Source organism: Dreissena polymorpha, chromosome 13 (genome assembly GCF_020536995.1).
Source record: "Dreissena polymorpha isolate Duluth1 chromosome 13, UMN_Dpol_1.0, whole genome shotgun sequence".
In the NCBI taxonomy this organism is placed as follows: Eukaryota; Metazoa; Mollusca; class Bivalvia; order Myida; family Dreissenidae; genus Dreissena; species Dreissena polymorpha.
In genome coordinates, this window is record NC_068367.1 from 73,776,180 (window position 1) to 73,848,268 (window position 72,089).

The 72,089-nt window shown below is 35.2% G+C and overlaps 1 protein-coding gene and 3 long non-coding RNA genes across 6 annotated transcripts; 3 read left to right on the forward strand and 1 right to left on the reverse strand.

The window, feature by feature from the left end:
• The first annotated feature begins 13,648 nt into the window (after nucleotides 1-13,648).
• Nucleotides 13,649-17,283, forward strand: LOC127855517 (uncharacterized). 3 transcript variants are annotated; one of them, XM_052391175.1, is made up of 2 exons: nucleotides 13,649-13,737; nucleotides 14,207-17,283. In XM_052391175.1, exon 2 carries the CDS (start codon nucleotides 14,218-14,220, stop codon nucleotides 16,657-16,659), a length of 2,442 nt encoding a protein of 813 aa, XP_052247135.1. In that variant the 5' UTR covers nucleotides 13,649-13,737; nucleotides 14,207-14,217; the 3' UTR covers nucleotides 16,660-17,283. The 3 variants fall into 3 exon arrangements, with proteins under 3 accessions (XP_052247135.1, XP_052247138.1, XP_052247136.1); XM_052391178.1 differs by having other exon boundaries at nucleotides 13,677-13,737; nucleotides 14,238-17,283; XM_052391176.1 differs by having other exon boundaries at nucleotides 13,693-13,830.
• Nucleotides 17,284-20,164: 2,881 nt separating this feature from the next.
• On the forward strand, nucleotides 20,165-22,306 carry LOC127855519 (uncharacterized). Its single transcript, XR_008037577.1, has 2 exons — nucleotides 20,165-20,509; nucleotides 20,821-22,306. It is a non-coding gene; the product is annotated as an uncharacterized LOC127855519 (long non-coding RNA).
• A 430-nt stretch (nucleotides 22,307-22,736) lies between these two features.
• LOC127855518 (uncharacterized) lies at nucleotides 22,737-29,556 on the forward strand. Its single transcript, XR_008037576.1, has 4 exons — nucleotides 22,737-24,698; nucleotides 25,235-25,374; nucleotides 25,823-25,996; nucleotides 26,991-29,556. It is a non-coding gene; the product is annotated as an uncharacterized LOC127855518 (long non-coding RNA).
• A 6,454-nt stretch (nucleotides 29,557-36,010) lies between these two features.
• LOC127856207 (uncharacterized) lies at nucleotides 36,011-41,632 on the reverse strand. The gene is made up of 4 exons (XR_008037897.1): nucleotides 40,860-41,632; nucleotides 40,184-40,323; nucleotides 39,562-39,735; nucleotides 36,011-38,569 (listed from the first exon to the last, which is right to left on the reverse strand). It is a non-coding gene; the product is annotated as an uncharacterized LOC127856207 (long non-coding RNA).
• Nucleotides 41,633-72,089: the final 30,457 nt, after the last annotated feature.

The window sequence follows — 72,089 nt, forward strand, 5'->3', positions numbered from 1 at the left end:
TGGGTCTGACAGTATTTCTATGTCACGATGGCCTATGGAAGTTTAGCATTGTGAATAAAAGTGAAGTATAATAAACTATACTAACATTGAAATTAAAACGCTCAAAAACAGATTTAGAAATCTAGTGCAAAAATAGGACGATTTGAATGATCGGTAATTTCTGGAAATCGTTCAGCATATTCCGCCTCCATTTACTCTGATAACGTACGGTTTGCACTGGCTTCCTTCGCCGTGAAATAATACTCTTTGGAACAAAAAATAATCACGCCGAAGGGTATACATTGGAGGGAGATGCCGGCCACCATGATGAACGCGCCCGACAAGGCGAAGGTCTCGATGAACACCTCATACAGGTACGGCACGACGAACTGGCCCAGGCTCGAGCCAATGGTGAGGCAAACCAACGGGACCCCATGATCCTTGTGGAATACCCAGCTGACCGTTATGAAGGCCGCGAGGTAGCAAGTGCACATCCCCATACCTGTTAGTATTTCAGTCGCGTTATGCGAAAACTTGGCTTAATGCATGTGCGCAAAATGTCATCCCAGATTAGCATTTGCAGTATGCACAGGCTTATCTGGGACGAAACTGCTCGTTTTTAATGGATGTTTTCGTTTAAAGGCTTAGCTGGAACGACAATTTACGCATTTGCATTAAACCCTGTTTTCCCAGAATGTGCTCATTGGTTAGTCGCAAGGTCGCAGCAACACATCCCCATACTTGTTATTATTGGTTATATATTGGTACCATTGGAATGCTTAAACCGTATTAGCCGCCTACATGTTATCCGCGTCATGCAAAAATGGGTATTTTGCCATATGCGACTGAGCATCCGCACAGTCTGGTCAGGAGCTACCCACTTCGGTATTGCGCAGTCTGGTCTAAAGCTATTGTGGCCGCATATGGCATTAGACCCCTTTTCGTATGACGCTAATTATGTAAAAAAAAAAGATAAGTGAAGAACACTCAGCTCACGTATTGCCACCAGCTAGCAACAGCACATTGCCGTATCTGTTGTAGGGAATAATACCTTGAAGTTGCGTAAAGTGAGGCTTAGAAAACAAACCCGGGCCCGTATTCACAAACCGACCCTTAGACATAAGTCTAAAAAAGAATATTCTTAAAACTATCACGCATTAAAACTTCTTGAAATTCAAGTCTTGTGTGGTACTTCACCCATTTATGCCTAGTGGACTCTCCCATCCTAAATTGGATCAATTTATTTCCAAAATAAGGGATGTCTAGTATATTTATTTCTATATTTAGAATATTTCTTACAGAAATTCCTTTAAGCAAACAGCGTAGACCAAGATGAGACGCCGCATCATGCGGCGTCTTATCTGGGTCTACGCTGTTTGCCAAGGCCTTTTTTCTAGACGCTATGCACAAATGGGTTAATTATATAATTCTTTATTAAGAACAAGATCATAATTATATAAGCACCAGTGATAGTCCGTATGTATGCAAAATTAGGGATATTTTTTATTGAGTCTCACACTATACTTTATTCATAAGTCTAAAAAGAAGTACGGGCCCTGAACGTTAAATCCTTAAAGTCGTATGGTTTGAGTATTAATGTATCTGGTTTCGACTCTAACCTGATAAGCTATTTACATCATCAAGCTCGCAATTTTCCTTTATTTGAAAATACACTGTCAAACGGTGTGAAGTATTATTCGTTTTTTTAATTCAGTTTATCCGATCTTTCATTATGCAAATAAATTGATGACTACACATAAAGGAGAACAGATCGTACAAAACGCGCGGATTACTAACGAAGAAAGATATCTTATCTCTGACACTTGACAATCAAACGCCGGAACAAGGAACCGACCAAGTCAAAAAACAAAACATCTGGTTTAAGAGGTTGCGGTGGCGTATTGTATATGGTGTCGGCCTGACTGTCACGAGATCCTAGGTCTAAGAGGTTGCGGTGGCGTATTGTATATGGTGTCGGCCTGACTGTCCCGAGATCCTAGGTCTAAGAGGTTGCGGTGGCGTATTGTATATGGTGTCGGCCTGACTGTCCCGAGATCCTAGGTCTAAGAGGTTGCGGTGGCGTATTGTATATGGTGTCGGCCTGACTGTCCCGAGATCCTAGGTCTAAGAGGTTGCGGTGGCGTATTGTATATGGTGTCGGTCTGACTGTCACGAGATCCTAGGTCTAAGAGGTTGCGGTGGCGTATTGTATATGGTGTCGGCCTGACTGTCCCGAGATCCTAGGTCTAAGAGGTTGCGGTGGCGTATTGTATATGGTGTCGGCCTGACTGTCCCGAGATCCTAGGTCTAAGAGGTTGCGGTGGCGTATTGTATATGGTGTCGGCCTGACTGTCCCGAGATCCTAGGTCTAAGAGGTTGCGGTGGCGTATTGTATATGGTGTCGGCCTGACTGTCACGAGATCCTAGGTCTAAGAGGTTGCGGTGGCGTAGTGTATATGGTGTCGGCCTGACTGTCCCGAGATCCTAGGTCTAAGAGGTTGCGGTGGCGTATTGTATATGGTGTCGGCCTGACTGTCACGAGATCCTAGGTGTAAGAGGTTGCGGTGGCGTATTGTATATGGTGTCGGCCTGACTGTCCCGAGATCCTAGGTCTAAGAGGTTGCGGTGGCGTATTGTATATGGTGTCGGCCTGACTGTCACGAGATCCTAGGTCTAAGAGGTTGCGGTGGCGTATTGTATATGGTGTCGGCCTGACTGTCCCGAGATCCTAGGTCTAAGAGGTTGCGGTGGCGTATTGTATATGGTGTCGGCCTGACTGTCACGAGATCCTAGGTCTAAGAGGTTGCGGTGGCGTATTGTATATGGTGTCGGCCTGACTGTCCCGAGATCCTAGGTCTAAGAGGTTGCGGTGGCGTATTGTATATGGTGTCGGCCTGACTGTCCCGAGATCCTAGGTCTAAGAGGTTGCGGTGGCGTATTGTATATGGTGTCGGCCTGACTGTCACGAGATCCTAGGTCTAAGAGGTTGCGGTGGCGTATTGTATATGGTGTCGGCCTGACTGTCCCGAGATCCTAGGTCTAAGAGGTTGCTGTGGCGTAGTGTATATGGTGTCGGCCTGACTGTCACGAGATCCTAGGTCTAAGAGGTTGCGGTGGCGTATTGTATATGGTGTCGGCCTGACTGTCCCGAGATCCTAGGTCTAAGAGGTTGCGGTGGCGTATTGTATATGGTGTCGGCCTGACTGTCATGAGATCCTAGGTCTAAGAGGTTGCGGTGGCGTATTGTATATGGTGTCGGCCTGACTGTCCCGAGATCCTAGGTCTAAGAGGTTGCGGTGGCGTATTGTATATGGTGTCGGCCTGACTGTCCCGAGATCCTAGGTCTAAGAGGTTGCGGTGGCGTATTGTATATGGTGTCGGCCTGACTGTCACGAGATCCTAGGTCTAAGAGGTTGCGGTGGCGTATTGTATATGGTGTCGGCCTGACTGTCCCGAGATCCTAGGTCTAAGAGGTTGCGGTGGCGTATTGTATATGGTGTCGGCCTGACTGTCCCGAGATTCTAGGTCTAAGAGGTTGCGGTGGCGTAGTGTATATGGTGTCGGTCTGACTGTCACGAGATCCTAGGTCTAAGAGGTTGCGGTGGCGTAGTGTATACGGTGTCGGCCTGACTGTCACGAGATCCTAGGTCTAAGAGGTTGCGGTGGCGTAGTGTATATGGTGTCGGCCTGACTGTCACGAGATCCTAGGTCTAAGAGGTTGCGGTGGCGTAGTGTATATGGTGTCGGCCTGACTGTCCCGAGATCCTAGGTCTAAGAGGTTGCGGTGACGTATTGTATATGGTGTCGGCCTGACTGTCCCGAGATCCTAGGTCTAAGAGGTTGCAGTGGCGTAGTGTATATGGTGTCGGCCTGACTGTCACGAGATCCTAGGTCTAAGAGGTTGCGGTGGCGTAGTGTATATGGTGTCGGCCTGACTGTCCCGAGATCCTAGGTCTAAGAGGTTGCGGTGGCGTAGTGTATATGGTGTCGGCCTGACTGTCACGAGATCCTAGGTCTTAGAGGTTGCGGTGGCGTATTGTATATGGTGTCGGCCTGACTGTCACGAGATCCTAGGTCTAAGAGGTTGCGGTGGCGTAGTGTATATGGTGTCGGCCTGACTGTCACGAGATCCTAGGTCTAAGAGGTTGCGGTGGCGTAGTGTATATGGTGTCGGCCTGACTGTCCCGAGATCCTAGGTCTAAGAGGTTGCGGTGGCGTAGTGTATATGGTGTCGGCCTGACTGTCCCGAGATCCTAGGTCTAAGAGGTTGCGGTGGCGTAGTGTATATGGTGTCGGCCTGACTGTCACGAGATCCTAGGTCTAAGAGGTTGCGGTGGCGTAGTGTATATGGTGTCGGCCTGACTGTCACGAGATCCTAGGTCTAAGAGGTTGCGGTGGCTTATTGTATATGGTGTCGGCCTGACTGTCACGAGATCCTAGGTCTAAGAGGTTGCGGTGGCGTAGTGTATATGGTGTCGGCCTGACTGTCCCGAGATCCTAGGTCTAAGAGGTTGCGGTGGCGTAGTGTATATGGTGTCGGCCTGACTGCCACGAGATCCTAGGTCTAAGAGGTTGCGGTGGCGTAGTGTATATGGTGTCGGCCTGACTGTCACGAGATCCTAGGTCTAAGAGGTTGCGGTGGCGTAGTGTATATGGTGTCGGCCTGACTGTCACGAGATCCTAGGTCTAAGAGGTTGCGGTGGCGTAGTGTATATGGTGTCGGCCTGACTGTCACGAGATTCTAGGTCTAAGAGGTTGCGGTGGCGTATTGTTTATGGTGTCGGCCTGACTGTCCCGAGATCCTAGGTCTAAGAGGTTGCGGTGGCGTATTGTATATGGTGTCGGCCTGACTGTCCCGAGATCCTAGGTCTAAGAGGTTGCGGTGGCGTATTGTATATGGTGTCGGCCTGACTGTCACGAGATCCTAGGTGTAAGAGGTTGCGGTGGCGTATTGTATATGGTGTCGGCCTGACTGTCCCGAGATCCTAGGTCTAAGAGGTTGCGGTGGCGTATTGTATATGGTGTCGGCCTGACTGTCCTGAGATCCTTGGCTCGATCCCCACTTGTATATGGTGTCGGCCTGACTGTCCCGAGATCCTAGGTCTAAGAGGTTGCGGTGGCGTATTGTATATGGTGTCGGCCTGACTGTCCCGAGATCCTTGGCTCGATCCCCACTTGTATATGGTGTCGGCCTGACTGTCCCGAGATCCTAGGCTCGATCCCCACTTGTATATGGTGTCGGTCTGACTGTCCCGAGATCCTAGGCTCGATCCCCACTTGTATATGGTGTCGGCCTGACTGTCACGAGATCCTAGGCTCGATCCCCACTTGTATATGGTGTCGGCCTGACTGTCACGAGATCCTTGGCTCGATCCCCACTTGTATATGGTGTCGGCCTGACTGTCACGAGATCCTTGGCTCGATCCCCACTTGTATATGGTGTCGGCCTGACTGTCACGAGATCCTAGGCTCGATCCCCACTCTGGGTGAATTCTAAAGAATATCATGCGGCGTCTCATCTGGGGGAACGCTGTTTGCCAAAGCGTTTTTTTTTCTAGACGCTAGGCATAAATGGGTTAATAAATTTGGTTCATTAAGTAGAACGTATTGAAATGAAAAAATAAAATATAGAATGGTGATGAAATGCAATAATGCCGTGAACATTGGAAGAGCTAATATATATAAACGGTAAAGGTATAACATGTTAATCAGGTATGTGTGCTTCGCCACAATCAAGGTCTACACAACCGACGGACTTAGGCGCAAGGACCTCACAAATTACAAAATACACACACAAGTGGTACTTTTTACCAGTGTTAACCCATTTATGCCTAGTGGACTCTCCCATCCTTCTAAATTGGATCAATTGATTTCCAAAATTAGGGATGTCAAGTATATTTATTTCTATATTTAGAATATTTCTTACCAAAATTCCTTTAAGCAAACAGCGCAGACCCTGATGAGACGCCGAATCATGCGGCGTCTCATCTGCGTCTACGCTGTTTGTCAAGGCCTTTTTTCTAGACGCTAGGCATAAATGGGTTAAATACGCCGCTGTTCAATATAGAATGTCCCTATTGTAGGTCATTTTCATTATATGAGTCACGTTCTGTGAAAATAGGGCTTAATGCATTTGCGTAAATTCTCGCCCCAGATTACCCTTTGAAGTTTGCATAGGCTAATAAGGGACGACACGTACTGCCTATATGAAATATTGTGTATAAACGACGAATCTACCAAACAAAAATTTAGTCCATGTGGAAATTATCCATTATTAGCCTGGGCTGACAGCACAGGCTAATCTGGAACGAAACTTTACGCATATGAATGTAGCCTTGTTTTCCAAGAAAGAGGCTCATACTGTGAGTATGTGTAATGTACCGCTACCATTTAGTTGTACCCAGCCTATAATTTAGCCGCTCTTGTCAGGATGGCTTCAAAACAACTGCGGTTCAGGTTTTCAACATCTTTTATTTGCAGATACTAAAAGTTACTAATATTATCGCATTATAAAGTCGACATGTTTCAAAAGGCACTTCAATGTAGACTTTAAACACAGATCTTATAACAAGTATTTTCGTATAGCGCAGATACATTCTTGAGCTCTCTGGAGTTCATAAGACATAGGATGAATCATTTTTAATGTACTGAATACTGTAACCAAAGATGTAAAGTTAGTTTTAACTTGTAAAATAGCCTACCATTCTCAGAATGGAGAAGATCTGACAATAAGATCTAAATAATTAATAAAGATCGGATTTTTATGCCGTAATGAACGGAAGTTTTTGTGATCATGAAAGATACCAAATGTTGTTTATCCGCGCTATTTATATCTGCCGCTCAGCAACTTAGGATTTAGGATTCTGCGTGATTCTGCGCACTAATGTCTTAGGAATTTGGCTAAGCCAATCAAAACGACTTAGGATTGCGACACCCAATCAAATGCATTTAGGAATCCGAAATCCTAAACTAAGTTCTCAAGCGGCAAAACATTCAACAATAATATATTTTAACTAACAAAAGAACATTTTAGGAGCAAATTTTAGATGAGCAAAAGATTCTACATCTAACAATAAACAAATATACTTCTCTCTGACCTAAACAAAAATGCAGTTATGACAGAAAAGAAATATTACGTTACAATATATCCGAAATACTTCAACAGCTGAAAAGTACTTTTTAGGAATGGCGAATTTTACACATATAACAACATATATGAACATTTAATGACTATAAAATAGTGCCTTAAAGTAACTTATAGTCGTATTATTATAATCATACAATGTTAAGTCACTTAGAAATGAATATAACCAATAGAATCATTGCAAGATGACGGTTGGACTTGCCTCCTTGAAGATCAGACATTGACAGTAAGTTTTGGAATTCAAGTTCTGTTTATAATCATTAGACAAAACATATTTAAATGATTACTCTATCATTTAATATAACAATTAAACACTTCAACCATAATCTTGTGTATGGGATAGTGTAATGGTTGAGTAAATGATAATATAAACAATAGCAGTTTGTTTACATTATGAAATAACAGATAATAAACAAGTTAATTAATACTCCAGGGCCTTACATATGCATGTTGTCATTTTAAACTTGATATTTTCTGTATTATTTGGAACATACATATTTCTTTACGCTTTTATAATTGTATATAAAAGGCATAGACGTTAAAGTGTAATGTTCCTTCTAAATAAAGTTCACATAAGACATCCACATCCTTAAATTTGTTCCTTGATGTACGTTGTGGTGTGTATTTATAAGGAATGGTAACGATTATCCGGATATCCGAATACTGGTCAAGTATCCAAATTGTAAAAGAGGGTCCGAATACTTGATAAAACGATATGACCCCTGTTGTTATGCCCACTATGTTCCTTGGACATCACTATTCTGCGGCCACTGCGGCCATATCTGCGGCGCTAAGAGTAAGACATATAGCAAGCAATGAAACTCGGAATTATTCAAACGATGATAAGACACATGCAAAAGACTCCACGCGATTTCTTTAGTACCACAGGATACAACGCCCATGGGCATCTTCTTTTTGCCGGTTATTATTCGTTTTTTTTCGATTCCTATTCTCTCAAGAGTGTTATTTGCGACGTCAATGACAACGTAATTTACAAATGACACTCTTGACATCGTCCAATTACAATGATTATAATAATAATAATAATAATAATAATAATATATTTATTTAAAGAAGATAAACTTGTTAAAAAATACATCAGATGAAATTACATAATATGCAATTTATATAATACATTTCTTATTTTCAACAAGGTCTTCTAACAATATACAATTTACAACAAATACATCATATTTCATCTTGAGCAATAAGAACAAAACATAAATAATCATATATGCATGCACACTTATAATGATATATATTATAATTAAAAACAAATGACAGACATTAAACTACAATAATCATTTATGCAAGAACAGTATTCAAACATTAAACTAATGTTATTTACTAAAACAACATGAAGCATGTTCAGTTTATTTCATAAAGTGTGGAAAAAAGATAAGCTTTTAATTTTTCTTAAATGTAATTAAATTGTTAGTTTTACGAATAGATGGGGGTAACGAATTCCATTTTTTTTTGATAGAAAATTCAAACGATTGTTTAAAATAGTTTGTTTTGGGTATCCGCACTAGCTTTAAATCCCCCTTTTCGCAAGATCGCAAGTTAAAGTGATTATTTTGTGAAGGTGTCAAAAGGTCACGTATGTATGTTGGGGTTTGATTGTGGAATGCTTTAAATACAATAACTGACGTGAAATAGTGATTACGCTGTTCGAAAGTCAACCATTTTAGCTCTTTAAATAGTTTTTGAATTAGTGTTGTACTTTTTATTAAAAATATGTGCACCACAACGCTTTTGTATTTTGACTATTCTATTAATTTCCGTTTTGGCCGCTGAACTCCAGGTAACGCATGCGTAGTCGGATATAGGTGAGATATAACCATTGTAGAAGGGCTTACGCATTTCAAGGGTTAAATATGGTTTTATTTTTTGCAAAAGTAACATTCGTGATGACATTTTTAAACAAACGCTGTTAATGTGTAGTTTCCAGGATAGAGTATTGTCAATATAAAAGCCAAGAAGTTTTTGACAATTTACTGTTTATATCACCGTATCTGAAATTTTAAGTTTTAGATTTGATAAGTTTAGAGTTTTCCGTTTCGACCTTAATACCATACAAGTAGCTTTTAGTGGATTAATAATCATTTTATTAGTTTGGCACCAATCGTTTACAATCGAAAGATTTGTTTGTAGCTTATTTTGATCTGTTTGAATATTTGTTCCCACAGTGTGCAAAGTTGTATCATCAGCATACATTGCAGAATCACAAATAAGATCTAGCGAAAGATCATAAACGTAAATAAAAAATAGAAGAGGTCCTAAAATAGATCCTTGGGGAACACCAGCAATGATGCTTTTACAAGTAGAGGTAGTGTTTTCTGCTTTGATATACTGAAATCGATTGCGCAGATATGAAGAAAATAGGTCGCATGAGATATCATTAAAATGATAAAGTTTTAATTTGTATAAAAGAACCCTATGGTCCACAAGATCAAATGCTTTTTTTAAATCCAAGAAAATTGTACCTACCCGATTTCCATTATCAATTTGTTTAAGCCATTAATCAACTATATTAATCAATGCTGTTTGACAAGAATGATATTTGCGAAAACCCGACTGAGTTTTGTTTAATAGACCTGTAGATTCTAGATATATATGCAATTGTTTTGCTATATGCTTTTCAAATATTTTAGATACAGAAGGTAAAAGTGATATTGGTCTATAATTATTCGGATCCTCCACCGATCCCCCCTTGTATAAAGGTATAACGTTTGCAATTTTAAGCATGTCGGGATAGGTTCCATGTGATATACAGTTATTTATAAGAGCAGTGATAGGTTGTATAATGAATTCTTTGCAAAGTTTAATAATGCTGGGCCCTATACCATCAGCCCCAGCTGATTTGTTTGAATGTAGTTGATTAATTAAAGTACTAACTTCTGATGTAGTAATAAACTGAACAGAGAATTGCCTAGAATCAAGCTTAGCATCTAGATATGTTTTCAGTGAGTGGAAATCGTGTTCAGCAAATTCAGTCTTTTAATAAGTTTCGAGATGTCAACAAAGTGGTCATTAAGTGCATTAGCTTCATTTGTTTTACCAGATATTATCTTATCATCCTCCTTATATCGTTTGGCAAAATTGAGGATTCTTTGTGTTCATTTGATGCTACTTTAATAGTTTTCCAGAGCGATTTCGCGCTTGTTTTATTTTGTACCGCATTCGAAACATATTCTTTTTTAGCCATTTTGATTGCACTGTTACATTTATTACGCCGCAACTTATATTGTGACTAATTAGATTCACGTTTATATTTATCCCTTAAAGGCCTGGCTTGTTTTACGTTTTCGTTGTACCAACCAGGTTGTTGTAATCTCTTCACTTTTTTATATTTGTTCGGTTTGCTCAACGACCATCGTCCGCAGGTCGAAATGAGTATCTCCGAATCCTCGAGTTCTTCTAAATATGTAATATAGCATTACTACTGAGAAAAACTGATGGTTAAATGCATTTTTATGGAAAAAAATGATTGCAACAACAAAAAATAATAAAGCAACTTCTGAGACGAACACACAACTTACGAACAAGACAGATCAAGACTATTCTTTACGCGAGCAGAAAAAGTACATAATTATAATGTCGTAACAAAAACAATAATGAGTGGTGTCGAAAACAGGCTAAGGCCTTTCCTAGGAACGTGCAAATAGTGACAAATGTAGCAAAACGTAATACAGTGACCAAGAGTATTAATATAAATAATTGTATTCGTGAACGCTCGGATGCCTGTGCTTTAATATCACCACGTGCTTTGCTGGTAAATGTGGCACGGTCAAAGAAGCAGTTCCTTCGAGGAAAACCCATTGCGCATCAATCTTGATTGTATGCATTTCGATCGTGAAATCAACCGTATCATCTTGAATTCGTCCAACGATATTGCATGAAGTAATTGTAATTCCAGTAAAAGACAGTGAATCAAAATAAGGACGCCCACGATATATATCGTTGCACACCGATTTTTGAATATTGTTCAACGCTGTAATGGTAGTCCATCTTTCAGCAAGACGATGGCGCCGGATAATTAATGCATATACCAGCATTAAACCCTCATTTCGTTTCATTGATTTCAGATAAATAGCAGAAAAATATATGTTCAAACTCGTGTAATTCTCACATTGTTTCATTGACCACAAGTTCCGATAAAGCTTTGGCAACATTGATCATGGATTCATTTGCACCGTAGTTAACCAAGCAACTTGAATTTGATTCAGTCTTTAGAGCTTCAAAAGGTATTTCTATCGTCTTTGTTTGAAGAAGGTATAAGGTTGGCACGCCAACGAAGTCGTGATTCCAGTTTATGTACGGATAAAGTACATACATTACCAGCTATTATCTAAAAAAAATGCTGTTAATGATACTAGAGTTGTCTTTACAATCAAATTTACGAGTTAGGCATATTATTTGTATAAAGTACCTGACTATAATAAAAAAATAATAACACTAGAGTTGTCTTTACAATCAAATGTACGTTATATGCATATTATTTGTATGTTGATGGTTATACAGCAGAGGCTATCTTACATATATTTTAATACGCATTTAATAAACTTCTTAAATACAAATGCAATTTTGTGAATTTAATTTCCTGCTTGTCTGTTCCTCTCTGTTGGTATAAATTTCCCGAAGGACTAGGTTGTCATGAAATATTATGTTCCTGCTATTATGTTCCTGCTATTTCGTTTTATAAACATGTTTCAGTCGCACGTTATCTTAATTCATGTCCGCATTGCATATAATAGACATATCGACGGAGTAAAGTAAACAAGTCTTAAAAATAGAAAAGAAAGTAATAATAATATAATCAGCATTATTAATTCTTTATTATACTGGTGGGACTACTTAGCGTTGTGATAACAATATCATCAGCATTATTAATGCTTTATGATACTGTTGAGACTACTTTGCGTTGTGAAAGCAATATCATCAGCGTTATTAATGCTTTATGATACTGGTGAGACTTCTTTGCGTTGTGAATATTATCATCAGCATTATTAATGCATTATGATACTGGTGAGACTACTTTAAGCCGTGATAGCAATATCATCAGCATTATCAATGCTTTATGATACTGGTGAGACTACTTTGCGTTGTGATAGCAATATCATCAACATTATTAATGCTTTATGAAAGTGATATGTCTACTTTGCGTTGTGATAGCAATATCATCAGCGTTATTAATTCATTATGATACTGGTGGGACTACTTTGCATTTTGATAGTAATATCATCAACATTATTAATGCATAATATAACTGGTGGGACTACTTTGCGTTGTGATAGCAATAGCATCAGCATTATTAATGCTTTATGATACTGGTGGGACTATTTTGCGTTGCGATAGCAATATCATCAGCATTATAATTGCTTTATGATACTGATGGGACAACTTTGCGTTGTGATAGCAATATCATCAGCACTATTTGGGTCACGTTGATTCTCATAATAATCATCCCTTAAGAAGACTTTTACAAGCTTCTGTTAAAACACCATCTGAAAAATAAACACTTTATTTCCTACTTATTGGATAAAATAAGGGTACTGACAACAGTAATTGCGTTCAAGAATGAAAGCACTGCCCACATTTACATTTTCCCTTTTTTTGAAATTGTTTCTTTCAGGTAAGTTACCCGACTAACTGCAAGCAATTAGCACGTTTGTGGTCATATCTTATTTACAAAAATATCATGTAGGAGATTTTTATGTTGAAGATAGATTTTAAGATTTGTATGTCAAATGGCATTATTGAGAACCCAATGATTGAAATAAACACAGACTATAACCAATCACCAAAGGTAAAAATGACACCGCAGAGTTTCGACACTTGTTGAAACTTGTTGATACGTGTTGACCACAAATGGGACAAATTCCATGTTTTACAGTGCAGCAAATAGAAGATATACTATTTTTGTTCCGAAAGAAAACATCCACATGCAGTTGTTTATTTTGTCAACTTCTGTTAAGGTATATATATATATATATATATATATATATATATATATATATATATATATATATATATATATATATATATATATATATATATATATATATATATCTGTCGTTCAGATGTTGATCGCCTTCACGAAGCCATTGTTATTTGCGATCATTATATCAAAAAATGTTTTATTTGTGATTCACAAATAACATTTTATCAACTAAATTATATGATTATTATGTTTACAAATTCAAAACAGATTCAAATGTTAATTTCGTTGCACAATGTTTACTGCTTACACCTTCACATTTTGTACATTTAAGTATATTTAAAACTTAAAACTAGATTTTTCGTAGTTTTATGCTATCTTTCATAGTGACATGTTTCTGTGTACCAACTCAATAAGCATGACGGACAGTATATCCTCATTAGTAATCACTCTATTGCCCAATATTTTTCAGATTGTACAGGTAGTTTAAGTTGAAATAAACATCCTACCAATTTTCATAAAATGATAGCATCAAGGAAGATTATTGTACAGGTAGTTTATTATTTACCTACTTAAGCAATGCCGTAATTCTTCAACACGTTGTTTAATTTTGTTACCTGTGAAACAAGTTGTATTTAAGGAAAGCGATTGTTGAGAACAACGTTATTTCAGAGTAAGTTCGCCGTATAATGTTAAAACGGTCTAACTTGTTAACTTTTTAAAGTTAAATAAATGTTAATGGTTTATGAAAATTGGGACTTAATTAGTAAGTGCGTTATATTTTGCATTTTTACTAATATAAGCAATGATGTTTAAGTGCATGAAGAAATATATGTATTGTCTTCCGCGTTTAAGTTATGGTTATGTCGTATGTGAATAAATGTCAAAGACGACACAATATGACAATAATTCATAAAGCATGTCGTTAAACGACAATATAACATTATTATTATACTTGCTTTGATGTTATTTTTGTATAAAAAATATTATTTAAAAAAGGAAATACATAAAAAACACTAGGTAATTAAAAAACGCTGGGACCACTGTACTGACTCATGTGATCTAGCCGAACTTCATTGCCCTAATTGCTCCGAGTCAAAAACCCGATTGTCTTAATGTAAACTGTCATTAATTGTTTTCAGATATTTAAACAATGCAGTATCATTTATTCAGAAAAATTCTGGCCGCTATATGGTGTTGGACTTTCTTCATGTCATCAACGGCTGAACTTGATAAACCCGAAAGCATCGCACCTTTAAATGAACCCGCTGTTACAGAACAAATTCCCTTGTGTGAATTCTATATTTGGGAAAAAACTAAATTGTATTTCAAAAGCCGACTGCGCCAACTAGATCCAAAATTCGTTAAGTTTAAAATACAATTCGCGGACAACTTCGTTGTTGAAAAATGTGAACCTCAGGTATTGAAGCCCCACATCTGGTTCTTTACGTCCTCGACAGCAACTGCAAAATATCCGTACCTGTTTTGGAATCTCGACTTCGGGCTGCTCACGTTTGACCTCCTCGACACGAAATCGCTAGAAATCCCTTTTGTTGATCTAAGGAGTCGATCAACTTCACAATGTTTAGTAGACTTTGGTGCAAATTATTCCATGATCAATATCGCGAATGCCCTGGCTGAACTTGTGGTCAATGAAACTGAGAATGGCGTTCATATGTTTGAAGAAATCTACTTCTGTTATTTGACTGAAATGAAAGGAGCTAAGTCTGGACTCGGATATTATGCCGGACTCTACTTGAATTACCCAACGCCGTTTATGCAATATTCTTGCTGTGTAATTACTTATAATTACGTCTTTAGCAAGTATTTGGAACCGGTGTGCGATACGTTACAAGAGAAATGGACAGTGTGCACCATTGGTCCATATATCGTTGGCGTTATTTTACTTATGTACATTCCAATTCTTGTTTTGGATTTATTTCACTGTTTGGGAACGGACGAAATTATTGAATCCTTTGACCACGACAGTTTGTCTGAACTTTGTTCTTTTTCTAATAACGAACCTGCTGGTAAATGGGTTTACCTCGATGGAAAATCGCCTTTGACATTATCACATCTTCCTACAAAAAGTATAACACGATTCAAATCCGCACATCCGGTTCTTTTTTCGAGATTGCGACGTTTTATGTGCATGTTTCTAACCCCATTCATACTGTATATCAAACTATTTATGTACAGAAACGGCATGGGAGTTATTATCAAGATAACTGTAGATGATCTGGTTAGACGAGGCAACCCACTGGGCTTTCTTTCAGTTCTTGCGAATTCAACTGATGCGCGAGAGGTGTTTGTCCCAATACTTGGTGGTCCTATCGGTGCTGTGATTCTTTTCATGTGCATTGGAATCGTTCTGCTTGTCCTACCTCGAAGTTTAAAACAGGTCATAGAGAATGGGATGCCAAAGGAACGACCGTGGTCGCCGTTTTTCCTCGGTCTTGATGAAATTCTTTGCATGGCGCAACTAGAGCAAGTGACGGAGCCCGGATACCACCGAGCCGCAGCTGTCTGTCGGGGGAGCTTTTATATGATGTTCACAAAGTCATTTTGGCACAAATTGTTTTATATGCAGCAGAAGAGGATGAAACGATTGAAACGCTCAAATGGGTTTTTATTTTTTGTGGTTTTGCCTTATGTTGCATTCCTTTGTTTACTGGAAACACTACTGTGTGTCGTTTATAACCTGATTCCATTAATCAACATTACTGTAATTATAATTAAAGGAGCAGTACTGACAAAAATGGCTCAAAAGCGGTACTATAAATGGCTGAGCTGCATTTTTACGACTCCAATATTCTTGTTTTGTGTCTTAATCTGTGTCGTTCTGTATTCTCTGTTTGGATACTTACTAATTCTGATTTTCCTTGAGAGTTTCGTGTTCATCTCACAAGTTGCTATATTATGTTTTGTAGCTGTCATTGTTTTTCCTTCCGTTGCGTTCGGTTATCTGTTTTTCTTTGTTGTTCTGCTGTATTACCTATTTCGACTAGCTCGAGGATTTGGGGATACTTATTTCGATCTGCTATCAATGGCTGTTGAGAAATCACAGGATCTGGACGTCCATGTTAATCACGTGTCTATTCAAAGCGGAACAATAGAAATCTCCAACGTGCGGGCTACGGGTGTCAAAAACATTCGTGTGAACAACGTTGTTATTGAAGTTCCACACAACACGTTGCAGAGAATAAAAATTGAGCAACCTCCAAGGAAAACACATCAGAAGGAAAATACGCATGGTATACCAAAAGACCTTTTTGAATACTTGGTCAACAAACATCGACCCGTACATATTCAGGTTTTGAAGCTGATATTTCACTTCGCGCTGATTATAATATTAGTTATTTTGACGATGTCAATAATGGCAAAATATAAAATGCAAACATCATCGGAGTCATCTGACGTTATGCACGTGATTTTTATAGTTATTGTCGGTGCGTTGCCAAGAGTTTTGGAGATTATCATGTTAGATGGCAATGAGATGTTAAAACGACAGTTAGAGGAGAACAAGATTAAACAGTCCATTCTGAGGTACTGGAGGAATCGATTTGAAATAACCGAAGACCTTGGTCGGTGTTAAACAAGTCTTTATCTCCTAACTAGAAATATCTATTTGTTCACATCTAGTTCATTTCGCGTGTTTCGCATGTATGTATATAGTGTAAAAAATACCGAATGGTGAGGTTAAAATCAAATGATACTTTTGGTAACGGTCAGTGCGTTGCTGAGAGGGACTTGCCTATTAAGAATTGAATGAACTAATGCAATCAAGGACAAACAATTCTGCGCGAGTATTTAAATCTTCGCAATTTAAAATGCTGGTTCCAGATTCAAAATTAATAGACATACACACACCGAATCTGTTATGGAAATAGAAGCCACCATTAAGATAAAAGATGTGCACTTGCCTCACACAGCGCGCGCTTAAGTACGTTTATTTTGCCAATTAATTATTAATTTTCGATGAAAAGCCATTGCGAACTTTGCAAACATATTAAGAATATAATTGAGTTTCATATAATAATGAATGTGTTAATGGTGTTCCTTATAAATATGAATTATGCTCTGTGTTGAAACTTTTATTTGAACCAGAGCCGTTTTTATACTACCAACATTGTGAACTTGTATTGCTTTAAATTTTAATATTTTTTATTTTATTTAGTATATTGAGTTTAAATTATAAAATAAAAAATACATAATCTTATTATGTAAAGCCTTTATATTGTGTTAAATTATGGTTTATGTTTGCATCATGTTTTTTTTCTTAACGTTAATTATTAATACTTTTTTTCAAAATGTGTTTATTTACTTGTTATTTTTTCTTAAAATCAAAAAAAACGATACGCTTAAATGTGTCTTTTCAATCGCTTGTTAAAACCAATAAAATGATATTGTTCTTACATTATATAATTGTATATAAAGATACATATGATTCTATATTACAATAATAATATTATAATGCAAAATCACAAACATAACACATGAAACAGTAATTACAGAAGGGATTGGAAACAAACCTCATATATTTTAACAGGAAATCGGACCACCTGTGATAACTGTGATGAAATGTCCAACGTTTTAAGACCAAGAATTGGTCTATTAAAATTCCTACATAATTTAAAAAAGAAATTGAAATATATACTTTTTTCGAAATTATTCCTTCATAAACCAAAATGCTGATATATTTTTAAACGCATCGAAACTGGTTTTATTGTGATTACATTTCAGTTATGCATTAATGACTGGCTCAACGTTCTTAAATGAGCCGATCACATGTAAGTGTACCGGGAAAATGAACCACAAATGTCGCGTTGAAACATGTTTAAAGAACACACCTATACAATCTGACAAGTAAACAATGGCTTTTGACAAACTCAACTTTCTTCATGAAAGATATATTTAAAATTACTTTTAAACATACCTTTTAAAGAAACTTAAGGCAGTAAGGAAATAAACCTAAGTTACGCAGCTCAATAAAAATGTTGCTACAAGACTATAATTTTGAAGTGCATACATAATAACTTCCTACCGAGCGGAAAATATTTTCGTAAGATATTATTTGCCTTCCACCCCTAATTTCGCATATTTTGTTTCTGATCGCTGACTATATTTACGGAAGAAATTTATGTTTTACAGATCCTTGCCTGCTGACAAGTTTCAGAACACACTTAACAAAACTTCCGTGTCCCATTTAAACGGTAAACGAAATTTTGAAAGTGCTCCGAGCATTTTTTAATGTATATTTTATGTCTGATTCGTTTTGTTATATACTCAAACGCACGTTCGCTATGAAATAATTGTTGTTGTTTTTTCGAGGTATCCGCCTAACTCAGCTTTAAACATTGAATGACCTTTATCAACAGCTTATGAAATTCTTGGAAAAAGTCCCGCCAGTAGACCCGAATGAACAAATCCAAATCTTTTATTGGCTGATTTGATAGAAATCCCCCAAAAACATCGGCAACAGCAATGCCTGATTTTGGAGATTAATAAGTACAGAGATAGGTGTGTATAATTGTCAGTGTATGGAAATCCGGTCTTTTCTCTGCATGTTCATACGACACAAAGATACAAATGTCTCCTCATTTACAATTACTTATTAAATTTAATATCGCAGATTTTCAGGGACAGTACTCACTCTGTAAATCGTCAAGGGAAGACAAAATGGACTATCTATGAACGTCTTATGATGATGACAAAGCATTTCTTCCAATATATTAAATAACACGCATTCTAGAGAAAAGTCTCGTCCGACTTCTGTTCATAATATGATACTCTCGCGTACCACGGCGCGCTGAATAAAAAATATTAAATAGAATTGGCCGAGCGTGTCTAAAGTCAGTATTACCTTTACACACCTTGGCTCCATATGTATTATATAAGCAACATTGGCTCCTTGACAAAGAACAAATACTTTTTGTAAACTTTGGCTCCATATAGACAAAGAAGGAAATGCCGAAGCCGCGTTCAGTACAATGAAAGAATTCTGTTGACTATTGATTTTTGGGCTAATAAAAATAAGATATGTGCTTACAATAGTATGTTGTGCATTTTCCATAGCCTGCTGTGTTTATTGTACTATCCGGCGGGTTTATGATGTCCTTTTCATTCACTATGGTGTAAGCGGATTTTCATTCGTAACACTCGTTTCTTATAAAAGATCTAATGGTTACGTTCCTTATGTCCGTCTGTCCGTAATTCCGTCTATAAAATAGGAATGCACATTCTTAAAAAGAAGCTGTGACGTACGTTTTCTATTCTGGATGTCCGAACGCTTTCAATGAAGTACTCAAGCCAGTACTGGACGTTAACACAGCGGAGCGCTATGTCATCTCAAGGGCCAACGAATCGATTTTTAAAGTAGTCAAGGCATTGACTGATGTTGTCTTGTTGAAAAGACAACATGTGAAATCAAAGATTACTGAATCATTACTGATATAACAGAAGAAGGAGTTATGTTACTTGTTTTTCTGCAAGCATTTATAAAAACAGTTTGTCTTTTTTTTAAATGTCGGAGCTAAAATGTGTGCATTTAAATGTGAATTCCACGGTTAAATAGAAGTTCTAATAATAATAATACTAATTTTGGATTACAATATGCGTTAGAAATATAACACTACAGTGATTAACTTTCTTTTGTTCAAGACATTAAAATTAACTTACAAAGGCATTATACATGCAATATAATGCCATAGCTCGTTGCATACTCATCTCTCTAAGTGTCATCTTCAATGGCTACACTATGTTGCAATATATGCCAGCGGACAAAAAAGATTAATCAAATACACATGTGTATGTATAAGTATGTCACGTGAATACTGATTTACAAATGAAAAGTTAAAAAAATTAAAATCAGAACATGTAAAAACGGTTGTTGATCACATTAAATCCAGGTATACAACACATTATGTTAAACAAACTTCATCCGACCCTGAAGTTAAAGCAAACTGAAATAAAATTAAATAAATTCTTACAGAATGTTAAAATTAAAACCGGAAATAAAATTTACAATAAAAACGTTTTAAAAACAAATAAGCTCGTCTAAATAACATATTTTTCAATCATATGACGGAAGTTATAGGTAATTTATCATATTTACTTAAAATTTTCACAATTGTGAAACGCGGCATTCGGGAAGATTTAACTGTTTTATTAATATTAAACGACCGCCCTGTTGTGTCCGATTAGAACAACGTGAGTGGACAATGCGCAAATCAGAGTAGTGGTATTCGTTCCGTTGTCTGCATTGACCTATTCCAAGTCAAAGCTGTTGGGAAAATTCACATGAAAGTGTTTAAGACAATACAATGGATTTATAGATCACTTTACGAAAGATTTGTTTTTTGAGCTCCATATTTATCTGCGTCAAGGTATAAAAGGGTCACACAATCGTTTAAAGTATCGAGATCAGAAAGTTTAATAAGTACACAGTAAGTTCATTAGACTTTGCATAGAAAATAATATGTGAAAAAGCGCGAATAATTGTATTCAATATTTTGCTTATAATGCTTCATATAACTAATGTATAACGCAAACGAAAATGCAAAATGGTTGTATCAAAATAGTTTAATAAAAGTGTAATCGTATCTTTGCTATATTCAATTATCATATACATTTTATGCGTGGGAATTTGCAAAAGGAGAAGTTTATCATCGTATTATAAAAAAATAATAATTAAAAAACGTATTATATAAGATGTTGCGTATCGATACAAACAACATTTTGTTTTAAAAATTTACAGCAACAACGCCATGAAGAGGGTTCAAAGTTTACACCTATTATTTGCCATAGCGCTTTCAGCAGTGGATACGTTCGGTGAAGTCGCTTTGACTCCAACCATGAGCAGTTACGCCGAGGAGAATGTAAGCAATGATACTTTACCATTGTGCAAATTTAAGGTGTGGAACGAAAGCAAACGATTTTTCTATATTCAATACCATGAATCGAATCCAGCATTCGTCAAATTCCGACTGATAATCATTGGGACCTCCGTCGTGGAGTCGAGCCATGCTGACGTGGTATTGCCACATCACTGGTTCTGGACCTACTCAACCAATCGCTCAAAATATCCGTACCTCAGGTGGTTTATTGACTTCGGTATAGTCTCATTTTCATTGTTAGATGCAAGGACATTAGAACTTAAATATTTGGCGGTCGAATCAATACCAGATGAAAATTCGATTCAGTGTAAAGTAATATTTGGTGATAACAGGTCAATGATGAATGCAGTGACGGCATTATCTGAAGAAGTTTCAAATACACGGTCGAATGACGAACATAGATTTCAACAACAGTTTTTCTGTTATGTGACATTACTAAAATATTTCAATACTAGCATGGAATATCTTGCTGGACTATATTTTAATTTTCCAACTAATATCTTTGCATACTCGTGCTGTGAATTTAACTATGATTACTCTAACGGAACATATTCAGAGCCGGAATGCAACCAAAAGCAGAATAAATGGACAATGTGCACAACTGGACCGTATATTGTCGGAATTCTAATTTTAATATTCTTTTCTTATTTGGATTCAATATACTCGGCGCAATGTCAAAATCGGAAATCATTCAGCCTTATGACTACGAAAGACTGAATATATCTGCATTTTTAACGCAAGAAAGACTAGAAGACGACAAATGGATATTCCTTGACGTAAAACTACCATTGACATTGTCAGATCTGCCTTCGAGAATGGTATCCGGCTTCAAACAGAATCATTCGTTAATGTTTTCCCGTCTGAGGCGATTTTTGTGCGTGCTTAGTGTACCCGTTTTATTGTTTGCAAGGATTTTAATGTATACAGACGGTATTGGTTCAATTAACACAATAACTGTAGGTGATCTTGTTTCTAAAGGCAAGCCTTTAGGATTCGTGTCTCTTCTAGCCGCGGCTGAGGATGCCCGAAAAACATTTGTACCGATTCTAGGAGGGCCGATAACAGTTATATGCATTTATTGTATTCTTTGAATTATTATAACGGTAATTCCCAGAAGTTTGAAACAGATTGTTGAAAATGGAATGCCGACAAAACGACAATGGTCTCCGTTATTTTTCGGACTTGACGAAGTATTATGTATGGCTCACCTTGAACCGGAAACTGAGCCCGGCTGCATTGTGTAAAGGCAGCTTTTTGATGCTTTTCAACGGCATCTTTGGCGTAGACTTTTCTTCTCTCAAAACGTGCGTTTTATGAAGTTATACAGAAATAAACTCAAGTTCTTTACACTTGTTCTACCGTTAATTACATTTTGTTCTGTGAAAATTGTTATTTGCTTTATCTTCGATGCTTTTCCGTTATTTAACGGTGGAGGCATTATCATAAAAGGCTTTGTGGTATCCATTATGGAACAAAGGAAGTTTTATCCTGGTTCGAGGTTGTTTTCATCCAAATCTGTTCTTGTCCTTATTTGTGTTATCTGTTTTATAGTTTTTACATGGTTTTCATATGTGACAAGTTTAATTTTCCTTGATATTTTTATATTCATATCGCAGATACTAATAATGTGCTTTGTAGCAGCTGTAGTATTTCCTTCTTCCAGTTTTGGCTATATTTTTTTTCTTTGTAGCAATATTGTACTATCGTTTTCGACTTATTCGGCAATTTGGGAATGTTTATTTGGAACTACTGTCGATAGCTATTGAAATGTGTGTTATTTTGGACGCCCGCGATAATGTTGAAGCTCAAGCTAATTATGTAGGAGTTTCAAGCATCAGTATGTCTGTTAATGACGATGCAACCCTAGAAAGAACTTCCCTTACAAATAAGTCTAAAAAAATACGCCAGAATGGAAACTTCCATGGAATTCCTAGAAATTTGTTTGAATGCTTGATCCGGAAGCATCGCTCTATATACTTTCAGGTCATCATGCTACTATTTAAAATTATGTATTTACAGAGTATTAAACACTGAATATTTGTACAGTTTACCATTAACAACGAATCTTTATGAATTCATATATGCTTTATTGGCTATTGTAGACTTTAGTTTCAAAAACTCATTGATTCTTAAGCATGTTATTGAGTTTGCTCTAGGGGTAAGACTACAGCAGTTTATGTATGAAAACCGTTGCGCCATTAAAATCTTGAAAATAAATAGTATTACTGTGAGTAACTTGATTTGCTTTTGTGTGAAAATGATGCTGCCGAAATCCATTCTGATTCAGATCTGCATTTTTATTATACAATTGTTTCTCTGTACTTTCTTTTTTTCACATTCTGTTTAAGTGTATTTTAGCTCAACTGAGAACTGATTGCTCTTGGTTAGCTTTATGGAAGGTGGCCGTCCGGAATCGCGCGTAGTGTGTCGTGCATCGTTCGGGGTCCGTCATCAACAATTTTCTTTAAGAGTTATTCCTTAAACCATATGCCTCTATGGTTATTTTCACCAAACTTGACCCATTTATGCCTAGCGTCTAGAAAAGGCCTTGGCAAACAACGTAGACCCAGATGAGACGCCGCATGATGCGGCGTCTCATCAGGGTCTGCGCTGTTTGCTTAAAGGAATTTCTGTAAGAAATATTATCAATATAGAGATATACTAGACATCCCTAATTTTGGAAATAAATTGATCCCATTTAGAAGGATGAGAGAGTCCACTAGGCATAAACGGGTTAACTGGAATGATCCTGTAGCGTGATCTTCCTAAGTTACAGTTAGCTGCATATTTAGGTAATAAATAGAAGTCTTCTAAGCTTTTCTGCAACAACAAGACACGGAGCTTTGATATTTGACGTTATCAAACTTTAGTTTGGATTGATAAACCATATCTTCTTATATTTTTAAACCAATTTACAGATATCAAATATTATCAAAGATACCGGTAATTAAGGATGTTCGATCGTTTCCACTTTACGGTAATTGATTCACTATATCGTGAAAATTAAAAACCTTTATATATTTTCACGGTTTCAAAATATTAGGTTGGAATAAACGAGTGTAAATTCTAGTTTTACTGTTTTGATTATGCGCCTTTAAATTTTCGGCATTTACATATTTTCGAGATTTACTGCATTGAAACCAAGCGTTCGATTGCTTGACGTCACTTCGTGATCGACATCGATGAAACGCTTGCTTACGCTGTAGATGTTATTTTCTGTGCAAATACAAGCGTCTATTGATAACGAAACGATAATTTGTCAACAATGAGAATCAGATACTTGGCTTAATAATTTTCATTTAAAATGTCTAATTTGGATATAATTCGGAATACAAAACGAAACTTAAAAGGTATTGAAAACAACAACGTTCAAAAGAACAATGTGGATTTCAATAGAAAGACTATTTCCACCGACAATCAGGATTTCCGGTATGACCACTGTTATTTTGACGATTTTTCTATCGGTTCGTCGGTAAGCGTGACCACATGTGACAACAGCGATGCTAGTTGGATATAAAATTGGTAGACGTGTCGTTGAACTCGACACATTGACCGAATCGCGTTTAGCATGCAGTGCTTGTCAAGTGCCCATGAATTTACTTAACACTGTAGAAAGCAGGGATTTCGGACAGGCATGTGTTTTGGACATACAGTTTAGCAATTGTGGTGCAGTAAATAATGTGGCTACTGGACGGAAACATGGCAGAGTTTATGACATGATCACAAAGCTTGCATTTGGGTAAGACTTCTTTGTCTTTTTGGTACATTGGTGCATTATATCATGATTTATTGTCTAAATTACTGATACTTTTGAATACATTCAGATAGTTATCTCTAAGTTATTCGCGTGTAGTCTACATGCATACATTTTTTATATTGTACTTGCTATATTTTTCCTTCATATTTTGTCTGATTTACTGCCAGTAAACACAATTACAGTAGAATGTGAATGGTTGTCCTTAGTTAAACATGTATATTTTAAAGTGACATAAGTTTATTTTCTTCCTGCAGTCCTAGTTATTAATACCGGTAATAAATATGAAATTTTACAAGTTTACAAAACATAAATATTCTCAATTTGTCAAATACGTATTGGTTTTGAAAATAAAGGGCTTGAATTAATTCTTATTTGTGTGTATGTAGATCACTAGGTCTTATAAAATGTTGTAACTTTTGTAAATTAGTGACATTATTTCATATTATTTTATTCCGCATAAGCATATTCTAGCATTGTGCATTGTCAACTGTTCTGTCATTTACTGCAATCTGTTTCAGGTAAATCAAAAACTGGGTGTTTCACCTGGGACTTTCACATCGAAACTGGCCCTTCTCCATGACCTTCAGCACAAAAAAGAAAGGCTATAGCTGTTACTCGTGCAGCAAAACAGTGACGCATAAGACTTAAAACTCGAACGGTATTTTTAATTATGGGCATTTTATATTTAAAACACAGTATTCTTCATTTGTATGCCCCCAATTGGCGACATAGTTTTCGCACTGTCCGTGGGTTGGTCAGTCCCTCACACTTGTCGTGCCTTCTCTCTAATTCAAGTAGTTTTCATCCGATCTTCACCAAACTGGGTTTCTTACAATTGTATGGATTATTTTTTTATATAGTTACAAAGTTGGAGTTTGGGGCATCCTTGTCGTGTGGACACATTTCTTGTTGTAGATTGTATCAATAGATCCATCAATTATATATGCAAAGTAGTAGTAACATTTAAAAGCATATGCTAATGTTTGTAAATTGATTATTGTAAAAGCATTAATGTGCTGTGTAATCATTTCTTTAAATAAAAATCGGAGATAACCCATGAAGGTGCAAGCAAATGTTCCAATTTGAAATTCTGTTTTTCTGTTCAGGCATTCAAAGGACAGTGCAAGAAGTACAAGTGGGACCAACATACAGTTCAAACATAGAGGACCAAGACGTTGAAGTTACAACTATACCCCCACCTATACCCAAGCCTGGTCAAGCAGGGCTAGACACTACTGGGAAGGAATTTGTTTTCTTTGATTTGGAAACAAGAGGGTTAGGTAAAGTTTATTTTTAACATATTCCTTATTCACAGTGTTGCACATACAGAAGTTTATCTTGGTCCAATTCAGGTATTTAGGTACTCTAAATCTCCAAAGTTGAACTTCTATTAAAAAATATACATATTTACTTACATGTATAACATAATTCAACCTGCTACTGCTGAGTAACTCAATGTGTCAGAGATATCGTGTGAATTGTTGGTCAACCTAGCATATGATTGAATTGCAACAAGAGTTATGTTCAGACTAATTTCTCATTTTGCTTTCATATAATACATCATTCTTAATCTTTATTGATAAAATGATAGTAAATACCACTTAGATGATGCAATGTTACATTACCCACAACTGGCTTTAGTATATTATTGTGCATCATTTAAGAATTTAAACACTCTTCTCTTCGCTTCTTCAGATTTATGAATACATAAGATCATTAGATGCCAACAACTTACTTTGATATATCCATGAATGGAAGAAAAGAGCGTTTCAATTTTCATAATAACAGTTATTATGCCCCCCTTGGAAGAGAGAGTTAATATTGTTTTGCTGGATGTTTGTCTGTGGGTAGATCATTAAGTTTCCGATCAATAATTTGTCAACTTTTTCACTGATTGGCTTTTTACTCTCCATGTGCATAGGGATTGGACAGTATATAACCCCCATTTAAATTATGGTCACTTAGTCAAAGGTCACAATAAGTGTGAAAATTGTTTCCGATCAATAACCCTTCAACTGAAAATTCTCTTAAACCACAATGCATAGAGAATGAATGTGAAGGAACCTCTTCTACGATTGTTCACATTAAGCTTAAAAAAAAGTCCTGTCCTGGTGGGGGGCAATGTTTTTCCCTTTTATATTTATTGTAAACACTTCAAATGTATTTTAAGAAGTTTACATTGTACTTGGGGGAGCGACCCAGGGCTCTGTGATTAACGGGGCTAAAATGGATTTTGTGCAATTTCTATTAAAAATTTTTGTTTTGTTTTTTCAGAGCACACTTCTCACATAATTCAGATAGCTGCAGTGCATTCAACTGGTCAATTTTCAACATATGTGATGCATGAGAAGAAGATTTCCTTGCAAGCGTCAGAAATAACTGGAGTGACAGTTGTTAGCGACTCTATGCTTGTCAAGAGACAAACAGTAACAGCTGTCCCCATCAAATCTGCATTGACAAGTTTTATAACATTCTTACAGAAATGTTCACCAATTATTTTAGTTGGGCATAATATAGAGTCTTTTGATTGTAAAGTGTTGCTCCGTGCTATCCATACTTGTTGAAAAATGTTTGAGTTTCAGCAAAATATTTGTGGCTTTTTAGATACTTAAAAATGTTAAAGGAAATATTACCAAATATGAAATCATATAAGCGGGAACATTTAGTTAAAGACGTCATTGGTGAATTATACATGGCACATGGCGCTATACAGGATATTTTAGCTTTACAAAAGTTAGTGAACTTTGTTCCTCTTGACCAAAAATTGTTAACAAATATTCATTCAGCTTTTACCGAGCAGTGTTAACATACAATGTGTAACTAAAGGTTGCTTCCAACATCAAATCTTTACAAACCATAATTGATACAAAATTTATAAGTCAAGGTGTTGCAAGGAAAGTTGCAGGAAGTGGATTTCAACTTAAACATTTGAGTCCTGTATCAAAAAGAAACGGACTGAGTGGTTTGAGGAGCCCCCTGTCAGAGGTTACAAACAGACAAATCAGAGTAACAAAATCAAAGAAAATAATATGTACAATAGCGAGTTATTTGTTGCCTGACATCTAACCAATTGTAATTTGCATCTTGTATATAGATAAGCTATGAATTCTAATAGCTGTTACATAATTGTTTTTCCTTCTCGATGACGAACATAGTTGTGATTCTTATGTCAGTTGTATTTCTCATGTTTCACCTAAGTTGTAAGATATTTTTGGCAGTGCATTAAACCACAGATGGTGTGTGAAACATAATTGCCCAGCTTAATGTATTCTTTGTTGTTTTAAGCTTCACTGGCCAAAGGCCAGCGGGGCTTATGTTATGATTCTGTGTCCGTCGTGCGTGCGTGCCTGAACGTTTCCTTTAAACATCTTCTTCTCCTAAACTACTGGTCCAATTGTGATGAAATTTCTCAGGAATGTTCCTCTTTCAACGTTGTTCAAATTATGCCCCTGGGGTCAAATTTGACCCTGCCCCGGGGTCACAAAATTGAACATATGCTTATATAGGGTTTATTTTGTGAAAACTTCACATATTTTTTCGTCCATAACCATTGGGCCTTGGGCTTCCAAATTTGGTATGTAGTGGCATCTTATAGTCCTCTACCAAGTTTGTTCAAATTATGCCCCTAGGGTCAAGTTTGACCCTGCCCTGAGGTTCACAAAATTGAACATATGCTTATATTAGGCATTTTTTGTGAAAACTTTAAAAATCTTCTTGTTCATATTAGTATGGCATAGGGCTACCAAATTTGGTATGTAGTGACATGTAATAGTTCTCTACCAAGTTTGTTCAAATTATGCCCCTTGGGTTAAATTTGAAACTGCCCCAGGGGTTACAAAACTGAACATATGCTTATAAAGTGCTTAATTTGTGAAAACTTAAAAAAAAATTGTCCATATCTATTGGGCCTAGGGCTACCAAATTTGGTATGTAGTGACATCTTATAAACCTCTACCAAATTTGTTCAAATAATGCCTCTGGGGTCAACTTTGACCCTGCCGCGGGGGGTCACAAAATTTAATAAACGCTTATAAAGCGCCTATTTTGTGAAATCTTAAAAAATCTTGTCGAAAACCATTCTGACTATGGCTACCAAATTTGGTATGCAGGAACATCTTAAAGTCATCTACCAAGTTTGTACTTTGGGTCAAATTTGACCCTGACCCGCGGGTCACAAAATTTAACATTATATACGCTTGTATCTTGCTTATTTTGTGAAAACTTTAAAAATATTCTTGTCCTTAACTCTACATCTAAGACTTAGGGCCACCACATTTTGTATGGAGTGAGATATAGTAGTCCTCTACAAAGTTTGCTCAAATTATGCCCCTGGGGTTAAATTTGACCCAGCCCAGGTGGTCACAAAATTGTACATGTGCTTAAATAGGGCCTATATTTAAGTATCTGCACATGCGGAGAATATTTGTTTCAGTCTTTTTTTCAGCAGTGGAGCGATACAGGGCCATCATGGCCTCTTGTCTTTAAATACACATCACACAGTTCTAAAAATAATTTTAAAATACCTAATACATATGTTCAATTTACAACCAACAACATGGGTAACAGGTGGGTGGGGTAATTTAAGATGTTTATATGAACATCAACATTGTTTTTTCAGTTGTTACATCTGAAATATTTTCATAACAATATACATTAAAAATATTTCTACGTGTATCACATTTCAGTTGATAATTTGATTGTTATGGAGCAGTTATTATATAGATATGTTTTAATTACTATTACAATGTTTGTCATTGTATTTTTGAAATTAAGTCCATATTAAAATGTCTATAGCAAAAAAAAATCCACGGTGACCTACTAATTTCTTTACTTCATTTTAATGCTTAGCTAGTTTCCTTTAATTATTTAGAACTTCAAATGAATATGAATATTACATCAACAGAAATATGTATCTGTATTGCATGTTATCTATTTTGAACTGTGCAATAAAAAATTCAAAACAAACAAAAAACTATTCATACTTATTTCTCATTATTTTTTACGATTTCCATAATTTTTGGTTTTAAAACTGTTCACTATGATAATACACATGTTACAGTTGCTAATCTAATGCAATCTCAATACTATTATGCCATTTTAGATGTATTACACAAAAACATTTTACCGTACCCCCAAATTTATGCCCCGCAAAAATGACCTTTTTTCAAACGCACATAGCATTTAAAAACCTTCGTTATCTCAAAATTATTCACGGTGACCTCTCTTTTTTATTTTATATTAATTTCAGATACAGATTCATTAATCACCATACAAAAAATTATAGCATTCCGGATATTTTGAAAATTATCACAAAACGATCGAACATCCTTAAAGCATTCCTTAACTTATGATTTTCCAGAAAACAACACAATGCGAATGAAAATAAGTGTGAATAGAAGAACGATATGGAATCATTTCATAAGGAAACAATGCAATTTATTACGACATCGTATTAAGTCATTGTGTTCAGCAAGTTATATAATTGTCTCACTGCTTTCAAATTTCATATTTGTTCAACGCATTTTATTTCGTGATTGCAGACACGTACACATACAATATGAATAATTACAATAATGTTGTGCTATCGGACATAAGAAAACGGCAACAAAAACACATGTAATGCATCTTAATCTAAATTAATGTGTAACAGAAGTCATCTATGAAAAAGCACAAGTTATTGAAGTATCTTGTAAACATAACAATTACATGTAGTTGTGTGTTGAAAAAAACACACCCATATACAACAAACATAAAGATGGGAAAAACATCTAGTGTGTAAAGACAAAGTAGAATGTCTACATTATATAAACAGATGAAAAAGGCATAGACACCTTAATATGTGCATATAGTTTTATTTTATAACCATAGGCCCAACATTTAATTTTATTTCGGTAAAGGTACGCTTTTAAATTGTTAAATTTGCATTTGTAAAATTTACTAAAAACTACAACATTCATCAAAATTTAATTATAAGTTTGTGAAACAATATCATAAAACAATTCCAATTCACTGTCAAAATATTCGAAATAATTTTTATGTCCCCCACTATAGTAGTGGGGGACATCTTGTTTTTGCCCTGTCTGTTGGTTGGTTAGTTGGTCGGTTGGTTGGTTGGTCTGTTGGTTGGTTTGCGCCAACTTTAACATTTGCAATAACTTTTGCAATATTGAAGATAGCAACTTGATATTTGGCATGCATATGTATCTCATGGAGCTGCACATTTTGAGTGGTGAAAGGTCAAGGTCAAGGTCATCCTTTAAGGTCAGAAGTTAAATATATGGGTCAAAATCACTCATTTAATGTACACTTTTGCAGTAATTCAATATTCAATATAGCAACTTGATATTTGGCATGCATGTGTATCTTATGGAGCTGCACATTTTGAGTGGTGAAAGGTCAAGGTCAAGGTCATCCTTCAAGGTCAGAGGTCAAATATATGTGAGCAAAATCGCTCATTTTATTAGTACTTTTGCAATATTGAAGATAGCAACTTGATATTTGGCGTGCATGTGTATCGCATGAAGCTGCACATTTTGAGCGGTGAAAGGTCAAGGTCATGGTCATCCTTCAAGGTCAGAGGTCAAATATATGTGGCCCAAATCGCTCATTTTATGAATACTTTTGCAATATTGAAGATAGCAACTTGATATTTGGCATGCATGTGTATCTCATGGAGCTGCACATTTTGAGTGGTGAAAGGTCAAGGTCAATGTCATCCTTCAAGGCCAAATATATGGATCAAAATTGCTCATGTAATGTCACTTCTGCAATATTGAAGCTAGCAATTTTATATTTGAAATGCATGTGTATCTCATGGAGCTGCACATTTTGAGTGGTGAAGGGTCAAGGTCAAGGTCATCCTTCAAGGTCAAACGTCATATAGGGGGACATTGTGTTTCACAAACACATCTTGTTTAAAATTCATTTTCTTGTCAAGTTATCAAATTCATACATAATGTATTTCTTTACTCATGTTATGCGTTGAATGCGTTTATTCATATTACACGTGTATCATTATAGCTTAACAAACAAAATTTATTATGTATGGGTCTAGCAGACTTAATTGGATATTCAAGTAGAAGGATTGTCATGTTAATGAAAGGAAAAGATTGTTCTGGTAATATTTAATCAATACAGATATTTGACATTCCCAGAATGAATGTTCTTAATTTTCGTCTCTTTGTTTGCCAAATGAATATAATGGATCATCAGCAATTTTCATTTTATTCAAACGACTTTTTGTATAGTCGTTTTGCACAAGATTCTTATTTCAGTGAAGATTGAAATAATGGTGGTAAAAATGGTACGATAATTTGATGGGTAGGGCAAGATATACAATACTTTTATGCCCCCCTTCTAAGAAGAGGGGGTATATTGTTTTGCACATGTCGGTCGGTCCGTCCACCAGATGGTTTCCGGATGATAACTCAAGAATGCTTTCGCCTATGATCATGAAACTTCATAGGTACATTGATCGTGACTGGCAGATGACCCCTATTGATTTTCAGGTCACTAGGTCAAAGGCCAAGGTCACAGTGACTCGAAATAGTAAAATGGTTTCCGGATTATAACTCAAGAATGCTTACGCCTAGGATCATGAAACTTCAAAGGTAAATTGATCATGACTGGCAAATGAACCCCTATTGATTTTCAGGTCACTAGGTCAAAGGTCAAGGTCACAGTGAAACGAAACAGTAAAATGGTTTTCGGATGATAACTCAAGAATGCTTATGGCTAGGATCATGAAACTTCATAGTTACATTGATCATGACTGGCAGATGACCCCTATTAATTTTCAGGTCACTAGGTCAAATGGCAAGGTCACAGTGACTCGAAACAGTAAAATGGTTTCCGGATGATAATTCAAGAATGCTTACGCCTAGGATCATGAAACTTCATAGGTAAATTGATCATGACTGGCAAATGACCCCTATTGATTTTCAGGTCACTAGGTCCGAGGTCAAGGTCACAGTGAATCGAAACAGTAAAATGGTTTTCGGATGATAACTCAAGAATGCTTACGGCTAGGATCATAAAACTTCATAGTTACATTGATCATGACTGGCAGATGACCCCTATTAATTTTCAGGTCACTAGGTCAAATGGCAAGGTCACAGTGACTCGAAACAGTAAAATGGTTTCCGGATGATAATTCAAGAATGCTTACGCCTAGGATCATGAAACGTCATAGGAACATTGATCATGACTGGGAAATGACCCCTATTGATTTTCAGGTCACTAGGTCAAAGGTAAAGGTCACAGTGACTCGAAACAGTAAAATGGCTTCAGGGTGATAACTCAAGAATGCTTACGCCTAGGATCATGAAACTTCATAGATAGAGTGATATTGATTTTCAGGTCACTAGGTCAAAGGTCAAGGTCACAGTGACTCGAAACAGTAAAATGGTTTCCGGATGATAACTCACGAATGCTTACGCCTAGGATCATGAAACTTCATAGATAGATTGATAATGACTGGCAGATGACCCCTATTGATTTTCAGGTCACTAGGTCAAAGGTCAAGGTCACAGTGACTCGAAACAGTAAAATAGTTTTGTGATGATAACTCAAGAATAATTAGGCCTAGGATCATGAAACTTCATAGGTACATTGATCATGACTGGCAGATGACCCCTATTGATTTTCAGGTCACTAGTTTAACTGTTTTTTTTTCTATTGCACTTGTAACCCATGTATAATGTATGAAATTAATGTTTTAAGTCATCACGAGAGGTTCCATTTTTTAATATATCACTTAAACAATGAATTGCAGCTAGAATTCATGACTTAAAGAAAATTTTATTTCCTATCAATATATTTGGATTATAAAAAAGTGGATAATACAACAATTTGCCTGAGTTTACTTCACATTTACCACAATAAAGTGAGAAGTTGTTTAAAACATCTACCCAAAAACGGTTTGAAATTCTGTAAGATATATTTAAAGGATAATAATAACTGCAATTAAAGAGTTTATATGTATCAAAATAAAGTTTTGTAATTTCTATCCACTTTTCCCTAAAGGATTGATTTTTTTTAACCATGTTAGTTTCAATGCTGGAATAAATGCATCCAAATTGATTGATCATTTTTAAACCCCCTTTCACTATACTCCTTTACTATTGTCCAAAACTGTATTCTACTATGCCCATCAAAAAAAACACAGAATAGAAGACGTTATATAGTGTATAATTATACAACATTTGTGTTATCAAAGTTTACATTAAGACCTGAAAATATATGCAAAATCCCGTATAACAGTAAGAGTTTCATTTAAGGATTGTTCAGTATCGTCTAATGAAATAATAATATCGTCTTCACACTGGGACAAATGGGTACACCTTTTATATTTTTATATTCTTGTTATCTCTCAATACAAGCGACAAAACTTCAGTGAAGAGGATGAAAATATAACATGTGAGGGGGATCTCCTTGTCTTCAGCAAATATCAAAAGGAAAAAGTTAGATAAGTTACCACACTGAGAAACAGCTGATCAAGGATCTTTATATAAAACCTGAAACTAGCGTTTTATGTCTTGACCGAAATTAAAAAAGGAATGTGTACTTTTTACAAAGGGCCATGACAAGGAATCGAACGCCTTTTGAAAGTCTATTAGGAGAAGTAACCAAGAGATTTCATTTTCTTCAGTATAGTACATAATGTCATACATTAACCTGGTATTTTCCCCTATGTATCTCCCTTCAATGTAACCAGTCTGGTCGTTATGAATTAAATTTTCCATTAATAATTTTAGTCTGTTAGCTATTACTACAGAAGCAATTTTATCAACATTATTTAAATGATTAATTGGGCGCAAATTTTGTATAATATTTTTTAGATTAATCTCCCTTTGGAATGCAGGTTATGATACCTTGATGTTGTGTTATAGACACATTTCAACAATTAAAAGCTTCATTTAAGGATCTGACAACAAAAATACAAATTATTTACCAAATGATTTTTATAAATATCTGAATTGAAGCCAGAACTGCCTGGGCTTTTATTATCTGATATATTTTTTAATTATGTTGAAGCTACTTGTGTAGTTATGAGACCTTCGATTAAAATGGACTAATTCTGGTTTAATTTTTGACAATATAATCCTTTTACATATTTATTAAAATCTTCACCTCTGAATTCTTTTTTTGCTTATAAAGAGACTGATAATAAGATGTTATAGTATTAAGGATACATGTTTGATCCGAAATTTCACTAACTTCTTCATTTTTTTTCAATTTATATATTGTTTTGGCTATTGCATTGTTTTTTTGTCTAGGCTGAAGAAATATTTAGATAGCTTTTCAGATTGCAAGGTCCACTGAAATTGGGATCATATCATGCTCCCTTTTAAATTTGCGCTCTGAATATTATTTATTTCAGATTTTAAATTTTCTAGTTCTTCTATAGTCTCATCTGAAAGTTTTCTTCGTTCTTTAATTCTTGTCAAAATTTACTTTCTTTTAAGTTTTGCTTTTTTTATATAAGACCCATATGAAATTGATTTGCCCCTTAATTCCATAAGCAGAGTTTCGAAACAAAAGTTGATCACTTATTGTATACTGTACTTCACTGTCAGTAATTTTCTTTATATTTTGATAATTGAATATGTGTAGAGCATATTGAAATTTAATTTCATAATTTTTTTTGTTGTTGATTTACTCTACATACACAATCTCTGACAGAAGAGAGTTATTATGTTTCCAAAGACCAGGTTTATGAGAAAAATTGCTTAAAGTTAAATTTAAATTAATGATTGAGTGATAAGATTGGAGACGTGGCACAACTTCAGTTGATTTAAGGATGTTCGATCGTTTTGTGATAATTTTCAAAATATCCGGAATGCTATAATTTTTTGTATGGTGATTAATGAATCTGTATCTGAAATTAATATAAAATAAAAAAGAGAGGTCACCGTGAATAATTTTGAGATAACGAAGGTTTTTAAATGCTATGTGCGTTTGAAAAAAGGTCATTTTTGCGGGGCATAAATTTGGGGGTACGGTAAAATGTTTTTGTGTAATACATCTAAAATGGCATAATAGTATTGAGATTGCATTAGATTAGCAACTGTAACATGTGTATTATCATAGTGAACAGTTTTAAAACCAAAAATTATGGAAATCGTAAAAAATAATGAGAAATAAGTATGAATAGTTTTTTGTTTGTTATGAATTTTTTATTGCACAGTTCAAAATAGATAACATGCAATACAGATACATATTTCTGTTGATGTAATATTCATATTCATTTGAAGTTCTAAATAATTAAAGGAAACTAGCTAAGCATTAAAATGAAGTAAAGAAATTAGTAGGTCACCGTGGATTTTTTTTTGCTATAGACATTTTAATATGGACTTAATTTCAAAAATACAATGACTAACATTGTAATAGTAATTAAAACATATCTATATAATAACTGCTCCATAACAATCAAATTATCAACTGAAATGTGATACACGTAGAAATATTTTTAATGTATATTGTTATGAAAATATTTCAGATGTAACAACTGAAAAAACAATGTTGATGTTCATATAAACATCTTAAATTACCCCACCCACCTGTTACCCATGTTGTTGGTTGTAAATTGAACATATGTATTAGGTATTTTAAAATTATTTTTAGAACTGTGTGATGTGTATTTAAAGACAAGAGGCCATGATGGCCCTGTATCGCTCCACTGCTGAAAAAAAGACTGAAACAAATATTCTCCGCATGTGCAGATACTTAAATATAGGCCCTATTTAAGCACATGTACAATTTTGTGACCACCTGGGCTGGGTCAAATTTAACCCCAGGGGCATAATTTGAGCAAACTTTGTAGAGGACTACTATATCTCACTCCATACAAAATGTGGTGGCCCTAAGTCTTAGATGTAGAGTTAAGGACAAGAATATTTTTAAAGTTTTCACAAAATAAGCAAGATACAAGCGTATATAATGTTAAATTTTGTGACCCGCGGGTCAGGGTCAAATTTGACCCAAAGTACAAACTTGGTAGATGACTTTAAGATGTTCCTGCATACCAAATTTGGTAGCCATAGTCAGAATGGTTTTCGACAAGATTTTTTAAGATTTCACAAAATAGGCGCTTTATAAGCGTTTATTAAATTTTGTGACCCCCCGCGGCAGGGTCAAAGTTGACCCCAGAGGCATTATTTGAACAAATTTGGTAGAGGTTTATAAGATGTCACTACATACCAAATTTGGTAGCCCTAGGCCCAATAGATATGGACAATTTTTTTTTAAGTTTTCACAAATTAAGCACTTTATAAGCATATGTTCAGTTTTGTAACCCCTGGGGCAGTTTCAAATTTAACCCAAGGGGCATAATTTGAACAAACTTGGTAGAGAACTATTACATGTCACTACATACCAAATTTGGTAGCCCTATGCCATACTAATATGAACAAGAAGATTTTTAAAGTTTTCACAAAAAATGCCTAATATAAGCATATGTTCAATTTTGTGAACCTCAGGGCAGGGTCAAACTTGACCCTAGGGGCATAATTTGAACAAACTTGGTAGAGGACTATAAGATGCCACTACATACCAAATTTGGAAGCCCAAGGCCCAATGGTTATGGACGAAAAAATATGTGAAGTTTTCACAAAATAAACCCTATATAAGCATATGTTCAATTTTGTGACCCCGGGGCAGGGTCAAATTTGACCCCAGGGGCATAATTTGAACAACGTTGAAAGAGGAACATTCCTGAGAAATTTCATCACAATTGGACCAGTAGTTTAGGAGAAGAAGATGTTTAAAGGAAACGTTCAGGCACGCACGCACGACGGACACAGAATCATAACATAAGCCCCGCTGGCCTTTGGCCAGTGAAGCTTAAAACAACAAAGAATACATTAAGCTGGGCAATTATGTTTCACACACCATCTGTGGTTTAATGCACTGCCAAAAATATCTTACAACTTAGGTGAAACATGAGAAATACAACTGACATAAGAATCACAACTATGTTCGTCATCGAGAAGGAAAAACAATTATGTAACAGCTATTAGATTTCATAGCTTATCTATATACAAGATGCAAATTACAATTGGTTAGATGTCAGGCAACAAATAACTCGCTATTGTACATATTATTTTCTTTGATTTTGTTACTCTGATTTGTCTGTTTGTAACCTCTGACAGGGGGCTCCTCAAACCACTCAGTCCGTTTCTTTTTGATACAGGACTCAAATGTTTAAGTTGAAATCCACTTCCTGCAACTTTCCTTGCAACACCTTGACTTATAAATTTTGTATCAATTATGGTTTGTAAAGATTTGATGTTGGAAGCAACCTTTAGTTACACATTGTATGTTAACACTGCTCGGTAAAAGCTGAATGAATATTTGTTAACAATTTTTGGTCAAGAGGAACAAAGTTCACTAACTTTTGTAAAGCTAAAATATCCTGTATAGCGCCATGTGCCATGTATAATTCACCAATGACGTCTTTAACTAAATGTTCCCGCTTATATGATTTCATATTTGGTAATATTTCCTTTAACATTTTTAAGTATCTAAAAAGCCACAAATATTTTGCTGAAACTCAAACATTTTTCAACAAGTATGGATAGCACGGAGCAACACTTTACAATCAAAAGACTCTATATTATGCCCAACTAAAATAATTGGTGAACATTTCTGTAAGAATGTTATAAAACTTGTCAATGCAGATTTGATGGGGACAGCTGTTACTGTTTGTCTCTTGACAAGCATAGAGTCGCTAACAACTGTCACTCCAGTTATTTCTGACGCTTGCAAGGAAATCTTCTTCTCATGCATCACATATGTTGAAAATTGACCAGTTGAATGCACTGCAGCTATCTGAATTATGTGAGAAGTGTGCTCTGAAAAAACAAAACAAAAATTTTTAATAGAAATTGCACAAAATCCATTTTAGCCCCGTTAATCACAGAGCCCTGGGTCGCTCCCCCAAGTACAATGTAAACTTCTTAAAATACATTTGAAGTGTTTACAATAAATATAAAAGGGAAAAACATTGCCCCCCACCAGGACAGGACTTTTTTTTAAGCTTAATGTGAACAATCGTAGAAGAGGTTCCTTCACATTCATTCTCTATGCATTGTGGTTTAAGAGAATTTTCAGTTGAAGGGTTATTGATCGGAAACAATTTTCACACTTATTGTGACCTTTGACTAAGTGACCATAATTTAAATGGGGGTTATATACTGTCCAATCCCTATGCACATGGAGAGTAAAAAGCCAATCAGTGAAAAAGTTGACAAATTATTGATCGGAAACTTAATGATCTACCCACAGACAAACATCCAGCAAAACAATATTAACTCTCTTCCAAGGGGGGCATAATAACTGTTATTATGAAAATTGAAACGCTCTTTTCTTCCATTCATGGATATATCAAAGTAAGTTGTTGGCATCTAATGATCTTATGTATTCATAAATCTGAAGAAGCGAAGAGAAGAGTGTTTAAATTCTTAAATGATGCACAATAATATACTAAAGCCAGTTGTGGGTAATGTAACATTGCATCATCTAAGTGGTATTTACTATCATTTTATCAATAAAGATTAAGAATGATGTATTATATGAAAGCAAAATGAGAAATTAGTCTGAACATAACTCTTGTTGCAATTCAATCATATGCTAGGTTGACCAACAATTCACACGATATCTCTGACACATTGAGTTACTCAGCAGTAGCAGGTTGAATTATGTTATACATGTAAGTAAATATGTATATTTTTTAATAGAAGTTCAACTTTGGAGATTTAGAGTACCTAAATACCTGAATTGGACCAAGATAAACTTCTGTATGTGCAACACTGTGAATAAGGAATATGTTAAAAATAAACTTTACCTAACCCTCTTGTTTCCAAATCAAAGAAAACAAATTCCTTCCCAGTAGTGTCTAGCCCTGCTTGACCAGGCTTGGGTATAGGTGGGGGTATAGTTGTAACTTCAACGTCTTGGTCCTCTATGTTTGAACTGTATGTTGGTCCCACTTGTACTTCTTGCACTGTCCTTTGAATGCCTGAACAGAAAAACAGAATTTCAAATTGGAACATTTGCTTGCACCTTCATGGGTTATCTCCGATTTTTATTTAAAGAAATGATTACACAGCACATTAATGCTTTTACAATAATCAATTTACAAACATTAGCATATGATTTTAAATGTTACTACTACTTTGCATATATAATTGATGGATCTATTGATACAATCTACAACAAGAAATGTGTCCACACGACACGGATGCCCCAAACTCCAACTTTGTAACTATATAAAAAAATAATCCATACAATTGTAAGAAACCCAGTTTGGTGAAGATCGGATGAAAACTACTTGAATTAGAGAGAAGGCACGACAAGTGTGAGGGACTGACCGACCCACGGACAGTGCGAAAACTATGTCGCCAATTGGGGGCATACAAATGAAGAATACTGTGTTTTAAATATAAAATGCCCATAATTAAAAATACCGTTCGAGTTTTAAGTCTTATGCGTCACTGTTTTGCTGCACGAGTAACAGCTATAGCCTTTCTTTTTTGTGCTGAAGGTCATGGAGAAGGGCCAGTTTCGATGTGAAAGTCCCAGGTGAAACACCCAGTTTTTGATTTACCTGAAACAGATTGCAGTAAATGACAGAACAGTTGACAATGCACAATGCTAGAATATGCTTATGCGGAATAAAATAATATGAAATAATGTCACTAATTTACAAAAGTTACAACATTTTATAAGACCTAGTGATCTACATACACACAAATAAGAATTAATTCAAGCCCTTTATTTTCAAAACCAATACGTATTTGACAAATTGAGAATATTTATGTTTTGTAAACTTGTAAAATTTCATATTTATTACCGGTATTAATAACTAGGACTGCAGGAAGAAAATAAACTTATGTCACTTTAAAATATACATGTTTAACTAAGGACAACCATTCACATTCTACTGTAATTGTGTTTACTGGCAGTAAATCAGACAAAATATGAAGGAAAAATATAGCAAGTACAATATAAAAAATGTATGCATGTAGACTACACGCGAATAACTTAGAGATAACTATCTGAATGTATTCAAAAGTATCAGTAATTTAGACAATAAATCATGATATAATGCACCAATGTACCAAAAAGACAAAGAAGTCTTACCCAAATGCAAGCTTTGTGATCATGTCATAAACTCTGCCATGTTTCCGTCCAGTAGCCACATTATTTACTGCACCACAATTGCTAAACTGTATGTCCAAAACACATGCCTGTCCGAAATCCCTGCTTTCTACAGTGTTAAGTAAATTCATGGGCACTTGACAAGCACTGCATGCTAAAAGCGATTCGGTCAATGTGTCGAGTTCAACGACACGTCTACCAATTTTATATCCAACTAGCATCGCTGTTGTCACATGTGGTCACGCTTACCGACGAACCGATAGAAAAATCGTCAAAATAACAGTGGTCATACCGGAAATCCTGATTGTCGGTGGAAATAGTCTTTCTATTGAAATCCACATTGTTCTTTTGAACGTTGTTGTTTTCAATACCTTTTAAGTTTCGTTTTGTATTCCGAATTATATCCAAATTAGACATTTTAAATGAAAATTATTAAGCCAAGTATCTGATTCTCATTGTTGACAAATTATCGTTTCGTTATCAATAGACGCTTGTATTTGCACAGAAAATAACATCTACAGCGTAAGCAAGCGTTTCATCGATGTCGATCACGAAGTGACGTCAAGCAATCGAACGCTTGGTTTCAATGCAGTAAATCTCGAAAATATGTAAATGCCGAAAATTTAAAGGCGCATAATCAAAACAGTAAAACTAGAATTTACACTCGTTTATTCCAACCTAATATTTTGAAACCGTGAAAATATATAAAGGTTTTTAATTTTCACGATATAGTGAATCAATTACCGTAAAGTGGAAACGATCGAACATCCTTAAAGTGCTGATAGAAATCTGACGTTGTTAAAAATAGATCCAGTCTTGCCTGTTGTATTGGATTTGTTTAACGCCAAGTAAACTTTTTTTATTGGTTTTATTGTCGAAAGGGATCTAAGAGGTTGTGGCATCTAACTAATTCTAAGTCTATATTTCGAGCTTTAGAGTTATTAATCTTTTTATAATTAAAGTTATCTAATACAGGATCTATAACTAAGTTAAAATCACCACATATAATACCATCCTTATTTTCAAGTCTATCGATAACTTCAAAGATATCAGTAAAAAAAGGAAGGTGAGTCAGAATTTGGCCAATATAAAGTGAGCCTTGTAAAGCGATATCAATTCACAGACATGTCAAAAGCAATAAAATTACCATGAGAATCAACCACAGAGTTGTGTATTTTATAATCTGTGCTATTTGATATGATAATAGCTTTTCCCCTAGAATTTGATGAACAGATGCTTTAAAAAGCATTCAGATTCCCATTCTGAATAAATGGTACTGTACATATGAACAGTGAAATGTGTGTCATGCAGACAATACGTATAAGCATTAATTTTTTTTAAAGTAATTAAAATCATTTAGCCTTTTAAATTTCCCATTTAACCCTCTGTAGATTAAAGAGACAATATTCAAATCACTAGCCATTTGGTAAAAGAAAAGTTTAATGGTCCCAAATTCTTATCCCATGCGTTTAAATTATAATGAAAAAAAAGCACAGTGGTTCTACTTGAAAGATATCTACACATACACAAAACAGTACACAATACATTGTAACTTCAATCAAACGAACGCAAAAGCATACAAATAGCTAAAGCAACTATAAAACACAAATGTGAACAAGTTCGAAATTTACAGCTGGCTTGCATTTACCTTGGTACAATATATATTTATATATAACAATCTTCATAACCCGAATAGAGTGATGTCTTTGTAATATTTAATGACCAAGTAGAAAGAACTTAATTAAAGCCTTTATATATCAAACGCTTTCTTGCAGGCAATCATGAACATAAAAGAGCATGAATTTGCGTACACACAATAAGCATTTCTGTCTACGGCTACGATTACGCAAGCCTGGTCAACGCTGGAGATTTGTTCGACATTACACATGTTTGTAACGACAGTTTCGTTAGTGTGCATGTTTTTCAATCGACCTTCTTTCATCTTCAATCCAGTCCATGTTTTCCAGCCTATGTAACCTGTGGGGCACGAAATGAAGTAGAGATTTCGAATACATTCATAGTTGTAATTGTATAATAGAAAAACAAATCACACATGCACTCATGTACGAACTGATGTCCCCAGATGCAAGTGTACTTAAGTATGAACGCATGTTCCCAGATACAAGGTTACTCAAGTAGGAACGCATGTCCCCAGGTACAAGGTTACTCAAGTATGAACGCATGACCCCAGGTACAAATAAACTCAGGTAGGGACGCATGATCCCAGATACAAATGAACTCAAGTAGGAACGCATGATCCCATGTACAAAGTAACTCACGTAGGAACGCATAATCCCAGATACAAATGAACTCAAGTAGGAACGCATGATCCCATGTACAAAGGAACTCAAGTAGGAACGCATGATCCCAGATACAAATGAACTCAAATAGGAACGCATGTCCCCAGATACAAATGAACTCAAATAGGAACGCATGATCCCAGATACAAATGAACTCAGGTAGGAACGCATGATCCCAGATACAAATGAACTCAAGTAGGAACGCATGATCCCATTTACAAATGAACTCAAATAGGAACGCATGTCCCCAGATACAAATGAACTCAAGTAGGAACGCATGATCCCATGTATAAAGGAACGCAAGTAGGAACGCATGATCCCAATTACAAATGAACTTAAATAGGATGATCCCAGGTACAAATGAACTCAAGTAGGAACGCATGATCCCAGATACAAATGAACTCAAGTAGGAACGCATGATCCCAGGTACAAATGAACTCAAGTAGGAACGCATGATCCCAGGTACAAATGTACCCAAGTAGGAACGCATCACCCCAGGTACAAATGAACTCAAGTAGGAACGCATCACCCCAGGTACAAATGAACTCAAGTAAGAGCGCATGACCCCAGGTACCAATGAACTCAAGTAGGAACGCATGTCCCCAGATATAAATGAACTCAAGTAGGAACGCATGTCCCCAGGTAGAAATAAACTCAAGTAGGACCGCATGTCCCCAGATACAAATGAACTCAAGTATGAACGGATCACCCAAGATAGAAATGAATTCAAGTAGGAACGCATGACCCCAGGTACAAATGAACTCAATTATGATTGTATTTCTCCATATACAAGTGAATTTCAGAATGAGCGCATGTCCATGGATACAAATGAACTCAGGTATGAACGCATGGTCCCAGATACAAGATGTTGTCACTGCGCAAGGTGTTTAAATAACTGAAATCGATCTGCAAACATAATTGAGGTATATTTGTTCATTCACCTGCTCTAGTGGAAAGATAATCCTTGTCATCGTCTGTTGTAATTGTCATCAATTTCGCATCGACTGATTTGCAAAACTCCTAAAAAATAACAAAATATGCAATAAATTAGCCAAACGATATGCCGCACCACGAACTAACCAGTCCCGGAATGGTAAATATGAAATAATATTAAATTAACATGCATTTCTCACGGTGAAATGAAAATCTCACAAATCCACGTTTCATGATACATAACTGACACTTCTTTTGATTGAGTTGTGCATAATGGAGAAACCTTCAAATTCAAATGTTACAAAAATCTTTTGAAATTATTTTTATGTTAGTAAATATATTCTCCAATCTGAACTGATAAATATATTCTCCAATCTCCAATCTGAACATAATACGGCTCGTATTATATATAAATATATATATATATATATATATATATATATATATATATATATATATATATATATATATATATATATATATATTATATATAGTTATATTCCGAATTCAATTGCGTACGAACACTTATACATTTTTATGCTGCACAAAGTACAAAATCCAACAATAAAGTCATCATGCAATTTTAATTGAATATAATTGATCAGAGAACGATATATATTTCAGATCAGTATAAAATGATACATACGTTTGCAGCATCAGCTGTCAGCAGTTTGCGTGAAAAGGCGGTAGCATGCATTTCCATACTTTTCCCATCCTTTTTTGGCATTCTGAAACAAATTTCCGCATTTTAAAGCTCCAGTCTACCGAAAAGGAAACCTAATACATATAAAGTATTGCTACTTGTGCGATGAAAAAACATTTACTTGAATAACACTATAATGTGTGCACGTACTTAGGTTTATGTTCGTATTTCACAGAACTCCGGACTTAATATGTTTTAAATATTCACTGTCGACAATTGGTATATAAGGGGGATCGTGCGAGATTTCAGAGCAATCACAGGATATCTCGATTAAAGAAACTGAATGGTTTATAATTACCAAATCTTAATAGTTAAACCAACCTAACTGTGATTTCATTAAATATGTTTTCTCGGTAAAAGTGTCCATTTAACATAGATGTTTCATTATGTTTATTATATGACGGAACTGGCGATCTTGAGTTACTGTTAACATGACTAAAATACTTTTAACGTCAATCACGTGTGTAAATATTCGCAATAAACGCTTCCACAATAAACACGGATAATTTAATTCAAGCAAAATCCAATCACACTTGTTCTTTCTTCCTTTATTCGTGAAACTAATGCGCTTGCATTAACAATACTACGTTTAAATTACAAATCCCTACTCATTTTATGCGAAAAGAAAACGTTTCCCTCTATCATTGATTGTTTGAGCACGACGTAAATGAAGACCTGGTAACTTATACTTAAACATTTTAGTAATCGCATCGGCTAATGTACCGTTGTGCTACAAAATAGAATCCGCATTACAATTCTTCAATAAAGCTTACCAAGGACGCATGTTGGTTTGGGTGTCCATTTCCCATTCAAACATTGACTAACGTCACTTCCGCTTTGTATCTTAAACCATTCATTACAAACAATCTTCTTCCGATTTCCGTCTATGTTCATGTTACCAAGTACGATTCCGTTAGGCACAATGACGAATTCATCGCACTCTGTAAACACGGGCACACAGTATCAACAGTTTGAATATTAAACGCTTATTTATCACGTTAGTAACGTATATGTGAAAATATGACTTTTACTTTTGCAAAGCATGCTGAACAAAACATGTATTCGGTCAATAACAAAAAGGTCAACGTTATAAACAATGAGACTTTTCTAACGCAACGCGTATTCAAATCAATATAGCTCTCTTATTTTAGAACGGATTTTGTTGAAATTTGGACTCAGACTGGTTCAACACATATCTAATTCTCAACGTAAATTTTATTGAAATTGGTCAACACTAAAATATCAAACAAATCACATTTAAAAAATCGCTGAAAAAGTAAAATTCTCAAAATCGTAAATCGTAAAATAATATGTGAAAAGTAAAACGCACTAACTTTCACGTCTGAATAAACGACCAGTTTGCAACATTGAGCTCATGAATATTCATACGAGCCATATTGATTTTCTAATTAATGTTATGTTTTCTTGGTGTAAAATCCCACCAAGAATGATGACATTGAAACTTAATTGGAAGATAAATCTTCCAATTAAATGTCAATTTTCTTCAATCTCGGTGGGTTTTTATAATTTAATTATATAGCGTTGTACTACACTTGATGACTTTTCGGACGTAGCATTTTCCAAACTTAAATATATCAGTTATTAGTAAATATTTTGATTAACAATTTTACATGTGACCATTTGACTACAGTATGTGCAACCAAACGATATAATCATTCACCCGTGACGATTGGATGCTTTAGAAAGTGGGGAAGGTAGCCTGCAACATGCCGATTGCGCGGTCGGCTCCTGACATTTTATACGAGACATATTGATTTTTAAATTAATTTTGTAGTTTCCTGGTGTATCAACATGCTTAAAATGGAGAAATTGAAATAAAATTAGAATCGTATCGCGTTTCACCATTTTCGCGTGCAAAAAGTTGAAACCACACCTACCACACGTGCAAAAGCGCCCCATTATCACGGATGAATGATTTTATCGTAATATTGCACAGAATATAGTCAAATGATCACATGTGCAATTTTAAATCAAAATCTTAACTTATTACTGAGATATTCAAGTTTGAAAAGTGTTGCGTAAGAAAAGTCTCCAAGTGTGAAAGAGTGACTCTTATCGTATTTAATTGATATAAACATGATTTATAATGCCTTTACCCAATTGTAATATCGAACTTTTACCTTTAAGTTCCTCTAGTGGAATGTCAACAAAGTTCATACCTGTAAGGTTTTCTTTGTAGATTACGGCACAATCGCCGCGGGTGCTTTGCCTTTTTCCCCATAAAGTCATATTGTTGTAAAGACTGCACAACATCACGTTCTTTACAAACGCCAAACCTTTACACCATTCCTTCTTCGAGCAATGCGCTGCACACTTGCGTAGGCTGACATCGTTGCCATGTAGAAATACGTGCCCCAAGTTATCCGCCTGACATTGTTCAAATTTGACCAGTGAAGTTAAAGATAGAGCTTTTCCCGCACGATATTGTTTCGTTACCAGTAGGAGGACGAGTATTAAGATCTTCATAACTGATATATATTTCAGCATCATTACCTGTAAATTTTACAGAGACACTATTACATAGGCGTTGAACAAAACAAAACAACTTTCGCAATAATTTTCTGAAAATATGCACAGATGTAACATACATAACAAATATGCTCGTTGTTTGATATAACGAAGGAATTATGTCAATAAGACGAACAACGACCTAAATGGTACGTTGCACACTTGTGTACTTAGCCTATTTATTCCCAACACACAGACCCATGTCTTAACTAATACAACTATGGTTCAAATGGTAAATATATTTAGCATTTTAATATTTGCCAATGTATATTATGTATCTTAAATTGATGACAAACAATAACACGTATTATAGAGCGGACATATTTTACTTATAGTTTGGAATAAAATGCAGATTGTAGATTTATAGGATTTATATTTAACGTTGATTATGATAATTCAGTAGCATGTCCGTTTAACGCTTATTAGTTATCAATGACTTACGATTAATGAACTAAATTCAGTGTATATACATAAAATAATAAATACATCATAATATAGCACATAAGCATAATCATTATTTGGTTAATTGAGTGTCTAATAAAAATGTGTTGTTTTTTTCACGACGAATTTATACATTTTAAATACTTCTACAACTGGATGATTGGAAAGTAATATTATGGTCCAGCTATGAATATATTTTATTTGAAAATAATATGCATCAATATATAATTTTATGAAACAAAAGTAAATCGATACATTTATCGACATTATTGTACAGTTTGTTTGAATTATTTAAAATCGGCAGTTTGACACATAATAGTAACAGCAACAGTCCATCAATAGAATATTTACTGTAATTCTCTAATTCAGACATGATTTCCGACTTAGTGTCAGAATAACCAAAGGTTAGAGTTCCGATGCGCAGAGTAAACCAGTAGGGCAATAGAGCTTGAGGTTTCATAAAATCCCACAAAAAGAACTCCGCTTGCGATTTTTGCAATAGAACACAATCAGGCGTAAGTTATTTCGAGTGGTTCTATACAAATATGATTTTGTCTTCATAATATAATACATATTTTTACTTTTACTTGTTTAAATTGTTCCGCGAATAAAATGCGTTTCCATAAGCATAAGCACACAGAACCAGTTCAATATGAAAACGGCGTCATTCACATACAGTTTTTGACGAATTAAAATGTAATCATAATATGTATAACAGTTTAATTGTTAAGCTGATACAAATAAAGTCATTGTAAAATTAACAACACAAATTATAATAACCATTTTATAAAGAAAACAAAACGACAGTCTTGCTGTTATAACATATATACCAAGACTTTACATCTATCGTATTTGAATACATGTTTTATTAATCAAAATGTCGACAATAAGTATGACATTAAAAGTAATTTAGATCAAGCTGTAAATAATATGTAATATTTGGTTAAATACAATACATGGCTTTCTAAACAAACGGCAATTCAAAATTCACATAATTAAAAATTATATAATGTATATTGTAATGAACAAGTAAAATAACCCCTACCTTACGAACGAAATAACGTCAATTTACTCCATATATGATAATTTGTTAATCCTATCGCCACGTATGTAGTAGACGCACTCTTTAAGAAAAGCTATTGCAGGCAACAAAACAGTATCGAATATTGAAACTATTGACTACCCTCTACGTATGAATGTGTCCAATGAAAACCTTGTATTTTAAATGCCGAGATGTACAGATGACGTGACAAACATGCCAATTTCAACCGCACCGATCAAACAGATATATAATTTTTTGGACGAAGATAATCTTTGTTCTCACATAAACGCCTTTTATAACTTCGTTACTATTTGTGTAAAAAATAAAAAAATAACGTCTTTGCTATCATTTCAAGTTTATTTATATGTTGTATGTCGTTATACATTAGAGCCGACCTGACCAACACATGTTCAAGACAGTTGTGTTTATTGAGATGTTCATTATAAAAGTGAGATATTTTCAAAAATAGAAGTTGCTGCGTATATACAAATATGGTATGATAGTTGTTGAACAGAAGGACATTGCTGTAGAATATTTCTTAACTTATATGAACACAATAAAATCATATAATCTTATTATTGTCGTAAGATTAGGGTCCATGTTTTATAGACAGAGTACACATGTTTTGAGATACAAGGCATTTTTCAAGATTGTATTAAAGAGGCTTTTTAACAGATGTTGGCATGTATTAAAGATTGTCTTTAAATGCTTTAAATTGATAAATGTAAACATAAGATCTAAAAAATTCCACGAAAAATCAAGTATACAATTAAAAAAACAACAACGAAAAAAAGAACCCTCAACAGGATTCGAACCACTGTTCGCTTTAATGACATTTTTCGCTTAAATGAAGTCTCTTCTTAGCAAAAATCCATTTGAGGCGGAAAGTGTCGTCCCTGATTAGCCTGTGCGGATTGCACAGGATAATCTGGGACGACACTTTACGCACATGCATTATTTCCAGTTTTCTCAGAACGCGACTCCAATATATTACAACGACAAAATGTCATGGAGATATCGTCATATCAATTATGACGTCATAACGTCGATAAATATTAAATGAAATTTAATTGGGGTTTAAATACATGTATAAAATGTTGTTGTTTTGCTTACCTAGCTGAAATATTGTTCGAAAATAGCTAATAATATGGAAATATTTTAAATCGCCATCTCCATGACATTTTGACCTAGTAATATATTGTATTATGCCCTGATGAACTGTTCGAAACGCGTTGGCTATATCAAAAAATATTTATGTATTTTATGATTTCATAAAAGTTTATATGTGGATGTTTTGCGAGTTGAATTTAGTGTTCGCTGACCTTAATAAAGTAGTCGGGAAAGGCACAGCCAATCAATGACAGGATATTCGTCACATGACGGTTTGTAACCAATCGAAGCACAACATCAGCCTCAATGTGGGAAAAATTCTGGAGGAGAGTCACGCTTATTGTTTACTTACAAACCAACGTTTTTTAACTGTTATAAACAGTTTTTCGGCTATTGTTTTTTTACTATATAGTGTGGAACTCGGATAGCTGTGTTAGACGCCGCAAAACATATACCTGAGCTAGAAGGTTTATTTGTGTATTTGTTGTTGTTTGTGTGAACCCTTTGTTCTCGGAAAAGACGTGACGTCATCAACCCACGCGCTGGGGTAAACAAAGAAATTCATGGCGCTCAGAGCGCAGATTCTGGGTCAAAGCTTTGTGAAACATTTGAAAAACTGTATTTCGAGATCGCCAGAACACTCGTTCAATAAAGGATTACAAGAACCGGCGTTAATCCAATATAGCGGTTTCCCGGGGGCAACGGTACATCGTAAAAGAGGCGAGCTTGAAGCATTCACAGACTTTGATCCACATTTAATATTTTTAGTGATCGGCACAAATGATCTTTCGAACCCAGATAACACACCAGAAACTGTCGCACATTCTATATTGGATACATTGTTATACTTCTTTGGTGTGAAGTCAGTTGTTGTATGCAAAATTTTCCACAGGATTCCAGCTTCTAAACCTGTCAAGTACCCAGCGGACATTTTTTGGTTTAACGACAGAGTGAATCAGACAACTTGCATTCTACGTGAGAAGCTACATGCAGATCATCCCAGCAAGACACGTTTCTGGTACTGTAAAGGTTTCTGGGCTCCGGAGGCACAAGCAAGCGCCTTTTCCGAGGACGGGCTTCATCTGTCTACAATCGGACAGAAGAAATTCTATTCAACAATCAAGGCGGCCATAATGTCTTACCGGAAGGAAAATAATTGCTAAGTTATGTATATGTTCTTGGTACTGTGTCTCTCCCAATGTGAAATAAGTAACTTTTCTATTATCAACATACACGTTTATTTGAGGACCCAAACAAGGGTCTTGTTATTGTGGAACAATTGTCAAACTTTTGAAACTAATATAATATATATGGTATTATTTTCTCCCAAGGTTTCTTTGCGTTTGCTTTTACAAACTTATACAAACAAAATTTAATATTTCAATCAAGTATGACGCTAGAAACATTTTACAAGGGCATTTGTTGTCAAAACTTGTCTGCATTTATGCCGGTAAACTGTTCTACAAAGTAGTACTGGCAGATCTTTGGTCATTATCTTATTATGTTGTCTAGTTGTTTGTCATTGAATATGATTTGACGCAAACATTTTTTGGTAAATTGTTCTACTGAGTAGTGCCGGACCACTATTACCAGCTTTGTAAAGTGTTCTGCTGTGTTGTGCCGTGCTGGGTGTTTGGACCAGGCAAATTGTTTTACTCGGCAGTACCAACATGTTTTTAAACAGCGTTTTACTGGTATTGTTGCCCTTTGGGCATAGTTTTACTGTATTTTTTGTAGCACCAGAATGGTGCAACTTTCTGGTGAATTGTTCTATTTTAAAGGGATAATATGTTCCAGTCAACAAATTGTTCTACTCATAGCGCCAAAGGCGAATGGTTTTTCAGCGGATAGAAGCTCGACTACAGTAATGCAGTGCTTTGAATCTAGCCGGTGTGTGTATCAGAGTTTATTTTTTAAGGTCCTACCGGCCTCTTCACGAAGTCTTTATGGTCCGACCAGCCCCTGTGACCTTTCAGGGGAAAAAAATAAATTTTGAGCCAAAGTAGGTCAAATTTACCCCGGCTTCCCGGGTATTCGCCAAAGATATAATTTAGATCCAGATATACCAGTGCACGATGGCCAATGCGACCTTAATGTGCACTGGAAGGTGACAATTCAAAGACAAATTCTTGTCTGTACGCAGCTCCACCAAAGGAGTGCAAGCAAGCAGCTCTGCCTTGATGGCCCCTCTCGCTGTCACCGGCCGTCGTCTTCATCCCCGAAACAGTTTCCCCAGTGCGTTGAGCGTACTGAGTACCGCCGTCCCGGGGTCCCTATATAAGGCCACCCCCTCGATGTTCTAGTAGCTACTCTAAAGCGCAAAAGTAGCCCCAGGTCCGCCCCGTCTTTCTTACACACTGGTGATCTTGCTGTCCCACTATCCCCGTCCCTCTACAGACGGGACCTCTGGCAGGTCCGGGTCAGCGAGCTCTCGACGATAAACAGCGGGTGACAAGTCCGCTGCATCTTGGAGAAGACAGCAATCCCAGCAGTGTGGAATACGTCCAGCTCGAGGGTGACGGACTCAGCTGGATTAGCAGAGACACCCGCAGAATTTGCCCTCTATGAAGATACTTCTGCGAGCGACTCTCGCCTCGGTCGCGACGCGCACGCTCCAGCTGCTGACCGAGATTGAATCTAGCCTTTGGTAAACTGTTCTATTTGTAGTGTTGAAACTGGATAGCTGCCCATGTAGTTGGGTCTACAAATGGGGAGGGCGGGGAAAATAACTGATTTTATTTTACATGTTCGGCTAACCAGAGGTTGCTGGTTAGTTCACGGTGGTATTTGTTTTATGGCATTTAAAATAAAATGCCCAATTACAACACGACATAGTGTTATGTTATTGTTTCTTTCCCTTACATAGTGAAACTGTTGGTAGAGATCTAAAAGCAAATAAGGAACATTAATGTATTTTATGATTTCATAAAAGTTTTTATGTGGATGTTTTGCGAGTTGAATTTAGTGTTCGCTGACCTTAATAAAGTAATCGGGAAAGGCACAGCCAATCAATGACAGGATATTCGTCACATGACGGTTTTTAACCAATCGGAGCACAACATCAGCCTCAAAGTGGGAAAAATTCTGGAGGAGAGTCACGCTTATTGTTTACTTACAAACCCATCGCCACCCCTCCTCTTCCCCTGTCACTGGTTGGCTTTGCTTTTTCATACTCTTATTGCGGGCGGTACAGGCAGCCCAGATAAGGGAAAATAACTGATTTTATTTTACACGTTCGGCTTAAAATGCCAGACACGTGTTTTTGCTTAAATTATATAATATTCACAATCTGGATTATTACATTTTACGTATATATATATTAAATTAATTACAACTAAATTGATTGTTAGCCTATCAATTTAAGTAATAATATAATGTAATATTCCCGTATTTTGCATGTTTATTTTAAATGCCAGTGAAAACCCAAAACCCAAAGCGGTAATTGGTATTAATAATTAATTTATGTTCATAGTTTTACTGGAAAGAAATGTTTACTAAGACTGCGTGTCGCTGGCGTAACTGGAGTCGTTTATAGACGAACACTTCAATGCGCTACCTCGCATACGGTATGTAGCAGCTATTAGTTAAAATATTTATTTACACTTATTTCATTTGTACAAACTACCACAAATAGAATGTGTACTTCCGCTACAGGAAATATTTGTACTTCCGAATGTCGTCTGCAACCCCCGGCGTAGTCATGTTGAAGCCATGTAGCGACGGTGAGGAAACCTTTTGTGTGCTGAAGAACGAATTTTATCGATAATTTTCACTGTTTATGATAAATGACGTCATTTTTGACGAAATGACGTCATTTTCCCAGCGAAATTCTTTAGTTAAACTCTTTAACAATGTATATAAACTGTGAAAAAAGCATTAAATAAAAAGATTTTTTTTTTGGGTTCGGTGGATTATCGATTTTAAAGGGATCTTTTCACGCTTTGGTAAATTGACAAAATTGAAAAAAGTTGTTTCAGATTCGCAAATTTTCGTTTTAGTTATGATATTTGTGAGGAAACAGTAATACTGAACATTTACCATGCTCTAATATAGCCATTATATGCATCTTTTGACGATTTTAAAACCTAAAAATTATAAAGCGTTGCAACGCGAAACGATTGAATAATTTGGAGAGTTCTGTTTTTGTCGTTAAATTTTGTGAAACTACGAAGATTGCTGATATAAGGTATAAAATACGTCAAGCCGTGTACTCGGCGGAATAGCTCAGTAGGCTAAAGCGTTTTTACTTCAGGACTCTGGCAGGACTCCAGGGGTCACTAGTTCGAAACCTGCTCCAGGCAATGTTCTTTTCCTTTTTTTAATTGTATACTTGATTTTTTACTGGAGCTTTTACGATCCAATGTTTACATTTAACAATATAAAGCATTTAATGAATAAGTTAAAAAAATGCCAAAATCTGTGAAAAGGCCCCTTTAATTGTCCGGGAGGACAATATACTAGGTTACCAGTTTTCCTGGTCGACAAATTGGCGAGATGCCGACTGTCCGTGAATGCAAATAACAAACGCAGGATGCCGATTGTCCGGGTGCCGTTTGTCCTTAACCTTATTGTTGATCTTAACAAAATGTGTTCAAATTGTGCCCCTAGGATAAAAACAATCTCCACGCACAGTTGTCGTTCCTTGCTCTCACATACAATCTCTGCCATCACAAGAAAATCCTATCAATTTTGGTAGGAATTTAGTGTTTTGTTTTAGTATTTTATTATGATAATGTATTTTTATTTTCTTCTATATTTTGAAAATCATGTATAAGATCAAATTCATTATGAAAAATTAATTACCTAAATTAAAAAGATAAAATAACAACGGTAAAATTATTATACAACGTGGCTGGGCTATCATCACGTGGTTGGTTATGAAGGCAGGGATTTGATCAAGCAATGCTGGTTCAAATCAATTCTCTGCGCGGAGGATGGGGTAAAAAGTGGTCATTTTCCTAAGGAAAATAACTTTTAGCAATATTTTATAAAAGGCCCAGAGGAGTTATACATGTATTTGGAATGTAACGGTGTACTCTGAATCTCTACAAAGTTTGTAAAAAAAAATGCCCATGGGGTCAAGAGAGGTCAACCTGGGAGTTTTTTTTCCGTAAATGTTAATTGCGATTTTATTTAAATTCTTCGCTGAAACTGCATGGCAAATAAGTGTGCCAATCGTAATATATGGTGGTCCTGTACAAAGTTAGCTTCTCTGAAACCACAAGGCCAAGAGATTTTGTGTTTTATTTGGTATATTTGGTCCTCTAGCCTGTACAAATCATAACCCTGGGGGAAAATGTAGCCCTGTCCTAGGGAAACATGTGAAACTAAAAATAATCTCCATTGAAACTGCTACATGTAGTGCTTCAGTTAATATTGTCAAATAGTTATTTACTTGCTTTTTAAATTTTAGGACATTTTTTGCTCCACTCAAACTACTCTTTGCATGAAATTTTTTCAAACTTTTACATAATACTTATATGCAATTTCGTTCGTTATTTCATTTTATTTAGACTTACATATACAGGCCTGTGTGCACAAATCCTCCTATATTATGCGTGCAACTTTGTTCAAACATTTGCAGAATAAAGATCCCCTATTGATACAGTTGATATTGTCAAAGTTTTGCGATTGCTTATTTTTTATGCAGATATTGATGTTTGTTTAAATTCTTTGTGAATCTCCTATTTTTTTATGAGATTTTTACCAATTGCTTTTATACCATCATCTTCATGTGCTACAGCGCATATTGTCAAGGTTTCACAATTGTGGTATGTTTAAGGAGTAGTTGTCCTTTGTTTTAGATTATATGTACAGTTTTCTGTGCGCAACATTGTGTGTGCTTTTTGTTGCCGAACTTTAACAGAATAACTATCTTTAAGTGCTTCAAGGCATATTGCCTAGGTTTTACAATTGTGTTGTTTTAAAGGAGCGATTGCCCATTTTTAAAATTACATATGCAACTCTTTTGTGCGCATTTGACCCAATATTTTGCATGCCATTTTATTTAAACATTGACATAATTATTATTTCAAGGAGCTGCAGCGCGTATTGTATCACGGTTTCACGTTCGCGTTATTGTGTAATGAGTTATTTTTCATTGTTAAAACAACATTATGCAATGGACTTTTGATTGGAGTTCGATTGTGTTTTATGTTCTTAAAAATGTAAATTGTTACTGTACCGTTTCGAAAACAATGCACCCTTGACGTGTGATACACAGTCTGTGACAGCTTTTTGATTCACTTGGTTTCGACAATGGGTCACAATGATACCTCGGCCAAGTTTGAATATAGGTTATGTGAGGAAAAAATACTGTCTCTATGTCAACTTTAATATGAACAGTCTAGAGGCCACATGTTCATGAAACTTGCACAGAACAGTTTTCAATTTTTTGCAGCCGAGTCCAAAAAGGTAATTTAAATACCTGGCCGAGTTCGAAATCGGCTTCAGTCCGTTGTAAAACATGACCTAACGAGGGTTTACATGGTTGGCTTGTATGCCATTAATGAAACATTGTGAATGCTACTCGATTGGATGAATTTAGTAATTTCTTTGGGTTTCAAGTGAGCGCTTTTTGCACTCGTGCTACTATTTTGGAGTGTATATTTGACAATCTTAACACATCAAAAATATATAATACAACATTCTTTACATTTAAAACATGAATATGTCATGATGCCGGTGTTACATTGTCAACTGTTATGATTTGTATTTTGACAGTGGGCTACACCCCTTCAATACAAATGTTTAATGTTTGTTTTATGTTTTCGGATCAAAGGCACTACCTTTATAACTTTAATGTTATGATGATATGGCAGTCTTTTAATACATCGAATACTTCTTTATCACCAATACCAATACCAGTATTAAGTGTAGGATTATATATTACAAGGGGACGTTTGTACAGCTCGGGTTCGTCGACAGTCGCTTGACGTTAACAGTTCCTTGGCAATCAGTGCCGGATGGACGCTTTTTACCTGGCACATTTTTTGGGGGAAAATGAATTTGTTGAGAGTGGTGATGGCCGTCACCCGGAGTCAGCACGCATATACAATTTATTTGTGCTGTTAGTTATTTGCAGTTTGTTTGGGCTTGCCATGTTCGCAGGTGGTCCGTGCTGCTTGGAGTCGAGACGTTATATGCCAGAATCATTTTTTTTAATTTTATGTTATAAGGTCCTTTAATAAAAAGTAACAATTTAGTTGAGTTTATATTTACAGTGTGAAAAAGGTTATTCATCGGAGTTTTCATATAGGCTTGCCCTTGAAATGCTAGGTGGCAGTTTGGGTTTAGTTCTTGGCCTCTACAATAATATTCTTAGCTTTGCCTGCAATATTACAAAAAAAAATCAGGAAGTGACCTTTTATTCTCTATGAAACTGTGTACACAAGTTTTTGGTTTTTGTTTATCGACAAAAGGTGGGTGAAACCGTGTCTGATTGGCTTTAAATACTACTGTACTCGGCGAGGACTCTTCCAAAATGTGTCTATGTACGTATATAAGAACTCCAAGTGTGCGGCGAATTGTTTCAGTAAATATCTGCGTTAGCCGAAAGACTCGCCTCAAGATCTGCTTTGTATATATATATATATATATATATATATATATATATATATATATATATATATATATATATATATATATATATATATATATATATATATATATATATATATATATATATATATATATATATATATATATATATATTTCGATATTCGAGCGGTTAACCGGTTAACCGACTGTCTTTGTACCATATAAATAAATAAAAAACATCCGAAAAACGTATACGTTTACAAAGACCTATAACATATGTATTTTATAGGTCTTTGACGTTTATAAACAATAACATGTATATGCAAATATACTCTGTCGTGTTAACTGTCTTGCAACCTAATTACTTGTGCGTTGTGAGAAAACCAGGCATATGCGTACAGTGTCGTCCAAGATTAGCCTGTGCAGTACGCAAAGGCTAATCAGGGATGAAATTTCAACAAAAACTAGATTCTCGTTAAGCAGATACTTTTCTTTGATTTTCGTTCATTAATTGTGCCTTTGTTTTTATACCGGAGCTATGTAGCACCGATGTTCAAATCTAGCTATTAAAGGCTTTAATGACACTCTTCAAATAATGTTAACATCTGCGAACACGTCCCTTTTTAGATTACACAATAGTATGATATTGATCACAGGGGTATGATGCAATTGTGATTATTATAATACTGAAATGCAGTGACATGCCACTGATGCTGGTACTGCTGCTGATTCTGGTACTGGTAAATATAATGATGATGATGGTGAGACCACGAGTCCCTGCGTGACTGCGCAGGCTGCTCTGGAGCAACGCTGGCGCATATAGCATAGGGCCCATTTTCATATGACTTCGTTCAATTAGAATTGTTAGGGGAACGATTACTTTTGAATGCACGTATTGCCTTACATGAAAAGAGAATAAGTCATGTTTTTACAAGTCACATAACATAAAATGTATGCATTCTTTATTATAAAATCACTGGCTCGAACATTTAAGTTTTCCCAACAGGGTTTCTTGTTTTGAAACGCGTTAACATTCTTAAAAGCGTGGTATTTGAAATTCAGCGCTAGTCCGTTTGCTAATGGCATACTACATGAAACGTGTCGTTGATCAAGGAATAATAAATGAAAGCGTGTTTTACGTAAAATAAATAATAAATGAAGTGTGTTTATCTTAATTAGACACTATATGATGCTTGTTAAAAAACAACTTTATTGTATTGCTTTCGCTCTCTCTAAATCTGTTTTCATGTAATAATAAATGAAGCGTCAATCCGCTGCACCCCGATGGTTTACAACTCTAATCGATTTTGATCCACATGGGGGCATCACGGATGGTAATTGCCGATAACTTGCGATCAGATAAGCGTATAAACCAATACCGTGAAATAAAGTAAAACAATAATAACGATTTGAGCATTTATTGCGTACTCTGCAAGAGTAACCGAATATTAATTTTGTAGTCGGTTAACCTCCTTTAGAAACGGATAACCGGTTTACCGAGTAACCGTTGCCATCCCATATATATATATAGTATTTAATTCGTTCAATGACTACTCGTTGTTTCATGTATTGTTTCTCTTTTTTGATAGTTTATTTTCTAATTCTTGACTGCATTTTGTTAACTATAATTAGTTGCCAGCGCAAGTTGGCAGTATGTCGCACGCAAACCGTAATTTCGTACGAATTACGATTTTTTCTAAAAAAAGCATGGCTAACTTTTTCCCGAAAATGTAACCAGTTAACTGTTTGTTTCGGTACGTTAACCGGTTAACCTCTTGCATCCCTAGTGAAGTGGCATAATTGAAAGACATTATTATTTAACAAATACGCTGTACACTTTGTCAATATGATCGCCGTGTAGAAGGTCTGACTTTTGAATTTTATGAAAATCTGCTAAGTTTAGCAAAACATATAAAACCTATTGGTTACAACAATATCGCAAAAGCAGTTTAAAACCTTCATTAAGAGAGCTCTCTTATGTTATGTACAATGTCAAAATTTGAATGACTTATAATCAATAAAAGAACTGTTAATAACTTAATACAATTTTGTTTAAATAGTAAAAACATCAACACAAAGGCTATACAATGAATATGTTACCCAATGCAAGTATATTGGACCTCATAATTACCTCTTAAACAAGAAATGCACATCGATTGTCGTATTAAAAGGAGCCTGAGTCTTCAAACTGTACAGGTCCTATAAACAGGCAATTTTAATAACATTTTATTCTTCTTTAGAAGCATGCATTATGCAATACTTTTTCTTTTTTTGGTATGTCACAGTATTGCGTATTCCAACCCGTCGTAACTGGCGTACATTGTATTGTTTCCCGTATTGTCTCCGATCTTCTCCACTTTCTTGTCCGTGTTCAACATCGTAACCACCTTCATCTTCTGCCGTCGCTTCCGGCTCTCCACTCTGTCTCTCGTGGCCATCGTCAACATATGTGTCTGCGACATTTTAGTCTGCCTCATTTCAAACACATTTTATGTGGCGAACCTCTGGCATCCGGTGAATGCATGGACAACCAGAAATGTCGCCTGCTCTGTTTTCTGAACGCAGACCGTCTGTGCAGGCTAGTCTGCGCGACTGCAAAGCAATGGCAAAAGAAGCACGGCTTGAAATTTATCGCAATTTCATGGACCGCTGCGACCGTTTTATGTATCCCTCGCCTGTCTATTTACGAAGAGATTGAAAAGAAAAAATATAATCGTACAACGAACAGCTCTTAGCAATCACCGTATGCATATTCGTGCTAGCGTACGCGGTTCCCGCCTGCTTCATCTTGTGCAGGCTTCTCCACTTGCAGGCGTTCATGTACTTTCGCCGCTTCCGGATCAACATTCGCAGAATAACGCCACAAAGATAAACAGCCGCCTAGCGCTCACCTTCAACCTCAGCGGGGCGCTCTTCATGGCAATCTGGACGCCTTTTTAACAAACAATTATGGGCTGTAAATTACATTGTTACATCTGTTAAAAAAACATACTAGTCTGTTGATTTATAATATGAAACATAACATGTGTCTACAAAGTTGCTTATCGCCTGTGTTGTTATTGAATAATATTGCATTGTTGCCTAGCAACTAAGGAAAGATACAATAATGAGAAACAAATTAAGACAGCAATACCTAACTTAAGCTGAGTACGACTTCGTAATACTTAAGTTTTGTGCGTTAAGTTATTCTTGATTTTCTAAGATCAAATGCCTGATACAATACTGGTATCACAACACATTCATAGGATGATCGTCAATAATTTTGCAAATCACTCAAGATTATCACAATAATTCTTGGTCCGATCCTGGGAGTATGGAGTCCTGGTACGCATGTCAAACATGCGGTTGGTTAACGTATAGACAAATGCCCATTTGTTGTGCTAAAGCAGGCCTTGGGAACAATATCTGGTTGGAGATCATTACTGAAGCGGACCGAGGGATGCTTTAAAATTCACGTATCTTATGTACAGCCTTACGTGATGACCTTGAAATTGCTTTTCCTGGCACATCGGCAGAGAACTTCTTGGACTGGTACTGCATGCAAACGAATATACACATGTGTTCATTGTGTAACAAAAGAACTTATTCTGATTTACAAAACAATACAAAATTTCCTACAAAAGGAAGCTGTCAGAGCTTATAAGTAAAGGCCGAACGCGTCAATAAATGTATAGTATTATTGAATATGCTTTTACACTATTCATGTGACTGCGTTGAAATGCTTAAATAAGAACTATTTCGCACGACCGAGTTCGTTTCAAACAAAATATTTACAAAGGTCACCAAGTTGTACATGCTTTCAAAATAGGTCCACCGGAAGAGCGTCTGTATGTTTCCAAACCCTTTATCAGATTGACATGTTGCTTGTCCTGTTATTTTGCTCATTAAATATAATTCATTATTAAGAGAGAGAGAGAGAGAGAGAGAGAGAGAGAGAGAGAGAGAGAGAGAGAGAGAGAGAGAGAGAGCTAGAAAGAGAGAGGGAGAGATGGAGAGATGGAGAGAAGAAGAGAGAGAGTGAGAGAAACGGAGATAAACGGAGAGAGAGAGAGAGTGAGATAGAGAGAGAGAGAAAGAGAGAGAGAGGGAGAAGGAGAGAAAGACAGAAGGGGGAAAGAGCGGGAGAGTATACCTATTATAGGAGAGGTATAGAGAGATGAAGACGGAGAGAGAGGCGAAGATAAAATATACAGAGAGCGGAGACATCTTATACCTATATAGCTATTGAAATATAGAGAGAGGGATATATAGAGAGAGACGGAGAGAGAAAAGGAGGTAAAGAGAGAAAGCGAGAGAGGGGGAGAGAGAGAGAGAGAGAGAGAGAGAGAGAGGAGAGAGAGAGAGAGAGAGAGAGAGAGAGAGAGAGAGAGAGAGAGAGAGAGAGAGAGAGATGGAGAGAGGGAGAGAGAGATGTATTGCAAAATATTCCGATTACATATTGTAAAATGTTTTTTTGCGATTGAAAACGGAAAAGGAACCTGTTGAGCAAACGTCGGCATAGGGCTGGTTTACCATCGAGAGTACATGTATTTAAAAAATAAAAAAATATAGATGCAATTCAATAAAACACTCCAGTGTACTTGAGGAACCTTGGCGACATTTCGAATACTTAAATTCGGATCATATACTTCTTGCATGGCGAGGCTTTATTTGTGTGCCCTACCGGTGAAACCGGAGGGGAAACATGGTTTGCGCTCTGTCTATCAGTCAGTCAGTCAGTCAGTCAGTCAGTCAGTCTGTCACACTTTTCTGATTCCTGCGATAAATTTGAAAGTTCTTCATATTTTTCTATGAAACTTGAAACACGGACAAATGACACTATGGAGATTAATGCACGTTATTTCATTTTGTGCCTACGTAAAGAATTCTGGTTGAAATGGCAACAAATATACTAGGAATATTGCTGAAAATGGTGGATTCTGTGATAATTTTAAAGGTTCTTTATACTTTTTCATGAATATATATATATAGTTGAGCTTAAAATAATATAAAGTGATACAATTAAGTGGATGTTGGAAATACTTTTGACTAAAAGGTATGCTGTGACTTTATAATAGATGATACTAAATGATGCTTAATATAAAAACATAGAATTTATATAGAAAACTGCGTTTAAAAAATACAGTCCTCGACGTGTATGCCCGAAAGTATACTATGCAAAAACAATAAGGTAGCAAAAATGAATAGTGACAAGACTATTTCAAAGACGATAACAAAGGTAAAGAACGAACAAGACAACGAAATAGAAAGTACAAGAAAAAGAAGCGAAGCGCTGTCAAGCACAAGTGAACTAAAAACCAGCATAGCAGAACAAGCGACGCCCAATAAAACAGTAGAAAACAACAGAAGAAGAAATAAAAAAACATCGATGATCCGATTAATGAAAAAGATATCGAACCAAAAGTCATTGATGATGAACTGACTGAAGTCATAAAACAGATGAAACAAATGAACAGCAAACTAGAACAAGTAGAATCTGCGATGAAGAAAATCGACACCAGGTTAGAAGGTACTATTAAAAAAGGTGACGGAGCAATTAGAGAAACAATCAAGGACCTCTTATAAGAAACGAAAGAAGAGCTTTTAAAGTCAATGGTTAACAGAATAGAAGTTATAGAAGGTAAACTATTCGAATGAAATATGGAAAATGATAAACTCAAAGCATCGAGCAGAAAAATTCGAAAATAGCATTACAGACATAAAACAAGAAAGCGACTTAGTTGTTCGCAAAGCACAAAGAGAGAGGGAAATGCGGAAACATGGTGAAAATGATGCTGAGCAAAATAGCAGGCGGAACAATATTAAGATTAAAGGAATACCGGATCCAGACCCAAATGATCCAGCAACAGAAACAGCGACAAAAGTGATACTCTTTTTCGAATGGAAAATAAATAGCAGAGATCTCAATGAATGACTTTGATATCGTACATAGAATACCAAATAAAGGAAACAAAAATCGCGACATTATTGAGAAGTTTGTCTCCAGATTCACAAAAGACCAAATCATACGAAACAGAAAACTGCTGAAAAATTTGAACGTTTACGTGACCGAAGACCTGAAGAAAATAAATTTACAAGTCTAAATGTGCGTCAAGAAGAAAATGATGGACGAGGTGAAAGATGCCTGGACCAGAAATGGGGTAATCAAATACCGGGATCAAATGGGACATGTACATACTGTGAAACAGGACGATTACCAGGAATGGCTAGACTTGCCATGGCCAAACCGCAGACAGGAAGACAAAAGAGTATACTGCTTTTTTAAACAGTATACATACACAAATATACTCTATGCACGTGAAAATTCATGTGCGGTATACATTCACAAAATGCTTGTGCAACATTCTTAACCAATCACAAATAAATACCGATCTGTATAAAATGTAAACCGTTATTGTGCATGGACAAACCACACAATAAGCAAGAAATTGTAAAGCGGATTAAAATTAATCCGTACACTACTTGAATATCTATTGAAATGTTACTACAGTAAAACCACTTCTATGTTTATTGTATGAATGTTAAAAACAAGCTTTAAGTATATGTAAAAGTAAAATAATAATTTATACACAAATACTCTATTAAAATAACATTCGAGTAGTATAACTCCATAATATGTTTTAAATGTACCAAAAGCCTAGTGAGAAGCTTGATACTTTTGCTTTCGACAATTTAAGCCTCTACACACGGGCTGTAGTGGTATTTACTAGATATTGCTTGCTTGCAAATACATTTACGAGTATACTCTAGTCGCGAACGATATTTAAGTTCAACAGTTCACTACTTTAATAGTGTATAAAAATAAAAAATCATTAACATTTCTCGTTGGAAAATTGGCATGTTTTACGTACAAATAAAATGAAACAAATGTATTATATATAAACATGTTGCCATTGCTAATGATGCTTTATTGTAAAGCTGCTGGGTGTTTTTGTACATGATGTGTGGTAATCTTTTTGTGTAGCTGTCTTCTGTGCATATTACTAAAATTGCTGTGTCTTTTTTGTACATACATATGCTTGTGAATCTTTATGCATAGCCGTTTTTTGTGTATATTACCAAAACTGCTGTGTGTTATTTGTACATACATATGCTTGTTAATCTTGTTGTATAGCTTTCGTTCGTGTATATTACCAAATGAGATTACTGACTGCTTGTCAAAGTTCCTTATATCTAGATAACGAAATGAGATTACAATACGTATGATTAAATTTATTAGTTGAACTACTTTCATTCTTCAAATGTAAATAACGAACCCGTGGACTGTAACTGCAAACAAGATACGTGGTTGTATCTACTACCATACTTACTATACAAAAACACATGTATTTTGTATAATTGTGCAAGGTTATATGTAACAAATGTGCTTGAATAGTTTTTTTTGTTTTAATAATAATATGTTCTTTTGTACCACAGCCTTGCTATTTACAAGAAAATACTTATTCGTTATTTTTTTATGAGAAAAACCATATTAAATACCTTTCAATGCAACGGGAAATCTTTATAGTGTGAAGCTCAATTAAGATGTATGTAGCAAAAGTATGTATATTACAAAATTGTATTACATCTTAGATAGTTCAACAAAGCGCACAGCTTAGTTACGATGTATTTTGTAAAATTGTCTATGCTGTAAAATTGTGTCCACCTGTAAGATGTTAATTAGTACTTTGATGCGATCTGCCCAACACACATGCACACACGCCGCACACACGCCGCACATACACGCACACACACGCACCCAGACACGCACATCCGTTAACATGAACAAAACGCAAAATATATTGAAAAATAAAAGGTAATAAACGTTAAATCCGCATTAAGCAGAACGCAAGTATTTCCAAATCAAATCTAAAAAAATGTTAAAAGTAAGAAAGCTTTGTAATAAAACACAAACATACACTACAATATAACGATACATATTATAAAGCATTCAAAAAATATAAGAAGACACATTCTAAGCAGTGCAATGTGATAATTCTTATAAATTATACTTAATATACACATTGTTACATTTAATATCAAGGGTTTTGACTAAAAATAAGCGAAGCGTGATGAAGTATTAAGCTGGCTAAATCAAAAGTCACTCGCTGTTGTTTTATTACAAAAAAATCACTATAATGCTCATACTGATAATACAAATTTGGTAGCTTCTTGGACAGGGCAATATTTTTTAAGTGACGATAGCTCCAATAGCAATGGCGTCGGAATTCTTATAAATAAATCATGTAATTTTGACATAAGTGAATATAAAGAAATCATAGTTGGAAGAATGCAATGAAACTACATATATCAGATTGCAACGTAATTTTGATTAATCTATATGCACCAAATTATAATGACGTCAATTACACATTAGAGAATACTATTAAAGACTACGAAGACGAAACATAAATAATTGGAGGTGACTTTAATGCCGTTTTAGACTATAGCTGCGACAAATTAAATGGAAGGGATGATTCTAACCATAACACATCAAATAAAATAAATAATATCATAGTAAATGATCTGAGTGATATATTCAGAACAAATAATCCAACTGAAAAGGTTTATACATGGCGTTCCATCACTCACCCACCAATTTCGTGCAGACTAGATTATTTTTAATCTCAAACAATATCTTACATTCCGCATCAGACTGCTTAATACACCCCTGTTATCGCTCCTATCATTCTATTGTTAAACTGATATTAAATACTAACAAGCAAGAAAGCAGTGCCGGGTATTTAAAATTAAACAATTTGTTATTACTAGATACTGAATCTTAGTCAAAAATGAAATAAATTAAGTTGTTGAGTTTAATCAAGAAGCTAACCCAAACACCCTATGGGAATTAATTAAAGGAAGAATAAGGGATGAAAGCATCAAATATTCAAGCCATAAAAATAAAATTTAAAAAAACAACAAGAAAATGAGCAACTTCAAAATATTATAAACATTGAAAATTAGATAATATCATATTCAAACGAACATTTACTTTTAGAACAATTTAATAATGAAAAACAATTATTACATGAATTTAATAATGATACAATTAAAAGTTATATGTTAAGGAGTAAAGCTGAATGGATTGAGGGATCCGAAAACACACACAAAATATTTCAATTATTTGGAAAAATATAATTCTGAAAAGAAAACAATAAAACAAATAAAAATTGAAAAAATCAAAAAAGAAGAAAATCCTGAGAAACGCATACACCATATAAAATATTTTTATAAAAAATTGTATTAAAAAGATAATTATATTGAGGAGAGCAGCCATTTGACATATTTTAACAGCAATGTAAATAGAATAAATAATGCGGATAATATTTAGCACTTTAAAGAATACGAATGTGGAGCAGCCTTAAAAGATATGAATAACAACAGAAGTCCGGGTTCCGATGGTATAACTGCGGATTTCTATAAAATATTTTGGAGAGATAAAAAGAAAAACCTAGGAAATTCACTAAATTATTTTAATGATAATGGAAATTTAACAGAAATTCAAAAACAAATTATCATAACTTTACTTCCAAAAGGATACAAAGTATCAACCGTAATTGAACAAGTACAAATTTGTCTTGGCAACCACAGTACGACGGCGGACAAATTAAACAATATATGTGTGACTTTTATTAAACCGATTGAAACCCTACTTCAAAACTGCGATATTGTAAACCACTTATATAATGTCTTTTGAACAATGGGCATGGACCTAAAGGGGACTTTTCACGCTTTGGTAAATAATTGTTTCAGATTGGCAAATTTTCCTTGAAATAATGATTCTTGTGAGGAATCAGTAATACTATTGGTCTGAAATATCCATTATGTGCATCTTCTGACGATTTAAAAACCTGAAAATTATAAAGCGTTGTAACGCGAAACGATTGATTAATTTGGAGAATTCTGTTGTTGTCGTTGTATTTTTTTATTGTATGAGAGCGGAGGGTCTAGTGGATAGAGCAGTAAACTTTTGCTCCATGGCTCCAGGGGTCAGTGGTTCGAGCCTCGTTGAGGGTTACTTTTTTTAAAATTCTTTAATTGTATTATGTTTTTTTCACAGGAGATGTTTTGACCAAATGTCTACATTTATCAATATAAAGCATTTAATGACAAACTTCAATACATGCCAAAATCTGTTCAAAGGCCCTTTAAAACTGTATTCCATAAAGCAAACGCATGAGACATGTTAAGCTTCGATGACCAAACGGGTGCACTGAGCATTAGAAATGGAGAAGCATGGGGAAAAGACCTACTACCGGACGTACTGCTCTCGTGTTGGGTCGCTTATTAATAAATATGAAAATGAAGGCCATCATATCTTTATGCAACACATGAAGTTAATATGACTTTACAGAAATAATTACACATGCATCTCATTTCAGTTCATCATTACAAATATGCACACATTTAAATCGTCCATTATGACCTTGCTCATTCACTCATTAGAATATTCAAGCCAAGTACTAATTTGCCTCTGACGACGAATAAGTCTTTCACTCTCCGCTATTTACATTTATTATGTAATCTTAGCATCACATATGTTATACTGTGATGTAATACATTGACTTCACTGTTGTAAAAAGAATTGTAATGACAATGATCTTAAGGCGGGTAGCTTATTATGTCAGTGAAGATGCAGGTCATGTTTGTTTCGAAATTCCAATTTAGAGGGTATTTCTTGGTCGTGTGTATTTTGCAATCGCGTGCGATGGATAGTCGTAAGTACATGATGCGAACACACTTTTATCTGGTAGGAAGTTATGCGACTGATTATATTTGTTTTATATACGACGCCCAAAGTTTACTTTGTTTTAGATGGAATTGTTCCCAGTTCTTATTTTGAAGTAGTTCCGATACTAATAAGAACAATGACACATTTTTACTTTATTTGTTATTTTGCTTGTTTGACTGTTATGCAGAAATTCGTTTTTGATTCACAAAAATAATAAACGTTCTCATTTTTATTCATGAGTTTTATTTTGCTTGTTTGAATAGTATGCACATTCTTCTTTAATTCATGTAAAGCTTTGTTGAAAGGAGTTATTTTGCCAATAAAAATATGGTAATCCATGAACTTTCTTATATATGTTATATGACTGTATGAACGCCTTAATGGTGAAACACACATGTTCGCAGCTCATGGAAATTCTCCGCTTATGAGACCTGATTGACAACGTGCAAACACATTCAATTTGTCGAACATTGGAATCTATGAAATTTTACCAAAACATATCAATGTGAAACTATTTATTACACTTGTTTTTGGTGAGACTAAAAAAAATTCTAAGATAGGGGTATGGTTCAATGACATAAGGACTTTTTGTCAGCCCAAGCGCAAAACCTACCGAAAAATAAAAACTTAAAATCAGTTTGATAGGTCTGTTTATATGCATTTACAAGACTGCTGAAACCCTAAATTGCTCAATTTCAAAACATAAATTAAAGGTGTCTGCTGTGTAATAAACCAAACAAGCTTTAAATAGCATACCATTTTCGAATTGAATAATATTATTAAAAATTATGTTCAAAGGGGCCTTTTCACAGATTTTGGCATGTTTTGAAATTTGTAATTTAATGCTTTATATCGATCAATGTAAACATTGCATCTAAAAAGCTCCAGTAAAAAATCAAGAATGACATTTAAAAAACGATAAAATGCAACCCTCAGCAGGACTCGAACCACTGACCGGTATCAAATTGTTTGCTTTGTTGGACCTGATTCGTGTTGATAGAAATTGTTGATTTTATTGCAAATCCCTCGTAACTCCAAACCTGGACTGATAAAAAACTTCCTGTTGACCATGATATCAAAAATAGATCAGGCAACGTTATATCAGGCAGATATCAATGCGGTGGTATCTCCATATCGGTATATCGCGGTTCATTCAAACGTCATCTTGCGGTACAGTTTTGGTGTATGACAATATTAATATAAATTTCTTACAAATGCTCAGGTCTTTCAATCAACCCAGCACTATAGGTTTAATTCTCAAAAATTGTGTTTGTCTTGAATTTGACAATTGTAAATAGTAAAGCGGTAGGAAACGTGCGTTTCTGCTTTTATCCAATACATCGGGCTGCAACCTTATTTTCAAACACAGCGTTAAACAAAACATAGAATTGATTTTATTGTGCATCTACATTACGATAAGCCATTATTTGATTGCAAAACACTAGTTATAACTGGAAGGCGTTCAAAGTATCGTGTATTTCTTAGATGAGCACTATTATTAATGACATCAGAATTAGAATTATCAAGTGCGAAAGCTGTCAAAAACTTATTTTCCAACATCTTTTGCTTTAGTAAACTGTGAAGATGTTTTGATTTTGTGTAGCTGTTGATAAATGACCAAATGTATCAGCTCATGCAACAGCGTGCAAAAAATCAATGGGCTTTCCTCGTCAGAAAGTGCAATAAGGGAACTTCAAGTGCAAGTGCAAGATCGCATAATAAAGTAGGAAAACAAAAATATACTTTGAAATCAAATGACAAATTGAATACTCTCGGGGATAATTTTATTTTGTGTCTGTAGAGATACTAGAAGTATTTAATTGATTAATAATTTACTAGTACTTATATTCGAACACATATTATTTATGTTCAAGTTACCTAAAGCTTTGTTAATTGATATGAAATGCAGTATAATAATGAATATAATTATAATCTTTTTTTAAGAAACAGTTATTCATGCAAAATATGACCAAATATTTCAGGAAAATGCTATACAAATATTCTTTAAATTTTCTTTTTCAATTAGCAAGTTGACATTCAGTCCTTTCAATAATCAGTTTGCACTGATACGCAAAAACTAATATTTGCGCATTTAAGAATGAAAGAAACTCATAGATAGTTAAGTTGATGTCAACTCGATGTCACGTTGTTTAAAGTCAATCTGTCGGTATATAAAGTAGACATGTTGAAGATAAACTAATATAAAACCAACCAATAATTGAATTGAGTCTTCTAAAATGCCTAATTGCCTATATATGTAAAGGGAAACCGACAGTATATCAACATTATATGCAGGATCGCTTTAATATGAAGTGAACATATAGATAAAATTGGATTCGGAACGGATCGAATAAGGATCTTTAAAGAGATCTCGCATCAGGGCCCCAGCCCAATTGTCCTGCAACAAATGGGAAACATAACATCACTGATTTGCTTTAACATGATTTTAAATTAATAAATCCAGAATGTCAACCTAAGCTCGATGACATAAACATATACTTGATTACAAAGTAGGAATTCTAAACGGTTCACTCAGCAAAACGAATTTTACACGCAATAAGTTTAGATGTTAAATGAGATTTGTTTGCAATTTGGCTAATCTTATCAGCCAAATGTTCAATATTTTTGAAAATGACTCAACAACAATGGCGAACGAGAGCTTGATCCCTTATTTATGTATGAATGTATTAAGACTTTTACAAAGCATATTGTTATTTAATATTAAGCGGAATTCAATATTTATTGTCAATGACATTGACCTTAAACCAATCCATCTCGTATGCAATTCTGAGGGGGTCTTCACTGAAGCTTTCTACAATCACAACTTAAAGTATCCGAGTTGACAAGATTTTATATGTTTACATAGCCTATGTATTATGTACACCATAGGCTCTTAACATATCATGCCTTAACTTGTTGTGTCTAATAAGAAAAGACCCTTAATACTTATTACATAAAGTTAGTTTTTGAGATAGTTAAACCTAGTGACTCGGGACAGGTATGTACAAAACAAAGCTATGTAAAACAAATAAATACATTTGCACAGTTGATGTTGATTAAAATTGTGTTAACATAATCCTTGAGTCTTCAGGCAAAGTAAGTAATTTAATTAAACTATTGAACATGTTAACGGAACATGATATTCTTCTATCTTTATAATCAGTCAAGGTTTCGCAAGATGTAAAATACTGAAGAACACACAAACAACTTTCGATAGATTGAGTTAGACTCAAAAATGAAGACAAAATCGATATAAAATGAATAAAATATCAATATGTAAATAGTGATCAACAAGTGCACTTGTTTTCTTATATGACCATTTGATAAGTTTAATACATCAACAGTTAGGAATGGAATATTTAGGCCCAACATTCAGTTTTAAGAAAATTAAAACTATTTGGTCGCACAGAAACGAAGTTTTGCAAAAATACCATAATTACTCTTAATTTTAAGACACATAACATTTTTGAACACCCTCTTTTTTAGAAAAATTAATAATTGTTTGACTCTTATTATTAGAAAACACAGATAACCACCTACTCTAAAGTTTTGATCGGTTGAATTTTAATCCAAATTAATCTTTACTATATATGCGTTATTCCCGTGATATATAACAAGTGTGTGTTACAACCAACTGGCGGTTATACAATCAGTGAATACAAGAAATATGTGAACCATTAAGTTTGAATTATTTGGGTAAATTTATTTTTTGCATTTTCACTCGGTACAGGTAATTTTACCATATAAATGGAAATAATGCACATTACTTAGAGTAATAACAGTATGTATATTTATACGAATAGTTAATGTCTTAAAAAGCATTTAATTAAGATTTTATAAGATATAATTTTCAGTTTCTTAATTTGTTACTAAAATGATATAATTTGTCATTAGTTAAACT

Excerpts from the sequence above, each read along its gene's own strand:
- LOC127855517 (XM_052391175.1), top strand. The coding sequence starts at position 14,218 with ATGCAGTATCATTTATTCAGAAAAATTCTGGCCGCTATATGGTGTTGG.